The following is a 72,089-nucleotide window of genomic DNA, read 5'->3' as shown; positions in this document are numbered from 1 at the left end:
TTGCAAGGTTTCGTTAAGATTAATGAAGACAACCAGATGAAAGAGAAAAGGTTGGTCAAAGGGTAAAATGCTGAAGGGAAAGCTAAATGGAGAAGAACAGCTGTATGGAACAAAGAAAATGGAATAATAGAAACGGAATTCTTCGGTAATGGAACAGAGCGAGTGTTTGCACTATATCTTCAAGAAAGAGTATTATACTTTTGGATATTACTATGGGTTACGGAGAAGCGTGAATCCATATTTTCAATTTATATGATACAATGAGATTTGTTAAACTGCAATCAATATTCGTAGTTAGTAAAAGACCTAAATAGAATTTATGTTTTTTCTAGCTGCCTGTTGGTTGCCAGCTGGTCCGCCCTCACAACTCACGACTCTGCATTGATCCTGAAGAAAGCATTGATTTTGAAAGCCTTCGGCAGCATTGTTCTCAATGATTGCTTCTTGTGGTGGTTTTCAATTGATTGAAGAAAAGCTTCAAAAAATTTACTCAAGTGTAGAGTTATTTACTTTATATATGTAAAGTCTTGAACCGCATTAAAAATAATATTTAGAACAAAGGATAAAATCAAAAATGTTAAGAAAAAAAAAGCAAACAAATTTTTCCTTGCGCCTGCCGAGGCTAAAATCGATATTATACAGGGTAACCCAGAATTATTCTGACAAACTTTAAGGAGAGGTAGGACACATCACAAGTTTTTAAAATTGCATACTAACCTATAATCAGAAACGCCATTTGAAAGTAGTATGACAGGTACAAGAAACAAAGAGACGAGATTGATGTCATCTGAAAAATTTACTTTTCAAAGGTCAATACTTTCATAGGTTTACTTTTCATAGGTTCTTTCAAATGCATTTGCTGTAGTAAATGATTTGAGAAAATGTCACACAAAATGTCTAAAGTGGCCACTGTTGCTAGCGATGTACATGTTAAACCTCCGGGCCATCGATTGGCGGATTAACATAAACACAGCAGGATTTTGCAGAATATCAGTAGCGGCACAGACAATTTTTGCAACCAGATCCATTTCGGAATTCACTGGTGTTGCTTGCTCAGCATTTTTCTGCGCATCCCAAAAAAGAATTCCATGCTGCTTAAATCGGGAGAGCATGGTGGCCAGAGAACCGGCTCACCACGTCCAATCACTCTTTAAAACAACACTTATAGGCAAACTAAGACGTTCCCGACGTTGCTATGCAAATTTGAATCCTTGTGATGATTCCTAACTCCTCTTAAAGTTTGTCTTAATAATCCTGGAGCATCCTGTATAGTCAGAAAAAAAGAGAAGAAGAGCTCAGCAAGGAGGTTGAAAATCTTCTTTCAAATGCATTTGCTGGTGAGAAGCAGCTTCGTCACCACTAATCTTTTAATTGATCTATTGTACGAAAATCAGTTTCTGCTAAGTTCTCCGCCGATTTAAAAGAAATATTAAGGAAAAAGTAAGACGTACGGTTTGCTGTGTTCTGCAACCGCAGAGAGAAGAAGAAATATTACAGTTTAATGTGAATTACAAAGTTCAGTGAAAGATAGCGCCGTTGACTGTAAAAACCCTACATGAAAGTTTTCTGCTCCGTGTCAATTTATTTCAACGGAAATATTTGCGGTGTCTGTTAATTTGTTTCTTCAACTGCACCATGTTTTGTATACAAATAGAAGTAATTTTAAGAACAATGTCTTATTATTTTTCACAGCTAGCATCTCCACCAACTAATTTAAGAACTTTATAACTAATTTTAAATTTTGAAGGGTTTTTTTTAGTAAGCAGAGCGCAACTTAATATATGTATCTGTGTCCTTCAGTTGTCCAAATTATTCTCTTTTTTTTTCAAATCATCGGTCATTTGGGATGAATCCGGTACAAACGTTTGTTTGAAATGCTCTTTAAGTGTTTTAATTTTTAAAGAACTAAAAATTTAGTGTAATAATTACCTTAAAATACAGATGCAATTTCAAATTTTTTTTATATCAGAAACTAATATTTATGCTATAAAAAATTTATTAAAGAATTAAAGGGGAAAAAAATCTAAAATATGTATATATTTTTCAAAACTCTGAAACTAATGTTTGAGAGTGTATGTGTGTTCTAATTTTGTTCATTGAAATATGTTTTAATTATTATTAATCTACTGTGATTAATTTAAAAAAAAAGATAATTTTAAAAAAGATAGCCCAATTGCTTATATTGCTAGGTGTTCCTCTAAAGAGGTTTAGTTTACTTATTGTACTTCCTTGTAGGCCATTAAACCGGACCCTGCCACCAAGAAAAGAATTTAATGGAGATAAGATGTCTCGTGTAATAACCAGACATGTTACAATCATTGGTTAATTATAATCATTGTACGAATTTCAAATTTGAATCCCGATATTGAACAATATTTACAGTATTAAAATCCGATAGACTAACATTTTAAATTTGGTTTCCAGGCCATTTTAATGAGACTTGTTTCACCCTAAAAATGAATCTCTGTTCGAATTTTAAATTTGAATTAAACGTCAGTTAACGAAACAAGAGCCAGCAGAAAACGAATCTTTATTTGAATTTTGTAACTTAGACTTCAACTAGACTGTAACTTAGAATTTTGTAACCACTTCAACTATCAATCCATACTGTGCTCACTAGAAGTGAATCTCAAAATTAATATTCAATTTAAATGTCACCAGCCGCCGGAAGCTCTTAAGATCTTGAAAAGCCTAAAACAATTTCGCTTAATCCATTGAAATACACTCTGCAAATATATGTCTAAGTTAAAACTGCAAAGATTCGACTAAACATCTTTTTAAATGTCGAATTTAAAAAGATGTTTAGATAGATCTCATAGATCTCAATAGATCTCATTAAATGTCGACTTTTTCCTTTGCAACTGCTTAATAAGACTTGCTCTATCAAAATAAACTAAATTTTGTATTTTATTTTTGCATCATTAACAGTTAGAAATTTCAAGGAAAAAATAGTAAAATAACTATTTAATTAATTTTTATTTTACCATATTAAAAAAGCCTGCCAAATGACCATAAGTAGGATGGTATTCAAACTGCTAACTGTGAGAGACTAGTATGATTAAACAAATAGAAATTTATCGCTCCAACTAGACCCACCTAATGAAGCCAGTTCCTTACAGATGAGTACATATTATAGCTGAGAAGGTTAATCAGTCAATCTCATTACCAACAGGATGCTGGTGTGAGACCCAGCTTTGACAACACAATATGTTCTCCATCTCTTACAACACATCAAGTGTTTCCAGTTTTGCACTCCCCAATTTGTAACCCTAGACTGTTAGAATCCGCTCTCCTTCACACATAGATAGCAGAGTCATAAAACTGCTAAACTATCTCCATTGTCCAGTTAATTTATATGGTTTTGAAACCATGCTAATTGTAAACGGTTAAAAACGTACAATTTTTTATTAATTGTCTTCAACCATACTAATTTTAATCGGTTTCAATACTATAAAGGTAAAACATGCTCTTTAAAGTTAACTTTACGGTTAATTGGACTGGCTGACCGCTGCCGTTTATTTTACCATAATTTAAGTATGGAAATTCTAACAGCGAACGATACAAATATTTTTTCTCTTATTTTCTCTACATGTCTCTATATTATACATCTTTTCTTTCGTTCAAAATGGCACCAGGAAGGAACTATTTTTCTCAATAAAAATACTTATTCAATTTATTTAATAGATTGTTACAGTTTATCCATCTACTTCAAGATCTCTTAATCTAATTCCATTTTCAAGATCGTCGATCGCTTGAAAATAATGTCGCTTTTAAATCCAAACGGAAAGTTCTCTTAAGTTTACAATTAAATTAAGACACTTGATGTGTCAAAGAAATTCTTTTCTCCTTAAAATATTAAATTACGTTCGCAAACATCATCTTTTCTTTTGATTTAAAGACTTGAAAAACTTTTTTTTTTAACGAAAATATATATTTCTGTCAAAAAAGTTTGAAATAGAATGGAAATGTTATTAAATTTAACTTTCATTATTATACTTTGATTTAATGTGATTTTCAAGAATTTTTACATAGCGGAAGTAAAAATGTACATACATTTCTCAAAATACATTTTTTAACGAAATTATTAAAAGAAAAGTAAAATTTATAGAGTAACATTTTGTATCGGATCTGAAAAATAGAGAGATTAAGAATCATCATTAATCATCAGAGGAGATGCAGTATTGATTAGAATATTGCTGCTTCCCATACATTAAATATGTTCATTTATGCATGAAATATTTATAGTGGTACGTTCAAATTTATCAGCATTTGTTAATCGAATCACTTCTTTAAGGTATGAAAGAACGCTTTCAAAATTTTTAAGGGAAGGAATTATTTTATCTTCTTTAGTTTTGTTTCAAAATTTGATTCATTAAATAGTGTTAGAATACTCTAAGTTATTATTTCCCACACGATGAAAATATAAAGGGCAGATTACAATTAATTTCAGATAGTAAAGCATCTGTAGCACCATTCTGCAGCCTAATTGACAGAAAAATTTGGTTCAGTGGTTAAAAGACATGTGGAAAAAATATTTTTGAAAGCATTTTGATTCAAAAACTGTCCACTATGAAAAATACATTGTCAAGGTAAAGTGAATACAAAGAACTTTTGTTCGTAACAATTGAAATTTTAACAATATCTGTAGCGACCAGTGGTGAAGCATGGGTAAAAAATATATTCAATAACTATGAACGTTAGACATAAATTCCAATGGTTAGTAAAATTTTTTGCTTGCAGTTCTTTATTGCTATCTTATGATGATCATATTCTTTGAAAGCTCTTTGACATTATTTTCTGTAATTCAGATTGAGCACGAGCGTTTAAATTACTTACTATAGAAAGAGTTAGCTTTTGCTGCGTGCATATAAATAATAATGGTGGACGATATCGAAGTTAAATTTTTAATATTGAGTTAGGTCGTTGAATAAGATTTATATTTTACAATTTATCGCAATATTTTCCTCTTAAACTATTATATATATTTTTTTAATTAGAAATATTTTCACTATTTAAATGAAGAAAACTAAACACTATAATCAACCATAATTTTAAAAAGAACAAAGTAAATATAATAATTTCATAATGTATAAACTAAGATGAAAACATTGTGTTTGCTTACATTTTTATGCATTTAATATGAATTTTTTCCAATTTACTTTTTATTGTTTATCAACATTCAGAAAAGAAATAGAAAGAAAGAGTACTATCTGAAAAAAATAATTATAAATTATGATATTTTAAAAACGTGAGATTTTGTATTTGCAAACTTTCTTTGTCCATGTCTGATAATTGTATATTGTAATCTAAATAAATATTTTACCTAATTGTATATTGCTTGTTTAAAAAAACTGCAAAATCTGATGATGGATTATGTAGTCATGATATTTATCGATTCTCCTCGTATGCGAACTTTTTCGATATTCAACGTTCTCGATATTTTCCGTTATATATTATGTTCCGATTATTTCTCGTTAGTTAACATTTTTGATATTTGTTTGATGTCGATTTCATTGTTATTGATATGAAACAATTTTTAATATATTGATGATATATCGAGAGAATAGATTTTAAATATCTTCATAACGATAACGAAAAATGTAGATATATCCCTATGCAAAGATATATTGTCACACTCTAACAAATAAATGAAGTTAAACAACGACAAAGGAACACAGATAATGAGTCATAAGCAGATGATCATTTTAAATGATTATAGATGATTTTGTAGATGATTTGTTACATAAATATACATACATCAATTTTAACATGGGAAGTTGTGCAAAGTATAAATGCTAATTGGTTGGTTAATTGTAAGATACTAGCAGATTTTTCAAAAGTACTTATAGTCGGCTCCAAAAAAATTTTTCAAAAATCCAAAAAAAAATTAAAAAATCCTATACATGTATGAAGGTTTTATGTAATTTGAATGTAATTTAAAATTAAATTTTTATGCATGACGATAAAAATTCAATACCAAGATTAACACACTTTTAATTTAGTAGTGTTTACATAATTTTGCAGAAATTATTAGTTTAGTTAATAGTTAGTACATAAATTTGTATTAGTATTTTAAAGCATGTGACTAAAGAAAAATTTAGTAATATTTAAAAGCTATGAATATTTGAAAGCTATTTGTTTCAAAAAATAATTGATAGATGGTAGCACTATATAACTTTTAAACTTTAAGAATAGATATAGTTTTATGTTGTAAGACAAGAAAATTTGTGCTGCCATCTATAAATCTATTATGGAGTTGGAAGATATTTATTTGTAAAAGGCAAATGAGTCATAGAAAAAGAAAAAGAAAAAAAACTGGTTTTGCTTAAAAGTTTTTGAATTTGATACACAAGTTTTTCTTCAATTTTTAGAATGATCCATTTTGTCTTTTTTAGAAAATATTTAATTGTGATTTACAAAATTCTACTTAAATATTCTATTTTTTTTAAATGATTCTTTAATAAAGTATATTTATTCTTTAATAAAGTATATTTAATATAATATGAATTTAAAACTTCTTATTCAAAAATTTTAGAATGATTAAAAAAAATTAACTTGAAAATAAATAAAAAAAAGTGTATAACTGAAATTCTAGAATTTGTTTTTTTTCTTTTTCTTAAAAGAAAAAAAAAATTAATTTCGGTGAAATTTGCAATATTTCTTCATTCAATAAAATGTACCTAACAAGTAAATTACTCTAGTATATTGAATGAAATATTTTCTAATAAAGAGGAAAGATTTCGTGTTCTCTATTATTTTCCAATAAAGAGGAGAAATTTAGTAAATTAAAAATATAAAATAATTCACAGGAAATGGGGCATTGAAAAATAAATTGACATAATTGAAAAAAAACAACCATTTCAGTAATTATTAATTGCATAAATTACCTTGAGTTTGAAATTTTTGGTGTCAAATAATTTTAAGCTTTAAATACTTCTTAAATTGATTTAAAGTATGCCTCTCGAACTTATGATTTTTCTGCTATTGACATACTTTATTTGTATGACAATTTAATAATAGATAATAAATTTTTAATTTATTATTGAATTAAATACAATAAAAAAATACTACGGACAAAATATTTTTTGTTACCTAAGAAAAATGCAAATTTAACAATGTTGGAAAATAAAAGGGAAACTGTTACTTTTTGAATTGTGATTTCTTAAAAAGTGAAAATTTAAAGTGAATATCTGAAATCAGACCTACTAAAATTTACTATATTATCTCTTTTGTTTAAATTTTCCTTGTGGGCGAAATTATCAACGAAAGATTAGATGATATAATTATGATTGGAGATCTAACAAATATGATTATTAAAAGTCAAAAACGGTTTATACAAATATTGCATTATGGTATTCATTAAACTATATCTTTACTTATTCAGTTTTAATCATTATTTTGCCTTTGTTTCATAAAAATAGACATATTAAACATTTAAAATATAAATACATATAATATTTAAAATATAAATACAAATATAAAAACATAATCATATAAAACATTTGAATTATCTGTAATAAATCAGCATTAAAATCCTCGGATTGAGTCCAAATATTATTTGGATCAAATTATCTTCCTGTAAAAGAATTATGAAATAATAAACTTTTTGAAAATTTATGTTAAGGTAAATATATACAAGCATTTAAGACAAGGAACAAGGAGACAATTATTTATAGGAATTCACCACAATTAGAATCCCAAGCCGTTGCTCACTGCGCTTGCTAATATCCTGAACTAATATTTCAGCTCATTTCAAATAGTTTTGTAACTCTAATTCACTCTATGCAAACACTCATTTGATTATTCTATATTTTGGTCTATCTTTGTACACGGAGAAAAAATAACTTTCTAAGGCCGTTAACTTCACCTATCACCTGTTTTTTTATTATTATTAATAATAATAATATTATTATTATTATTATTATTATTATTATTATATATATGTCTGTTTTCATAAACTGACACCAAAAAAGAAATGAGCTAAATTAAGAGTTTAAAAATACAACTGCAATAATTGTTAATAATCGTTGAGAATGGTTTTTCTTCTTCTTGGCACTACAGCCCAGAGCAAACCAAGGTCATCCCGATTTTTTTTCCATCGGAGTTTGTTAGATTATTTTTTTTCCAAATCCTAATCCTTTTCAATATTTTTAAATTTTATCATCTGGTCAATTTTGTCATCAAGCCCCGTCTGAGTGTAGTTCTTTCCCCATTTTCTAAAGTCACCTTTGGCTTGTGGAAGGTTCATGGGGTTGCAATCCTCCAATCAAAAAAAGTTATCGAATAACCTTCTTTGGTTTGATATTCTGACTTTTACGTTGTTTAGTTGCCTAAATCGATTAAAAATTTCATGATTGTAAAGAATTCACGAGGTGTTATTTTATTGGACGGCAATGAAAGTTTTAAAAAAGTACTTTTCTTTCAAAACATTAATAGCCTGTTTTAGGCATGTTATCAGAGAAATGTTAATCTTTGTTCTTGAACTTCATTTTTGAATTTGAATAGAAAATTTTTATGTGCAATACTTATAGCTTTTTTCTATCAGTGCATATCCTTTTAATTATTCATTCAATATATTGAAATTAAAAAAAAATATTTTCAAACTTAGCTTTAATTTTTAAATTTTAATTAAATAATTTCATATAAATAACTAAAATATTAAAGTAATTATGGTTGGTTGATTGGTTGTAAATGCTATTATATGTTTAGAAAATAATAATTGGTTCAAAAAAAGTATCAACTCTTGGAACCCATGTGATCCTGTCACAGAACCCCAGAGTTCCATGGAACACATTTTGGAAACCGCTGCCTTAAATGATGAATCATGATATAAACACAAATTTGAACGTATTTACAAAACGAAAGATTTCTATTTTGAAAATATTTAATAAGATTATAGAATTTTTTTTCACCGTTTTATCGCTAATAATCTTAAATTAGGTTTTATGTCCAACAGTTAAACTCGCTGTCCAGCCCTGAGTATAATCTTTAGTGCTTTCGCGGAAAAGATAAACTGAGCGTAAACAATTAGGTTGTCACAATCTTTATCAGGTTTGCCATTTTTGGGGATTTTCTCTGCATTTTTCATTTTTTACAGAATAATACTAAAATGAATAACAGCAATGTTATTCAGATTGTTATAAATGCATAATTGATTCAGATGTGATTTTTTTCTGACGCTCTTCTAGAGGTCTGAACAATGAAATCTTTCCGTTCTCAATCGTTATATAAGTCAAAACGAACAAATCACAAAAACGGTAACAAATATTCGCCGTCTGTTTCGCGCTACTCCAACCAAGTGATTGGCGCCTACAAGTGACGTATTTTTTTATTTACATCCAGTCTATTTTTTCGCTGAACTGACTATTCTGAAACTTGGGTCTGATCTTTGCCCTATTACCGTAAGATGAAAATGAATAAAATAAACCAATTCGTGGTTTTCGTTTAAATGAAAACTAAAAATTAAAAAAAAAATGCAATAAACGTCGAAACTGGTTATCCCGGAAATATATTTCTTTATTAACAAATTTAGCTATTAAATTTTGATTTGAAAAGTGAGATGGGAAATACTATTGCCATTTTTTTTAACGCATACCCTTTCATAATTTATCCAATCAATTGCTATCAGAAAAATTAGATAATTAAAATATAATTCTGTAAAATTAAAACTTTAAATAATTTTGTAAATGCAACGAATTATTAAATAAATAATGGAATATAGATTGGATCTTAAGGTAATTAAAGCTTCAAAAATTGTTTTAAAAAAGTCCCAACACTCGGAAGTCCTTTAATTTTTTTCCTGGAACACTAAGGCTTCGTGGAACACCACTTGGGAACCTCTACTCTGAGGTACGTTAAAATTGCCAAATTTTACCACATTTGCTAAGTTTTATCACTCATTATAAACTTTATTTTAATTTTAGTGTTAATTTTACTAAAATCAGAACTAGAACCTTCGGTAAAAATTACCGAAATTTGCGTTGTTCCCATAGAGGCAGAAACATGGTAAATTTTACCATTTTCTTTTAGTTTTGATCAGAATATGGTCAAAAGAACAACTCGTAAAATTTCCCTTTTTGAATAATTATTAATATCAATATTTAGAGACGCAACAATTTAAAGTTCTTTATTTTAACATAAACTCTGTGTAAGAACCCAAGGAAAAGGTAAAGAATAAAAAGTTGAGCAGGTAAAAATGGAAGTACACCAAAGTTATTTTTCCTCCTATTTTATGGAATAAAAAAAAGCTTAGGTTAAATAAATGAGCAACGTATTTCTGGGTGATTTCTGTTAAAGAACGCAAGTCTTATTTGTGTTATTTATTGAGCATTTAAAAAACTAAAATGTAGGTCAAAATTGTTATGAGACAACGCAAATTAATGAGCATAACTGGAAAAAAAAATCAGTTTTTGATTATATGAACTGTCCTCTTTAAATCTTTCATTTCTGCCCAATTTATAGCACACTTTGTTTAATTTTTTCCTTCTCGAAACTAAATTTCCTCGCTTTGTGACAATTTATACATTAATTTTTTGCACAAAGCAAATCATTGAAATTATTGTTCTATACAAAGTAAATTAAAGTTATATCTTTACTTCAGCAGTGAAAATTCTCACAGAATTAGATGAAATGAAAAAAATAATAGTAAAATGACAAAAATTACACTTTTATAAAAGTGGTGTAATCTTTCTTACAATATAAATTGTGTATTTACATGTTAATAACTTAAGCAATTTCCATACAATATGTATTGCTAAAAACGATATTTGTCTGCGTTTATTAGTAAAATTATTTTTGTTTTCATAAACACCAAAGTATGCGGAATTATTTTACTATAATACGGCATAATAATTCATCTGTCATAATTTTTTTCCCTAAGTGATTTATTTATCTTACTTTATTCATATATTTAAGATGAAGGTCAACGCTTATTTATAATTATGAACTCAACGTGGCTTTAACTACAAAGAGTTTCGTATAATTTCTTTCACAACAAAGGATTTTTATTACGAAAGTTTCTTCTTTCGTTCATACGTAACTTTTACTTTTTTTTTTTTTTTGCTTCAAAATTCTTCAATATTTTTTGCGGATATCAATCAGGAAATATCAGAATAATCTATGCTGGGTTGCATTCTAAGTAACTATAATTACATGAAAATTTGAAATTATATAAACTAAACCCTGTAATTATTTTTAATATATCGCTTTAAAATGTGTTAATACTTGTCTAACGAATTGGAATCGAATTATTTGAACGTACATCCCTAAACTTTGCCTTAAAGATTTTCAGATTTTGATTAAAAGAAATCATCTACCAGACCATTAACGACTTACAATTTCCTCGTAAATCATTTATTTCGTATAAAATTGAAACTTTAAGTAGAAGATTGTTTGAAATAATTGCATTATTTCCATTTCTGAAGGAAAAAAATATATATCACACATGTGTGAAGTTTCCGGTAGTAGGGAAATCGCCAAAATGTATGACGTTCTCTTAGAAAATTAAAATTTGCTCTTGCCACAAAGATTGCCATTTTCGAGTGAACATTTGTAAATTTTGATGATATTTTGCTTTCGTTACCTTTTATTGATTTTTAATAAATTTATTTATTTATTGCAAATTGAAAATTTTGTTAGACAAATTCTACAGTACTTTTTAAAAATATATTTGCTACTATGAATGACCGAAATTGGTGGTTGTTGACTTCCACTGGTGAATGTTGGCAATCACATAATCGCTTTTGTAAATGTCCGAAATATATATTAGGTCTAGTTAAGGGCCAATACCCGATCGGTATACATTTCCCAGTATACCCTACATCAGGGTGGTGAACCTTTATGCACCAACGTGCCATTTTTTCTAAAAAAAAATGCCGACAAATAGTTTTGCGTGCCGACAAATAGTTTTGACTTCGTGATTATTGGGAAAATAATAATACGAAATACTATCAACTCAAAACTCTTTATTTACTACGGATAAAAAATACATTTTGCAATGTCTCAGATATGCGCGTAATTCAACTAAAGTAACATCAGTGTGAGTTCTGTTGTTGCAGATTAGATGACAATTAACATATATTAGGGTTAAAAGATGCTAATTTAAGCCGAACTGTTTTTTTTCCTAGTTATTTATTGTTAGCTTGTTTTTGTATGGTTATTAATTGCTTTCTTAGGCATCAATTGCGCATTTTTTTGTTAAATTTATGTGAATTCTAATTTAATTGTTAATATGCTTCATAGTGAACTTTGTGATCGGTGGCGTGCCCAAAAAATTGTGTCGCGTGCCATAAGAAGCACGCGTGCCATTGGTTCGCCATCCTTACCCTATATCAATGTTCTTTTTAGGGTCTAATGCCATTGCCCTGTAAGCAATTAACCTGTACTCCGAACACTGATATTTCTCCTAATCCATTCTCCGTAGATATTAAAACATCAAATAATTATAATAATATCAACGAATAAATTAATTTCAAATCAGATATAACATATATTTCGGACATTCACTAAAGCGACTATGTGATTGTTGACATTCCAAGGTGAAAGTCAACATTCTCCTGATTTAAATCCACGGTAACATATTCAAAGCAATACACTTCATCATTTACGTATTAAGAATAAAAATGATAAATAATTCATTTCTATAATTAAAACAAAATTAATCTTAAACGAAATCGTAAACGAAAGAAGCAGGAAGAAACTGAACAAACACATCGATACTTTTTTCTCCAAAATTATTTTTACATAATCAGATAAACTGTATTTTTCTGCTATAGGCAACAAGAACACGAATAAAGAATACATTTTCAAAAAAATAAAACACTTTCACCGTACACAATTTTAAAAGATTTACTTCAAAATGTCGTAACAAATTAAGATAACTAGATAAAAATGATTTGGCCAAACTTATAAAACTAATATTTCCAAACACAGAATTTTTAATCTGCTATAAATAACATGATTTTTTGTGCAATAAGGAGATAATGTCAGTAAAATATAAATATTTTAATTCTTTGTTAGTAAGAATCGGTATCTGCAGTCAAAATATACTATATTTCCGCAATTTATCAGAGAGGTTATCTTGTAAACTTTGACTTCATTTAGCAATGATTCAATGCACTTATCGTTTCCTTGCTATTAAACAAATTCATTTTAACGTAAACGCTGTATAAGAAAGACAAGAAGGTTTTGGACTGACATTAATTAACTATTATGTTTGTTTAAATTGAAATTTCTTTCGCGAAGTTCCTTACGATTTTTTTTCACAAAAGACAACAAAAAGTTTATTTTTGGTTGCTTTTTGAAATAATAAAATTTAAAATACTAGAGGGCTCCGCCCCCTGCTCGCTGACGCTCGCCAACCCCCGGAGAATTGCTTCGCAATTCTTGCTTGGTTTGCTTCGCAAAACCAAGAATGCTTTGATTTCATATATTTCAATATTAAACTGAATATTAACTGTTATCATCGAAAAGAATTAATTTTCTTAAATGCAGAATAAGCAGTGTGTCAATATCAATGTCACTTTTTTTCGTTGACTACAGTTCCTTCTATGTCCTATTTGTTCTCTAAATGAGCCAAAATTGTCAGAAATTAACATCAATGTGCAGATATAATCTTAATATGAAACTTGTTTAAAAAAAATGATAATCACAATAATACAGACTTTGTCCCAAAGAAATGAATATATTTTTAACACATTTAAGTAATGTTAGGTCTTTTCTTTTTAGGCATTACTTGTAAATAAACAAATCGAATTAAGATTTAAAACCAGATTAAACTTACGAATTAACGTTTTAGAAAACAAATAATCAGATTAATCAATATATCAATACGAAATAAGTTGAGATGTTGTAAAACTAAAGAATGAAATTCTAACTATTTTGTGATTGGTTGCATCTCTGAAAAAGAAAATTCAGACTTGTAAATCGCTTTTTTAAGCTTGCCGTTCTCAGACATGTGATTGGCTGTTGTGAACGGCGGTTATTCTTCATTATTAACTGCAAAATCGTGCTTTAAAACTAAAATAAATAAAAATTTAAAATTATGTAAAAGATTTGAATGCCCTAAATGTCTTCCCTGAAAGATTCTGAATGAATTGATTCCTTAATCTTAGATTTTCATCACGTAGTTAAAAAGTTTTTCAGGGGACAAAATTAACTGCAAAAACTTTTTTTTAGAATAGAGAGATATCACTATACATAAACATTAGAAATTAGTCTTCAGACTACAGACCTAGTCAGACTCTAATACTTCAAGTTAAGTCAGGTATGGAATTTTAGTTTTAAAGATACTAACCAAGTTAAAATTTTGCTAATCACTAATTTATAACAATAAAAAATTCAAAGATTATTTTAAATGCTTAGAGAATTAATGTGAATAACTTTTGGTGACTGAGACAAAAATAATAACGAGAATGATTTAATAATAATAATAACTATAACGATTTAATAATAATAATAATAACGATTGAAATAATAATAATTTTAAATAAAAAAGAAGGTTTGGTTAAGACGTAATTGCTTCAAAAATCAAAGGTTTCGAATTTAAAAAGTAATTAGCATCTATGGAGCGTAATAACACTAAAATCTCGATTAACCGAACCTCTTTAATCTGTATACCTCTGATAACAGAAGACGACTAATCAATAGAGGTTTAACTTACATTTCCTTAGCAGTTATAATATTTTTCTATTTCTAATTTGTGAACAAATATTTAACTTCAAATTTATGTTAAATTATATGCATATATAACAAATATCGACAAACAAATCGAGCAGATTTCAATTGTGTTTTTTATGTTTTAAATTTCAAAGCTGCTGAAGAAAAAAAAACTAATATCACTTTTTTTTGCTGGAGCGGAAATGGAATTAGGACATTTTGATTAGACAAATTTTTCTGAAAATTATGTTTGCATACTATTTGCTCAGCTGAGAAAATATTTCTTTTTCATTAGAAACCAGTTATTTAAGACAGCTTACACAGACAGTAGAAAGTAGTTTTTTTCTACATATCATTCCAATAAAAGGAGTGAATTCAACAGATTCTGAAATTAAACTTCGGAAACCTACGAGTATTTCCTAAAAATTAGTCCATTTCTATAAGATGATTATATTAAGTACACTGTAAAACTTCTAGTTCAAATTACGATAAAAAGCACCGGCACTCAGGGTGCAGGCGCTTTTTACCGTAAAATCCATTTTTTACAGGAACAAGTGGCGAAACCAAAAATCTGATATATTGTAGTTTTTGCAGTATTAATTACCGTAAAATCTCTGAATAAATTTAAATAAATAAATCTTAATATAAAATTTCAGTGGAATATTTTACGGTTAAAAGTAGTTGAGTTTATTGATTTCACCCTGAGTTTATTGATTTTGAAACAAAACTTTTGAAACTTACGAACGTTCTCTGAAACTGAGTTTATTGTCTGAAATACACTGTAAGAAATTCCAGATCAGATTACGATAAAAATTACCAACTCTCAGAATGCCGCTACTTTTTACGGTAAAATCCATTTTTAACGGAACATGTTACGGAACAAAAAATCTGATAAACCGTAATTTTTATAATAATAATTACCTTTAAATCACTGAATCACTCTATTTAAATAAATAATACTGTAAAAATTAAGGTATAATATTTTACGGTAAAATGGATTTAATGGAACTTATTACCGTAATTTGTCCCGGAATTGTGCAGTGAGCAGTTTTATTTTGCTACCATCTGTTTTAATGAAGGATGACACGTTATCTTTCTTTCTTTCTTCTTCTTTTTATTTTATTTTATTTTCAATGAAAAATGATGTGCATTATAAGTGGTTCGTAGAATCATTGTGCGAACTGTAAGATAGACATCTTCAATGACTATTTTGTTTTCTGGAAACATGCTACTACTACATTCTTTGATGTACATAAAATAAAAAAGTAAACTCGTTCGTCACATAACTCGCAGAATTATAAGATTACATCGAAACATTTCCCTATTGAAAGGAATTTTGGGTAATCCCGATAACTTCAAGGTTACATAATGTTATTCCAGCCGCATTTTAAAAAAGATAATAGTTAAAATAGACTTAAAGGAAATTGCGATATGTATTGGGAAATAAACATCTCACTCGGCAATAGATATTGCTGTTAAATTTATTGAAGTTATTGGGATTTAGCTTTAGTATTTGGTAAGTATATAAAATTTGAATTAATGTCTTGAATGATTATTGATGACACTTTAGCCCACTAAGCGTTAGTTCCGATTCTTTTTTCAAACTTTCGAATGCAGGTTTGTCGGTATCATAAAACCGGTTTCTCCCTTGTCAACCTAGAAGAAAGTAGACCTCCACACGAATAACCATAAACCCGATCCTCTAAGAGTCCAAACGTAGAAATCCGATCCTATAATAGTCCAAACGTAGTGACATAATTTCTATTTACTCCCTACTGTGCAGATTATTTTCGCTACGTCGGACTACTAAATTGATCCGTGCAGAGGCCTTCCCTCTTCTAGGAGGTGTTGTTTCTCAATTTTATTGAATGGGAAAATAGTGAGAAACAGGAACAGTTCTGTAGAGTTTTAAACAAAGGCTCAGCTTTTCGAGGATCACCTTGAATTAGATCTAAAAGAGTAAAGAGTTAAAGAAAAAGAACTGGAAATAAACTGACAAAAATTAAAATAAAGATACTTTCATATGTTCAAGGAATACAAAGAAAGAAAGAAACCACACGAAGAAAAAAAATAATTTAAAAGTATCGTACTGTAATAACATTCCTGGTAAAAAAAAAAAAAAAAAAAAAAAAAAAAAAACATTATATTTTTAATTAAATCAAAATTTACTGTATGTAAGCCATTTATTTAATAATTTTTTACCTTTCATATGGCAATGGTTAACAGGATAATCTGTTTTTCGAAATTTTACTTCTTATTACGACACATTTATTAAAAAGGTCAAAACAGAAAAGTAAATTTGACCAAATAAATAGTTTTTAAGCCATGTTCTAAGGTATCATAATAAAAACTCCAAAGTGTACAATATTTGCCAAATTTTATTACACAATATCAAACCATATTTAATTGTTAGTTTTACCAAAACCATAACCTAAATGCTATGTTGGTGTTCCCATAGATGCAGAAAAACGGTAAAACTAACAATATTCTGGTAGTTTTTACCACACATTTTTCTCAGTGCGTAAATGGTTTCATACTTGCACAAAATCTGCAGAATCAATATTTTCTCGCAAAAACTGACATTTGTTCCAATACACTCCCTCCAAACAAGCAAAACTTTTTATGATTAGCTTTTCATTTCTAATTCTTTCAGGAATCTTTTTTATTATTTAAAGTACAGGGAGAAATAGTGCGGATTAAATTTAGTTTTAATGAATAGTTTGTAGTAAACATATACATGTTAGGAATTGTATAAAAAGTACAGTTATTTGGGTAGATTTAATTTTCCAAGTTTTCCCTTCATTGAACAATATTAACTGACCATGTGCATAATTAATTTTTTCTCTTAATCTAAGGATGTTTTATAGAGTAAAACATAAGTATATTTATCCTTTATCTTTTTTTAAAATTATTTTTATCAAGTAATTTTTCGTAAATCAAATTTATTTTATTTTCGTACTAACACAGTTTTAAAAAATTTAGACAGCTTTTCAATAAATAATTTTCTCATACACTTTGTAAATAGAGAAGGCGTCTCAATGTTACGTGACTTTCCCATTCTCCAAACGTTTCCCCTCTCCGTTACCATGGTTTCTACAAATCTTAACTTTCCCCCATGCCAGTTCAATACAGCTTCCCGAGGAGGTAAGAAATAAGAAAGAGGCATGCAGGTGGTGAATTCCTGTACTTTTGCTTCAGGATACACAGAGGTGATGTGCTCATGCTAATGCTTAAGTACGGAAATTTACCTCCTGCATGTCTCTTACTTACCGTTTGCTCCCTCTGCGAGTGATTTGCCAACTGAAATGTACTTCAGTAGGAAAGCAGCAAGTTTTGCCCAAACCATGGTAGCTGAAGGGGGGAGGAGTGTAGAAAGTATGGAAATACCGTTGCCTTGAGACTCCGAATTTATTTTACAAAGTAACAATATAGAACGTTCATGAATTAATTTTTTTGCTGAATTTTAAAACAGTAATTGTAAAAGATTAAACAGATTTGAATGTTTTTTGTACACTATGCTTACGCAGAATAATTTCATGTCCACGCGAGGGTTTTCAATAATAAGAATTAAATTATTTTGATAAACTTCCATTTGAATCAAAAATATTTTAAATACAGCTATATTTTATACAATGTATTTTTTTACAATTGTATTAATTAAGTTACTTATAACACGCACTGTATTCTAAATGTTATTACCCCCAAATGTGTATCTTTAACCGCAGAGGAAGTAAATAAATATATAGGCTGAATTATCTATTCCATCTAAGATTTTATAATTGGTTTGCAAATAAACAAAAATATTTTTCAGCTTCTCGAATGTTGTACCATGTTGCATTAACCTACATTTTAAAACAACAAGTTTATTTCCGGTTGATGACAGATAAAATGACTATGGACAAAATTTGTTTTTTTCCTTAATGATGCAAATATTAACTTACAAGATTAAATAAACTAAATTATAATTTCATGAACTTAGCCAAACTTAAGCCTTTTTTCCACTTCATGTTTAGTCAATCAGCAAATATTTAAATACTATTTGATCTATCAAGAACATATTAGGATTATTTAATTTTTTTTTCTCCTGAGAACTCTTTTCTTTTATCATGGTTTTAATTGCTTCAGTTTCCGTGCATGTTATATGCTTCCTTTAAACATTATTATCATTTTCTTTACTGCACTCCGCTCCACTGGAATGACGCTGGCGAACATTGCACTACGCCACGAAGTGTGCACATTGCACGTAAAGATTTTTTTTATTATATTTTATTTTTGTAGCTAGGAAATATTTCACGCTTAAATATTACCCACAGGCGTAGCTTGTCCCGACTCACAAGACACATTACGCGAGTTAGAAATGTATTTTTAGTGGTATTAATCCCAATCTAGGGGAATGAAATTTTGTTCTGGAAGTAAATGGAGTATTAGCTATGGTGACAGTTTGAGGCAGATTGTGCGGTTGCCAAAAAAGCTTTCACGCTGAAAGCCGGCTAAATACGGAGCTGGTACAGACGCTCATCGCGCGTTCACACCTCATAGAAGCGAGAAGGCATCCACACTGAAGCGAGAAATGCGATTCCTTAATAGTCCGAATGTTATGATATCTTTCTTAAACCCCCACTGCACAGTTCAGTAGTACAAACGCTGTGTCATATTTCTTATTTATTTTCCACAGCGCAAGATTATCACGTTATCTCGGGTTACTATAGTCTGTCTAAGAGCAGAACCCCTATTATCATTCATCTGGATCATCGGGATGGTGAATATGGCTACGAGGTTTAACTATTTCACGTAACCTCTACTTGAAATAGTTGAACCTCGAAATCGATATTTGACACGTAATCAATAGTTGGATCGACATTTGAACGTATTTTTGTTCGGGTCGGCAAGCGAGAAGGAGTCAGAGTAGAGGGAAGCTCTTTAAATGTGCTACTTTTTTTATTTCCATAGCTGCAAACGGTGTTGGACTTAATGGTGAGGGGAGTTCTTTCGATAGACAAACTATAAATTAATCTGTTCGAAGTCTTTCTCTCTTCTAGGAGGCATTGGTTGGTGCCGACAATTAACTACGATATGAGCCGGGATGGTTCAGGAGATAGAGCCTTCGCCTTTCAACGAGGTGAACCGGGCTCAAATCCCAGCGATGGCTGACTTATACGAACTCCGCATCCGGTTTACACCGTCCACAGCGCTGACGTAAAATATATTTTGTTTTAGATGGATTACGAATTAGAGTCCTCTTGCTATCAGACTAACCGTGGGAAGTTTTCGTTTTTTCTACTCCCCATGCGTCGCAAATGCGGGTTAGCTCCACCAAAAAGTCCCCCACGAAGACAAATTTCTCCCAATATTTCGTCCAGGAGTTCCCTTGTCTTCTGGATCGGGATCAAAGTTACAAAGCTAGGTAATTGAACATTAGCAGTCAGAATTCCGAAAAATTGAGTCGGCTGTTCAACAACGGTTATATAATAAAAATAAAATATGCAACGCTAGTAACGAAAGGATTAAACGCCTCCACTCCCTTTCCTTCCATCTACTTTAGAAAATATACAGAAATATCTTTCTCTATAAATCAAAAACATCTAATATCAATTGAATTACTCGAGTAATCGGAATAATCAATTGACCAATAAAGAAATAAATCAATTCCAACAAAAAATAAGTTACGTCGTTAGGTAATTTACTTTATGCCTAAAGAAAAATAACTTTGAATTATCACTAGGATGACAGTAACATAACTATTGCGTCATTATATGAAAAAAAAATTCATTATGACGCTTCAAGGCGCTCAAGAAGTCATAGGTCGAACAGTTAGTTCTTCGGAAGATGTTTGCCCATCATCTTGATCTTTAAAAGATCTTTGCTTTTAAAACCAGTTTCAACACTCATAAAATGTTTTTCCCCAATATTGGCGGCGAAAAAAAATGTAGTTTAAACTTGGCGACATTTAAATGATTTTTCTAAGCTGCAGAATATACGAGTAGTTAAGAACAATTTGATCAACAATTATTAGTTCGTTTATAATTATTCAAATTGCTGCTGATATGTTTATAATTATTCAAAAGTATTGAATCAATATTCTTTCGAAAATAAATATTTATAAAACTGTAGTTAAATATTAATGATTTAATTCCGTTTTCTCAATTATATAGCTTTATAATATCATTTGAACACTTAATTTAATTGGGAATACTTTGTCCAATGATTATGAAATTATTTATAAAAAGTAAAATTTTCAAACAATTTCCGATGGGTACTAGTATGTTTATAGTCCTAATTCTAAAGTATATAATTAATATTTTTTCGTAAAACTAACTATTTATAAAACTAGTTTGATGATTTTTAAATTTTCTTTAAACTATTTAGTTTTAGAATGATATATAAGCAATTATCCAAATTGAGTATATTAAGAAATTACGTGTTATAAATTATTTTTATCGTAATGTAATTGTCATTTGGTATTAACTTGTTTATAACAGGAATTTGAAAGTTAAATAATAAATTTTTTTCAGAGAAAAATAAGTAGCACTAACGGAAGACAATAATTAAATAACATAATTAATCTAAATTTTATTTGTTTGTTCATTCAGTTTTATTTATTTATTATTATTTTTGCAAAATTATATAATGTTCTAAAATTTTTTTTGAACTGTAAGTACATTTTTTAAAAAAAAATATTACAATGAATTGGTTTTTAATTTCTTTTCTCGTTGTATGAATAATATTAAAGTTTTCAATAACTAAAAATATGGCACATCCTTTCTAACTATTAAATTATTAATGGTAAAAAATAAAAATATTTATTAAACACTTCGATTCACGAGGTAATAAATTTAAAATAATGATACAAAGAATTTAAATTAAATAATACAAAGAAAAATTTTTTTTCAATAGAAAACTATAAAATATGGATTTATTTATATATATATATATATATATCTTTATATATATATATATATATATATATATATATATATATATATATATATATATATATATATATATATATATATATATATATATATATATATATATATATATATATATATATATATGTATGTATGTATGTAATGTGTATGAAGCATAAATTTTTAGTTTTTGAAAGTAAAAATATTTTTTTATAAAATCTTTAAACTAAATATTGGACAGCATTTATATGCTCTAATTGCCCAAAATTATAATTTTTTTTTATCTAAGTTTAAAACCTATCAACTGGCATAATAATTAACTCAATTTCAGAAATTTGGGCAGTATTTATGTTTAAATTTTCTATACAAAGTTTCATTATTTCTAAAAAATGTTATTATGTAAAAATTCAATGACATATTTTGCAATAAATACAGGTTTGACGGATTTCAAAAATTTATAACTGCGAAAAAATAATTTTTTTCAACAAATAGTGTGAAAAGTTTACATTTACCACCCAAACTTTCAGTTTTTAATTCAAATTTTTTTCAACAGATGGTGCTGCAGATAATTAACATCTAAATCTAAGTAAAATTCTTGAAAATTGCAAATTTGGAAATTTTAATATATTACCATTTTCAATTGTTTTCATTGATTCTTTCAAAAATTTTTTCTTATCGAATCATTTAAATTGCATTTAAACGCACTATCATAAATACTCAAAAACAGCATTCGTCAACATAGAAAGAATAGTCGAAGGGATTTGCAGCGTCATCTGCCCAAAAGGTTTAAAACATGATTTTGTCTTAAATTTTTTTTAATTAATTAGTATATAAGTGAATATCTCTCATGCTAAAATTAATGTTAAATAAATTCGGAAACTAAGCAATGTAAGAAATAAATCAAATTCTGAAATTCTGGCTATCGATGGCTATAAAGTTCAAAGATATGCAAAATAACTTGCAATTACATAATAAAAACAAACTAAAAAATTCAAACTCCAGAATTAAATCTTCCCGCCACAATAAATTGAATTTGAAACTAACATTTGAAAGCAAATAAATGAAAAAAAAAATATATAAATAAATAAATTCCAAAATTTTGCTTCTGATTTCAAAAGAATTCATAGAAATAAGAAATAAAAACTTATTTACTAAACGATAATAAATCAAAATTTCAGGTCAAAAAATTACATCAATGTAGATTTAAAAAAACTTAAAGAAAATAAAATTGATTTAAAGGAAACAAATAAAAAAAAATTAATTCTGAAATTTTTAAATTTTTGTTCCAGTTTGTATCTTCGTAATTTCGAAAAATAAAATCAAAGAATTTGAAACAAAATAGGTATACTCTATATGAATAATTTAGCAATAAATTAAAAAATAAAACTTGAATTTAATATTAACAATAACATAAAATTACATTAAAAAATACAACTACTTAGAAAGCAAAAAAAGGGAAACTGAGGCCCAGCAAAATTATCGCTTAACATATTTAAATAAAAGCTGAAATAAATTTATAATTCAGTAATTAAAAAAAGCAATCGAAATTGGAATCGTTGACAATTTTTGTACCTAAAATTTTGGTAAATTCTGAGTTTTCTAATTTAATTGTAGCTTTGTGATTTCCACAGAATTCTAGGAATAAGAAATGAAAAATGTCCCACACAACAATTACTTAATGAAATTAAATTAATAGAAATAAACCAACTGAACTTTTTTTTAATAAAATTACGCCAAATACCAGCGCATCTCGCCAAATAAGATTAATTCTTCATCTTACAAGTCAGCAAATCATTAAATAAAATTTATACAATCTATCAGCGGTAAAACTGAAATCGTGTTTCTAGATTCCTTCTTTTCCCCGACCAGCATATCGTGCATCCCGATCAGAAAAAAAAAGATAACTTTCTCGCGTTCCTTCCGATTTCTAAGTCAGGCGAATGAAAAATATATTAAAAAAGTAAAAGTAGGCCATACATTTTTGTCCATCCTTTCGGCCTTCATTTTAATGTGACAACTCTATATTTATAGTTATTTTCGTAGAGCTCTAACATTGTTTTACTACTAAGTAACTGATTTGTTGAGGGAAAAGTAGGTTTTTCAGACAAAAAACAGACTCGAAACGTGCATTCATAATCCACTTTTAAAAAGCAAAGTACAGCTTTATAGTTTGGTGAGTAAATCAAATATTTATTTTTTTGTTTGATTAGTAATAAAGTTATATTTATGTAAATCAATAAATTTTATTATTTCAATATTACGTAAAAAGTTATATTTTAGTTAAAGTAATATTTTGCTATTCAATAAATATATTGTAAACGTAAAGTAGACTTTCTTCAAAAATATTAAAATATGTTACTATGCATAAAAACATTAGTATATTAGAAAAAATGTAGTTTTATCTGTTTGTGTTTTTCATTTTTGTATCAATGAAATATTTGTTTACTGAAAATATATTTTAAATTAAAGTTAACGTAACTTAAACTAAACAGCAATATCTGAATATTCGAAATATTTAACTGGATATTTTGAAGATCACGATTGCTGTACAATCATGAACTTAAACAACTTCCATGCATCATACTGAAAGTATAGTTTGAATTAATGTAAATCTAAAGTAAACTGAATTGTATGTGAATAATAGAAGCATTTAATTTGATATTTCGTAGATCACGATTGCGTCTATCATGAACTTTAAACAACTTTTTTGTACCATGCCCTTTTTATCTAAATTCTTTTTTTTAAGCTAAAACTTGACATATAAGTGCTAGATTTAAAATTTTGAATTATGAACAATAGTTTGTTTACAATTAAAAAATATAAAATATGTTCATTCCGTGTTTTTTAAAGATAGTTGATATCTGCGGATTTTAATTCGAAGTTTTTCAATATATTGTCGATTTAATTCAATTATTGCAAATTTAAATGACATTTTGTAAATTAAGTTGTTGAGTTTAGCTATGACATCTTCAAATCATCCACTTGCTTTCTGCAAAAGAAATCATTTCACTTTTTGTTACAAGCAAATTGAACTCGAATACTTGTTGTAATCCGTCTAAAAAGTTATTTTTCCTATGCAAAAAATTCAGATGGTTTTATTAAGTTTTTCAATGAAACAACTAATATTGAAATATTAATAAGTAGTAGCACAGACACAATTGACTTCAAATAAAAATGTGGGCAGTGGTAGCTTAGTGGTTAGAAAATCGGACTGCGAGTACGTACATGCGATATACCTGCTTGTGAAATCTATGAAATCGAAAATCCTGTGGTCTGTCGCTGAGCAACATCACGAGTACAGGGATCTGGAGAAAATTTCCTTCCCCTTCAGGTCTATGTAAAAATATAGGAATTGGCCTCACAAATTGGGATGGCATGTCTCCTGATCAACCTATGGTATGTTTCCCAAATCTTCGCCAATAAACGATTGTGCAGCTCTAGGGCTACGTAAATAATGTACCCACCTTCCTAGCTACAAGTAAAAATGTAAAATCGAAACTAATATGGAAACGAGGATAACAACGAGGTTTTCGATGCATTTTATATGCAATAATAGGTAAAAATGGACTATTTTGCAAAATAATACAATACCTTATATTATCTTCTGGTAAATATGAAAATCTAGATTCTCCAGTGCAATTACTTAGTTTATTTTCCTGATTTTCTTTCATGTGCATTCCATCAAATTTCTTTCGCTTGATAGCCTTTGTAATATTGACTCATACTCTCTTGTGAACTGAAAATGTTTTTTAATACATGTGGTAAAAATTCCACATTTGTTAAAAATCATTGCATGCATAATTATTACATGCACATGTATTGATATTATGTTCTAATTTTTCTAAATTTGATTTAAAGTGATATTGATCTCTACGCAAATATTATAATATCTGTCTAAAATTTGAATAAAAAATCGAGTTAATCTTAATTTTTTTCCTTTTGTTCCCTTCTGTTAAGATCAAATTGCATACATTATATACCAAGTTGTTTGCATTAAACTATGCATTTAATCAATTAAATACCTAGGAAACAGTTGTGAGATGGAAAACTTAATTTTTATTATTTTTCTTAGTAATTTTTTATTTGCCTTTTTTCCTTTTATTTATTAACTAATTAACGTATTCTTTGAAATGCTAAAAAAATATTTTGTTTCACCCTTTTAGGATTATGAATGTAGAATTAATAAAACTGAAATTCTTTGTGAACCCATTTTAAGAATTCAGTAGTTGAAAAGATCGCGTTAATGAGAGAAGTGTAATATATATCAAGGGAAAACAATCACCTGTACATGCACCAGTCTTATAATAATTACTAAGACATACATTAAAATCAAAACTAGTGATCTTCTACCAGACGCAATTTTATGTGTTTTCTTTCCGTACAGCAGAAAATAAGATTAGAAAATAGATAAGAAAATAAGATTATTTTATTACGAAATTGCAACGTAAATATCATTAAAAAAGTCATGTAATTTTTCAAAAAAATTATGAATAAAAATTATGAATTAAGAAATCATAATCTTTCATAATCAAAAAAATTATGAATTATGAAATCGGAGAATTTAGTAAAAGGTTGAGCTATTCTAAAATGCCAAAAAAAGCGATAAAATATGCGGAATTGCAAAAAAAAAAAAAAAATGGTTTACTTCTAATGCTTTATTATAGCAAGAGTAGCATTTTCTTCAGATGGTGCTACCAGTAGTACTTTGGTATGACCTTTCCTGTTGCTCCCTCATTCCCCTAACAGCCCGTCACTTTTTCCCTCATTATTATTTACTCAGATGCGGCTAGTCTATTATGGAAACAGGATCATGTTACCCCTCCACCAGTTATTTTTATTAAAAAAATTCTTTGTAATATCCAGACCATAACATAAACGCTATTTTCTCTCTCTCTATATATAAAATGACTGTGTCTGTGGGTGTCCTTTATAGACTCCTAAACCATGAAACCAAAATCTATGAAATTTGGCATACAGGTAGTTTGAATCACGAAGAAGGTCGCTATCGACATTAGAGCATTCTACGACGAACTGTTCGAGCGGTATAAGCGGAAAGCGAATTTTGCAATTTGTTAAACGTTAGGCATTGTTTTAAATTTTACTGAAGACCATTTAATTTTTCGCATATTTTAAAAATAACAGTGACAATTACTAGCTTGTAGCTCTTTTTGATAAGAAAAATACTTTATTTTACTTATTTAAATATTTAATTATTTTATTACTAATTACTTATTACTATGTCAGATAAATTTAATGTACGTGGCAGCACGCGGAGTCCTTTTTACCAAGTTTATACTTCTAAAGTTGTCTGATACTAAGCGCTTTTATTTAATTTATAATATTTCTTTTAAAACGTGTTTCTAAAAAATTATTTACTTAAAATCAACGGTAATTGGATAATAGAAAAATATTTACGTATTTAAAGGCAAAATTACTGGGAGTGTGGTACTAAATTTTTAGGAGAAGCATAAAAAATCACCATATTATTTTTGACGCCCGATATTTAATTAATTTAGGTAATATATGTATATTGAAATGAATTAAATAAGATATGTACTAGAAAGCAAAAGTAACGGAGTAAAATTATTTATTTTTCTAGAAGAATGGTAAGAAATCGTGATACTATCATTGCGAACAAGGATGTTTAATTAATGTAGGTAATATTTTAATTGATTTAAAAAAACTTACGCACTGAAAAGTAAAAATAATGGAGAAAAAATACTTATTCATTTTGGTGAGAGGTAAAAAATCTTCATGTTATTATTGACACGAATGCCTTATTAATATTGATAATAGGTAGTAATTTAAATAAAATAAGCTATGTGCTTAAAAGAAAAGTTTAAAGAGAAAAGTTTAATAGGGAATTTGGTTAGGAAAACAGTAGAAAATCGTCATTCACAGATGTCGCTTAACTAATGTGTACTACTGACGGCAATATGTGTTACTGGTATTATGTTACTTGGTGCAGTTTTAATAAGAATTCTTCAGCGGGTTTTCTGTAGTTTAAGAAAATATTTTTTTCAGTCTTAGCAAAGATACTGCATTAATATTTTAATGACTAAGAATTGAAAGAACATTTTCCATCACTACTTATAAATATTTTAACAGTATATGAATGGTCAGAAAGAAAAATGGTCATATTTCAAAATCCTTATCAAGCTCTAGGAAGATTCTTTCGCTATTTTTTTTTCCTTTTTTTTTTTTTTTTTTTTTTTTTTTTTGAAAAAAATATTTCGATCTTAGTTGGCCTATCACTGACATGTATTTTGCACAAAATTCAAATGTTGAAAGACTATGCAATAAGTATCAAATATTCTAATATAGGTATAAAATATTATATTGATATATTTGCTGATTATACAAACAACACCAATACTACTCAGTTTTATAACTGATACTTTGGATATGAGTTTCATACGGCCTCTCGAAAGGGATATGTATCGGAGGGAATTATTTGATACCGGTAAATTTTGATTAGCATGAGTTGACCACGGGCAATAGCATCATGCCAAGTGATGCTAAAAACATTTTATCTTTATTCTAATGGGATGATCTACAAAAACGAATTTTGCTTTCTTCAATAACGCAAAGCGACCAAAATGGGCAGCAAAAAATACTAAATATTTTTAAAAGTCATTCTAGCTTTTTTAATTTAAAAACTTAGTGGAAGAACCAGGTAAGTGAAATTTTCAGAATGAAAAAAAAAAGTTTTGTCCGAACTATTTTATAACTAATTTGTTAAAAAGCAGGGCTAATAATACTTTGCTTTATTTACTACTGCCTAATTTGAAAAAGGAAGCATTCCAGCATACTTAAAACTGATGTAGAATACTCATATTAATTTTAAAGGGGAAAGCAAGAACAGTTCTGTTACATTAAACATACCCATATTGACACAAACACTTTTTTTAATTTTCTCTGAGTCATTAATTCCCCTGAAAACTTCGTTTACCTGGTTCTTCTATCAAGCTCTTTAACACTGTCGGTATATACTTCGCAGTTTTGAGCACGATTTCGCAGTGTTTCTCAGTACTGATTTATTGATTCCTTACTTTTTTTTTTATTCACCCCGTGCGAGAAATAGGCTTACGGACATTCACCTAGTAAAGTTGATAAACGAAAGTAATTTACGAAATTCTCCATAACTCAATCGAAACAGGGGAAAAAGAAATCAAAAATATTTGAGCTAGGAAGTGTTTTTCCCTTTTCGATCGCATCAAGACGTGATAAACGAATCATATATATTTTTTATAAATACATTTAAAAAAATTATACGTCCACATTAAACTACATCAATCTAAAAACGTACAAAATGCTGAATTTTAATAACAAAATTTTAAAAATAATACTAGCTCCTAGGTTAGACCATAAATATATTTACTTTTTCAGATATTTTTGCACTGTAGGAAAAGCAGAAATTAATTAGTTTTTAGTTTCATGAAAAATAGGTAATAAATAAGCCCCTTTTTGCTTACAGCGGTTAATATACTCAAATAGTATTTACTATTCCCCATTATAAACTGATTTTTTTGAATAATTAAATTAATGAAAAATCAATTAAACTTTAAACTTTTTAATAACTTTTAAAATATATAAATTATTTGTCCGTTTTAAAGCCCAGATATTTTTTTTTATGGCAAAATGGCATATACAGTTTAAAATTATAGCTTTGCTTCTAGAGTAAGGCACATTAACCGAGGCTTTTTATTTTCTTAAGCAAAAGTTCTTCTTAAAACCTTGTGAAAATTGCGGTGGAATGTTTCATTTATGCAAATGTCACATCTGTAAATATTTTGCTTGCATGTTTTGTTTATTTGATTTTTTTTATCGAAAGAGCAAATCTGTTTATCACTGTATTTACAAGCAGTAGATAAATACCGGTTAGAAATCTGTTTTTTTTCTTAAGTGAAAAATGTTTTATAGATGTCTAGTTCACAACTAAAACTTAAAAATAAAATAAATGCAGAAAAAATAATTTATGATGTATGAATAAATTACTGTTATTATGCTGCCATGAAGTTGCACTACTTTTACAGACAACTCGTTATTAAATACAGTTTTAAAAAGTATGCCAGCTGGAAAGTAACTCATTGAATAATTCATTGATTGACATAATATCAAGTTGATTTTTTAATCGAAAAAAAAAAAACACTTTTTAAGCATATAATTTTCCTTATTTTAATTAATATTTTCCAAGGAGGAATAAAACGATTTTTTTTAAACTTTTTATTTATCGAAAATTTATTGACAATTGTTTGCAAACAAATACAAAACTGCTTTGTAATTTTAAACATTTTTTTACACTAAAGCAAGATTACATTTTAGACATTTACAATTTACATTTAGACATTTTACATTTTAGGCATTTAACAAAATTACATTTTACATTTTAGCAAAAATTGTTTTTGAAAATCGATATTTAATGCTAATCTGTCTGTCCAATGTTCGGACTGACATGAAATGTAGATAGTGAAATGCAGATAGTTTGAAGACTATGAGAAGTAGATAGTGGACTCCTTAGACCCACTGTTTTTCGTGATTTTATTTATTTATTATACCAGGTTTTAACTTAACTTTTCATGTCTGTTTGGACACATTTAAACCAAAATGGCATTTTGGTCCTTTTTCCAACTAGATAGGCAATATTAGTCAAAAATTATTTATATACCAATAACATTTTATGCGAAACCAAATTTTAGCCACTTTTCGACTTGAGCAAACTAAATTAAACAACAAAAAATACAAAATTTAAAAAAGTTTAATTCCGTAATTAACTTTTACTTCTTCATAAAATTCTCATAATTTTCGTTTTAAGTTAAACGAGAAAAAAAATCCCACATCTTTGTCTACTTGAAAATGATAAGAAACTCCTTTCATTTTACAATTCAGTATCTTCGATATTCTCTTGTGAGTGGGTGGATGTGTTAAAGAAATTTGTAATTGCAATACCACATTGTAAACAGGTTTGAGATTGCTCATCAGCAGTTACTCTCTGACCACTGATAGCCCTCCTGTTACGCATAAATGAGATCTGCTTAAGTACATGTAAGCAAATTAATTTAATAATTATCTCAAATGAAATTTGATTATTAATGTCTAAAAAAACAATAAACCTCAACAAATTAAAAAAAAAATTATGTTCAAAATCAACCAGTGTATTTTTTGCAATTAGTATATTTCTTCAGAAAACTAGTGGTGGTATGCTTTCAAGATGTTTCAATGATCATCAAATGATGGTTTTTGTGTCGTATAAAGAAAAACTTAATTCTGTAAGAGAATTCCATCTTGCTGAGAAATATCATCAAATGATGTTTTTTGTGTCGTATAAAGAAAAAATAAATTCTGTAAGAGAATTTCATCTGGCAGAGAAATAAAACCAATCGACTGACGTTATATCAATATGAAAATTTCTTTTTGATTCATGAAGGATGGCAGAACAATAAATTGGGATTCAATCCCATTAATTATTTTTCCGTGATTGCGTCAATATATAAGAATGCTTAGCAGATTCATTGTCTGTCATTTCACAGTGGTTGATATTTATCTTCCGGTAGCTAATAGATGAGTATTGCATAAATAGGGAATCTCACAAGAAATTTCATTTATTCAAAAAAATTAAAAACTTAAAGGAACGGATAATATAAATTATGGTTATCATTTTTGTGGTGATTACTAGATAAGATTGGAATTCAGATGGCGTATTTCCAATAATATAATAATTTTTTTTTACAGCTAACGTCCAATTTCTGTAAAAAGAAAAATTACATTTTGTGAACAATTCAGTTTTCTATTAAGCGGACAAGATATACTAATTTGAATTGTTTTCATTAAGATCGGTAGATAATGTTAGTCATACGACTGGTAACCCAGTAGCTAGAGGGTCGGACTTTGGTCCAGAGGGCCGAGGTTTTATCCTGGACACCCACGGAGTACATGTGATATACGTGCTCGTAAAATCTTTGGAATCGAAAGTAATGTATTTGCTCGCTGAGTAATGCCAAGGGTACAAGAATCGGGAGAAAATTTCCAACCCCTTCATATCTGTTTGAGGAAGTCTCCTCACAAATGAGATCTCTTCTGATGTAGATCAACATTGTGAGGGCATGTTTTCGGATCATATCATGGATGTTTCCCACACCGTCTCCAATATCCCATTGCGGAGCTCAAGTGCTATGTAAACCATCAAGTACTTACCTACCTAGTCATACTACATCACCAATCGCGCAGAGAAACCAGATGTTCGGTGCTTAGCACCTTCTATGCTTCTTCATGATTGGATATCTAATAAAAGATTAGAAAGAAGCAACCATTATTCTTTGTGGAGTCTAATGTGTTAAACTGATAAAACTATTGCATCTCTAAAGCTAATTTGAATCCTTTGTAAAGACCTTTTGGTTCTAGATCCAAAAAAATACAGATTGTATACAGAAAATTGCAATGGACATACTAAACGGTGTTTCCTCTGATCCCCTGATGATTTTCATACAAAAATAACACATTTCATTGAATAATAAAAAATAATATTTAAGTGGTGACTTTGTTAATGAAGCACCAAATAACTTCACTATCAAGATTAGAAACCAAACCAATGCTACGTTTTTCATTCACATCTTATTATATTGAAGAGGCCATTAGGGCTCCAGATTCCATTACTGCCTTATGAAGAAATCTGCATTTTGTCTTACAGTCATAGTTTTGTTAAAAATAAACACATCTGTTCCCGTTGTTGTAGTTGTTTCCAATGACACTTGCCAATATCAGCAAGACTGCTTGGAGAAACCAAGTGAATCTAAGGTAGTTTGTGAGTTCTATATTTTTCAGCGACAAACACATCACAGCCCGTTTACAGAGGGGCCCTATTCATGCGCCCATTCATTCATCCACAAATCGTAATTTTGACCTGAATCAGAGAGCGATCTATCTCCAATTCAAAACCCCCAGAGATATAATTTATTACAATATGGTGGACATTGTGACCCCACAGATTCAACGAGCTCCACTCCCCATTTACTTACGCCCTCTTGGACATGGGCCCAACGCCCTACCAACCAGTTTATCCAGTCTTCCATCTCTGTCCTGCCTCTCTTTTTACTATGATATACACTGCGCTAATATAAAAAAGGAAGCACTACGAATAACTTTTGATCTAATTATCTGATTTTCATCTGCTATGATTCAATCTTAATGTTTCACGGAGTTAACCTCAAATATGCTAATTAATTAGAGCAGACGATATTTGAAGTTACGAAATAAGTCATTTAAACGTACAGTCTTTCAATAAACATTACTTTCTCCCGGCGGAATTCTTGCTCCTCGAAACATGGGGGATAACCACATTCTGGAAAAAAAGTTGTGTGCTTAAAATTTGATTCCTCCGGAACGTTTCAGCTGATTTTGTTCAAATTTTATATTTTGCTACAGCACTGAGCCTTGATGGCTCAGAGGTAACGGCGCTCAACTGACAATGTGAAGAACTGAGATTCGATCCCCAGTGGAGGCTTGAAACATACCTAACTTCCGATCAATGGGTAACAACTTGACTAAGAAATACATGCGACCTATGCGCAATGCTTACCGCATTGCCGCAATCAGACCGTTGGTCACAAAATTGTGGAGTTTTAACCAATTCTACCCCGGGGCAAAACGGGCTGTTATTGGAATACTTTTTATAAAATTATAATCTTGAAGTTCATGTAAAAATTTTAAAAAATGTTTGAAGAAGAAATTTCAATATTTACCCCCAAAAAATTTAGAATTATTTTTTCCTACTAAATAAATGCATTGTGTTTGAAAAATAATTAATGAGATTTTTTTTAATTGAAGGATTTTTATGGTTTTTCTCCTGTTTATTTGAAGAAAAGAAATGTTCGTGGGGCAGTGTTGGGGACTGGTGAGTGGCATGGAGAGAGACGAAGCTTCTTAATCTTTAGAAATCTTTCTGACTGAAAAGAATAAATTAAAAAAGATTAAAATAATAGTGAGCATGAGTGGTTAACAGCTGAAGTTCAAGTGGCACGCTTTCAAGATCAATTATTCATTGTCATTTTGAAGTATAAAGTAAAATTAAATGCTGTATACAAATTTGTCTTCCATTTTAAGGGAGATAAATACAAAGTTGTTTTGTTTTTCCTGAAGGCCGACAGATCATTGAATTATAATTTCAAAGCAGGTTACCCAAGGTCATCTTAACTCATCTCTATTTATCCAAACTATTGTACCTTGAAATATTTTGACAATTGCGTGGATTTACTTCTGGGTGTCTTCAGATAATGTATATATTTTTCTCTAAAAAAAATAAATCTATTCAAACGAAACATCTTTGTTTGTATACTTTTTAAATTACTTTATAGAATTGCAAAAACCTTGCTGAATTGTGAACATAATGATCATTGTTATTTTTAGTTTTTCCCTATGTTTTTGCTGTTAAACGATCCTTTAAATATTTAGTTAAAAATTAAAAAAAAATTTGTAATTTTTAACCGCATCCATTTGTAATCTATTATTCTGCATGCTAAAATTTTAATGTTATATCCCCTACAGCATCGGCTCCCAATTGTTTTCTTCTACGAAACTCCAAATAATCAATTATTTTGGCGGAACCCCGATTTTATAAATGAAGTTTATTAAGGTAATTATAAAAGTTGTAACCCGTAAAAACTATTTTTAAAGTTTTTATTTGTAATAACTAATTTTTTTTATTGTTTTATCATTAATCATCTTGAATTAGGTTTTATTTCCTACAGTTAAATTTGCAATCCTTGTGCTATATCAAGTCCAGCTATAAATTTGTTTTTGTTGTATATAGCTAAGATGAAAATGATTTAAAAAGGCCGAATTATGGTTTACTTCGAAATGAATACTTAAAAGAACTGCCATATATAAACGTTGAAAATGTTTATAAGGAAAACATATTGCTTAATTAAGAAATTTATTTGTTTCGATTTGAAAATGCAATAGGAAAAACTAATGCGATATTTTATAAATGCTTGTGCTTTTCTTAATTTGTTCTATATAATGTCATTAGAAATATAATATTTTCTTTCAAAAAATGCCATTTCTATTTTATTGGCATTTTACTTGAAATAATTTCATTCAGGCAAACCTAAAGATTAAATAAATTATGATTTATAAGTTGTATCTAAATATTATCGGAGGTTTCAAAACTCATCACTGGTCTTAAGCCCCTTCAAACTGGGAACCCTTTTAATTCTTCCACTGAACCCCAGGTCTCCGGGGGACATCATTTGGGAACCGCTGTCTTACAATAAACTTCAATGAAATTAAATTGGGGTGCATTTATGTAAGTACTTCATCTTGTCTAATTCGAGTGTTTAGATTTCAAATCGAAAGTTAGTTTTGTTCTTAAATGTGTGGAGTTTTTTAAAATGGCATTTTTAGTCAAATTTTAAAATGTACTAGCTTGAAAGCGTTATATGTAACAGGGGATCGTGCGAACGTTGCTGCAAACTTCTAGAAGGGGGTGAGGGAACACTTGACCAGAATTGAAGTTGCATAGCAAATCTCATCGTACGCATCTAAGGGCATTTCTCCATAATAACCTATTCAGAGGCACACGAAGAAACAGTTCTTAATAGGAACGACATTCACGAGCATTGATTCCTATGCTATATTACTCCTGATGTGTCCTAACTTCCCTAGAAGTTAGGACACGGCCCCCTGTTACGCATGACGTTTTTAAACTTGCACATTTTGATAAAAAATAGACTAAAAATTTTATTAAAAGAACTGTAGATCGGAGAAGGAAACTGATTGCAGATTTGAAGTCAGCTACATGAAAATATCCAAAAACCATTAAAAATTCTCATACAAGAGTAAAAAAACAAGGAAATAAATGTGCACCAGTGATATTATTCATATGAATTTAGAATTAAAGGAACTCGATAGTATTTATATTTTACAATCCTTTATTAAATAAGTTATGATCAAAGAAAAAGTAGTGTTCTAGAACGGGACTCAGTTTTTGAGATAGTATCTCGAAATATTCTACTATTAAAATGTTGTTTTTTAATTGGAATTTGACATTTTGAAATCTATATAATAATTTAGATACAGTTCTGTTAAACAGATATTAGTTGCTCTTCAAAATTCGCACATATTTCAGTATTTTTCAGGAGTAAGTTTTAGCGTTCTTAGCACTCATGGATAATATTGGAAGCGACTTCGAAATTCTAGCAATTTAGGGATTAAAATTATTTCTTGTGACCTAATCCTTATCAGATTTTTATTAATCTTGTTTTATTGCTTTTAGTAGTTAAGTGTCAAGTAGAAATGACAAAGTTCCACAGCATTTTGTCATTTCTGAAAAACTTATAATACCTTATATTTCGGAAGAACTTCCTAAAAAAGCTTCAGAGAGTCTGTTTTGTTTTTCGTCAAAAAATTATCGCAACAATAAATTGAAAAAAAAAACATATGGTTTTCTTAAATTGAAAAAACTAATTGCTGCAAATCGAACAAAATTTAGAATTTTGCGACTTTGAGAAAATGCAGAGAGAGACAGGTGAAAAATAAAAATTCTTTCCTTGTTAATTTTTCAAGGTTAGCTTAATAAAACTGCGTTTAAAAATATTTAAGTCATCTGCTCTTATTTCGTTTATCTCAAGGTAAAATTATCATATTCATAAGTTCACTTCAAAGTGTCAAAAAATATAATGATGTGTTTACAAATTTATATATTAATATTTCACTGCCTTGTTCCCTTATGAACTTAGTTTGAGCAAAAATGAAATTAACTTGCCGTATTAAAAAATTCATTATATACCTTTTTTATGTCATAATTAACAAGTCTAGCTTGTTTTTGTTAAGACGGGTTACTTTTTCACAAAGAAAGTGGGATTACAAATGTTTTATTATTATCCTTTTTAGGGATGGTTTTGACTATAATAATACATCAATATAAATACTTCTAATTGGATCTGAAATAAAATTGCAGAACCATTTCAAACCTAAAATGATATACGACAGAAAATTATTTCCACTTGGTTTTAACGTATAAATACTATTAATTACTATGTGTTTTAGTTTTTAAAAATAGTATATTAAGTTACACAGTCAGGCACTAAAACCAACAATCTCTGAAAAAACAGATCATAGTTACAGCAAATTTCAAATTTTATTTCAAATTTATGCTTTTTGTCATACATCTCAGAATAAACTTTATTTTTTTAAACTGTTTTTTTTTGTCCATAATCATGAAACTCGTTTATCCAAAGATAATTTAATGCAAAAAAAAATCAAAAAAGCATTTTTTTTTTGTATATTAATTAAATAACAGCAGAGAATATTTTTAATAACAATAACCGAGTTTGATTTTAGATAAAAATCAACCCCCACAACAATTATTATCATAATAAGGTCTACTCTTCGAACTATTAAAATATCATGTTAGCTGGTAGAAATCTGATTTTTAAATCAAACGTTATTCAATGTGTTTCATTTTTATTTTTTATTGTATGTACCCTGTAAAAGTTGAAATTCATTTAAATTGGCAGCTTTAGTTTCACTGCAAGTACTAATAAGTTGGGTTTTTCAAACTTTAATTGAGCAATGTTGTACAAGCTGAGTAGACTCGATAATTCCTTTAATTTCTATCTAATTCAATACAATTTTTGTTCCTATTCTTTTACTTATCTTTATTTCATAAAATTAGCAGTGATAGAATGTTTAGTTATCTAGTATTAAGTAACGTTCAGAATTAATCATACTTGCAAACATTCGAAAAATTAACGGTCATTGCTCTCTATTATTGAAAAGTCAGTTGACGTAGATTATTTATTCAATCGAACAATAAATTCGAACATCAAAAAAAAAAAAAAATAAATAAATAAAGGCTTCCACAGAAAATATTTTTGTGTTCTATCATCAAACATTATCAAATTATCAACTTTTATCAAATCATCTTTTTATCAACCATTTCTGAGAAAAAAAACAATGTTTAAAAATAGATCAGACTGTTATAAAATGGTGCAAATTTCATTCAAACATTTTACACATTTTCTCTCAGCCATTAGCTATTTTTGAACAACGAGTATTTAAATATTTAATACCTAAATTGCTTGCCTTATATTATATATTTTATTATGCTGAGAAAAATTAAATAAAGTTGCATTAAAATAATCTGAAACAGCCTTGAAAGAAGATTTTAAACATCAGACACTAATGTTCCTTGAAAGACATTGTTTATTTCGGTTTTGCACGTGGACTCAACTGTTTATTGATATTTAAGATATGTAATCAAGAAAGCACGCACTGATAAGGTTAAAAAGTCAGAAGAGTTAAGTCAGTTTTCTTTGATAACCAGTTTTAAGAAGTAATGATAGATGAAGTTAGAGTAAATAGTCTATATGGTTCAAACCAATGGTTGTCTATGTGGTTCTATATATCTATAATAGTCAATCGTATCATTCTTAACTCCCAAGGATAACACTGGTATGTATTTAAAAATCTATAATAGCTATAAACGATATGGTTTTAATTAAAAATTGCATAACAGATGGCATAATTTTCTTTCCTTTCGATAATTATGATCAGTTGCTGGTTGATAATAAAGTTTCAAATTCAGAGATGAGATTTTTCTGCTTTTTAGCGGATTTCCGCTTTTTTCACTTTTGTCTCTCGAAATTCAGCATTTTTATCGAAAACTCTGATTCTCTAAAAGTTTCACTTTTTTTATGACTATTCCGCTTTTTCAGAAAATTCAGCCTTTGAAATAAAATAATTATATTTATTTCCGATTTTCAAAGATAAACAGAAAATTCAAACTACATAGCTACCAACCCATCAGCATTTTCACTTATTTTAGCTATTTTCTCCGCGTTTGCGTACAGAAGATAAGATTTTACGCATTTTTACTCGCCCGCCAGATAGCTCGTATTTTCGTAATTCAGACGACGCTGCTTCAAACAAGCCTTTTAGAAGTCCCAAGCCCGGAATCAGCTAATACCTCGATTCTTATCCACGCGATTTTAATATCAAACATAGCTTTTCGTATTTACGTGATTTAAAATTCCGATATCGCGATTAGTCTGTACACGTTTTTAAAAAACCGTGTAGCAATTCGTATGTCACGCCAGTTTAAAATCCTATGTCGTGATTCGCTCATGCGGTAATAATATCAAGCATTGATTTTCGCATTGTGATTTAAAATGAGGCATTGGGATTCGCATTTACGCGTTCCAAAAATTACGCATCATGATTTATATTTACACGATCAAAAAATTATGAATCGTAATTTGTATTTACGTGATTTAAAAATTCTACATCGCAGTTTGTATTTTCTCATTTTCAAAATAGAATATCTAGTTTCATATTCACGTGATTTCAAAATCCATTATCGTGATTCATATTCATTCGATCCAAGACATCACGACATCCAAGATCGCAATTTGTATTCACGTGATTTTAAGATCAACTATCGCGATTCTTGTAAGAAGTAAGCTTTTTTTTTTCTTAAATTAGTTACTATAAAGGTGAGTGTTTTTCGAACGACAATTACTAGTACATGTAGCCATTATAGCATCAGCGAAACTGGAAGAAAATATATTCAAAACTAACATTCCGTTCTTGCAAAGAAGAAAAAGTAGGATTTGTCAAAAGATGTCTGAAGATGAGCTAACTACTAAATTGATCCTCAATCTGCTTGTGTCAGCTTTGCTATTATTACAGAAATATATAAAACTTTTCCCAACTGGAGGACCCTTCATTCACAAGTTGCATTACAAGCAATTTGACCATATTAAAGGAATTTTTTCCTTGTTTTGTGAAACATGAAGCATTTGCAGAAATCGGAAATTAAACAAAAATAAAAAAAAGGATAGTGCAAACATAAAAAATATAGCAAACGAAAGCAATCACTTAAAAAGTGATTCAATTCTTTTTTGGAAAAAGAGCTACTCAGCACCAAAATCCATAATTTAAAAAATAATGTTGCTGTTATTCATGCTATAAAATGCAAAATTCTTATCAAATGAAACATAATTATCTAAACAGTTGCTGATTATCATGTAATTTTTCAATCTAAAATAGCAATTTTTGTTCGTTAAGGAATTACTATATATTTCTACTTCACAGTTATTGATTTGTTTCACAGAGCTCCAGCTAATTTAGATTATAATATGAACATAGTGATTCCAATTGTAAAAGTTTATTTTCTTGTTTAAATAATTTTAAAAGTCATGTTACTGATATATTTGCTATAAATCACGTAGCAGTATTTATTAAAAGAAATGAAATATTAATGTATGTTCTCAGTAGTTTTAATTTGCTAAACCAGGCAGTTTCTCAAATAATTATTCTCTTATGTGAACTGAGGAAAAATATAAAGTCATAGCCTTATTTTTTCAATTGGTAATCTTAATTTTTACTAGATGTTAAGTATCGATGTAATCATTTATATACTAAATTAGTACACAATTTTATGTCAACACATTGTTATTTATTATCTTAAATTGTCTGGAATTTATTATTAAACGATTACACGTGCGTAAAATTTACTCACGTGGAAATTCAGCTTTTTTGCCTTTCGGCCAATCAAAGGAAAAAGAAAAAAAAATTTTCTTGTTATTCATTGAAGAAAGAATTACTCGAAAATTCTCACCGAAACATCCGCTATAACTTGTTTTTTGGGGAGAAATGATTATATTTCTTTTGTATATTACCACATATTATTGCTATTTCGAACGCTATTTATAATTTCGCAGAATTTCGTTAGGATGGTAATGTTGTAGTTTGACTCATCAATGTCCCAATAAACTCTACATTGCACAACCAAATTTTAAGAGTTAGCATTCATTTAACATGAGAACATTTGCTTAACATAAATTACTAATTAATATAATAATAAGTGTTTACAAAATTTATCTTCATTATGTTACAAAATCATGAAGGCCTTTTTTAAATAGTAAATCAACTTTCATCATTGTTCATAATGAGATTCATAGGCTTAAAGTATAATGCATTAGACTTCGTTTATTTATTTGATTAGTCCCTCCTGTCTTGTCTGACTTCAGGTGATTCTGCAGATATCACTACACTCAGTAATTGCTTCAATTGTAACCATCATTCCTAACCGTATGCGAATTGTGCTTCTATAAGAAGGTTGCGCTTCTAAGGTTAACCTTCTTCTAGTAGGTTGCGCTTTTAGTTCCTCGCATCGACTTTTGAGAGTGCAATTCATAATAGCCTAGCACTATTTCGGCGATAAGCTTCTGCTTGACCAGGAATAATATATACTTGTAGAAACGTTTTATGCCAGAAATAAATTTGAGGCATTGGAGAAATGATTATATATGCAATAAAATTATATTTTCTTGCAGTATTAAAATTTATGTATAGTGTAAGGCTCTTAGTCTTAATGAAACATCATTTTAGGCTATACCTGGCAAATTGTCATTTGGTTTAACATAGAATATAACCAAGGGATTTTCAAAATAATCATCTTAAAATAACTTTAAAAGAAATATAGTTTAAATCTAGTTTTTATTTTGAAATTAGAGAAGTAAATAAATGAATTAAATTAAAAATCACTATAATAGAAAATTGCTTAATTGACGAAAATTAGGGAGAGAATTAGTTTAGGTATCACTTTTACTATCGATTGTTCATGCATAATAATTTTATTCATAAAAAAAAAACTTGTATAAAATTATAGTTTCTGATGTTCCCCTTAACATGTAAATGTAAGCACCCGCAATGCTCAGCAAAATGAAGCTTTTCATTCTGGTCGATTTGTTAAACCAGCAGTGATCAGCAAGTGGTTAAGGTGTGCTATTCTTTGTAATTTGAATAGGCGTCTTAAGATTACATAATTACCTCACTCTCAATAATTTTCTTTTCTCCGTTACCATGGTTTCGGAAAAAGCTCTCTTTCTCTCACTGCAGTATGTTTCAATAAGAATTCGAATATATATATATTTGATGAGAAAAAGTGAGATTTGCAAAAATCAAGAAAGGAAAAGTGTAAAGCAGGGGTGTTAAACTCGCGGTCCGCATGTGGCCCGATATGAATATTTTTGTGGCCCAGTCAATATATCCGAAGCAAAGTAAAAATAATTTGAAATTGTAAATTAGAAACGAAACCAGCATATAAAATTATAATATACTTTATTTATAAACTATACGGAATATTTTAAATTGTACGCGCGAAAATATAAAATTCAAATTGGCTGAAATGGCCGTTTCACATTAAGCTATCAATTGGATAGTACATATTCAGGTTTATCCTACTACAGCGAGATAAGTTGGTTATCTTGCCTCAAGGTTCTCAAACAATTCTGGGATTCGAAAGAAGAAATATGTAAGTTTTTACATACTAAAAATCAAGATGCGAGCTTGTTCTCCGATTAAATATGGGTGCAAGATTTATCTTTTATGGTTGATAAAACCAAACACTTATCCGATTTAAATTTATTGTTACAAAGCAAGGATCAGATCATTACAAACATGTTTGACATAATTAAAGTATTCAAATATAAACTATTTCTTTGGGAAAGGCAACTAAAATATGAAGATTTAACGCACTTCCCAACGTACAACAAGAACAAATCTAGTTTAGATGATACTGCATCGTAACAAAAATAAGCAGAAAAAAATTTCAAACCTTAGAACAGATTTTGAAACAAGTTTTAAAGATTTTAATTCTTTGGAAGACAAATTTTGTTTGTTTTCTTCGATTTTCTCAATAAATATAGACTATAGAAATATTTTCTCAGTAAATATAGTACCCAGTTATATGGAAATGGAAGTTATTGAGATTCAGTACGACTCAAATCTGAAGGCAAAATTCATTGAAGTGGATGTGCTTGAATTTTACGAATATTTACCGCAAGGTTTGAAAATACTCGAAAATTCGCATATGAAATTATTTAGTATTATAGAATTATTTTAATTAAGTACTTATCATTGAGAGCAATTATTTTCTGTTAGGAATGGAAATAAATCTCCTGTCCGAAACCGTATTAATAACGCTCACGTTGAGTAAATTTTGAAAGTAGTCTCGGCCAATAAAATTTCTCCTAAAAATAGTAAAGATAGTAGCAGAGAAGAGATGTCAAGTATCAGAACGTAAAAAATAATTTAACTTTTATTACAATGTACTATTCAAAATAAAAAATATTTGTTTCTATGAACATTGATTTTTTTTACGGCCCACCTAAAGTTAAGCATTGTTTATTTGGCCCAAGTTAGCTTTTGAGTTTGACACCCCTCGTGTAAAAGATCCAAAAAATCGCATAACACGTAATCTTGTGGAACCTACTCTATTTAAAAAAAAGTATAGCTTTAAAATAAAGTAGAAGTAATTTATATGATCTTGAAAATAGAACTAACGCCATGTTTTTAAATAAGTGTAGTTGGTACATTTATTCAAATAAGCTCTTTACCAGTGAGATATTTTACCTCGAAAAAAATACAAATATCTTTTTATTTGTAGGTTTTCTGAGAATAGTGCTGTTATTGCATAAACATGGCTACTCGAGAAGTATTCGAAGTATGGGATTACCTTGTAGTAGCAACTATGCTTCTAATATCGGGTGCTATTGGTGTGTACTTCAGATTTTCTGGTGGCAAACAAAGGACTACAGGTGAATACTTAATGGCCGGTAGAAATATGGGACTAGTACCGGTCATAATTTCCTTAATGGCCACCGTGCAAACTGCCGTTGGTACTCTAGGATTTCCTGGTGAAATTTACCTCTATGGAGCACAGCTCTATCTTTACCCTTTGGGATTCACTGTTGCATTGATACTAGTTACTTTCGTCCATACGCCAGTGTTTTTTGGGATCAAAATCACCAGTGCATATGAGGTAAGTTGCGTTAGTTTTTTTTAAAAAAATATATATATTATTAAAATGATAAATGAGATCCTTATGTAGCCTAGCACAATAATGTACCATCTCTGAATAAATATGCTTTTAATCAACATTAAATAAACCTTTTCTACTGATTTGCATTTTTGGACGCATAAAATAAGTCTTGAATCTTTTTTCCCCAGAATAAACCAAAATTTAGATATACTCAATTGGATTGATTCCTTGAATGATTTACCAAAGCCATTTAGTCTTTTTTATTTTAGTTTTAATTATAATTTTTTATGCTGGATTTTTAAAAAAATCTTTAATTACTTATTTACAATTTTTTTAGTGAGCAGTGTTTTGAAAATATTAAATAGTAATTCATTATAACGTATTTAACTATTTTCATTCAATAACTTTTTGATGATTATTATGACTACTTAGTGTGCAAAAAAAGTTATGAATTTCAATTTTTTTATTTGTACTGCTATAAATGAAGAAATTATTTAAATTAATGAAAATTTAAAAACTATCAAAATAATAAACATGAGTATTCAACTTTGGCTTTTTTACGCAATCTTAAAAGTGCTTTTTTACGTAGTAGTTGAAATATGCTATAAATATTCCCGTAATAATTTTTACTATTATTATGTATGTATTCTTGGGTAAGTCAAAAAAATTTTTTGCCAAGAAAAATAAAAATAAAATTGATTTTTTCTTCTATTTGATCCATTTTATTAAAGATTTTGGAAATAGGCTCTAGGATTTATATTTGATTGTGGCTAGGAAAATTGCCTGCTTTGCAGAGAGAGCCATAACATTGGATATAGTGCAAACTCTTAAGTTCAAATCTCAGATTTTGCAATTTTTATTTATTGAATTGTGTAGATCAGTATTTTAAATTATTTTTAAAATAAGAAATATATTATTTAATTATGAAAATTGATATTTTTATAATTAATTGTTCCAAATGCGTCTAACTAATATTTTTCCATTAATTTTATTTCAATGGTAGTACTTAGAAAGAAGATTTGGAAAAACCACTCGAACTATTATATCTGGCTTATTTATAATCCAAATGGTACGTATGATAAAAAATTTTCTTTTTTCTGAAATTCTTAAAAATTTACTTCCATTATAAATATTCATTTAGAGCGAGGAAATAAATTGGTTTTTAATTATGTGACTTTTGAAGTCTCCAGTAATGTATTTTCTCCTAATACACTTCTATTTTTTTAACAATGTACTTAACAGCTTCGTAATGTATTGTTAATTATTGCGTTATATAAATTTAAATAAAATTGCAACGAAATTTTCCAAAAAATGTTTTATTGAGCTAAGGCTTTCCTATTGTAAAATACTTAAGTTTTAAGCCTTGAAATCATCCGTGCACAGTCAAACACGATATTAGCTTTCATAAAGAGAATGAGTTAAAGTAACATACATCAAGATACATTAACTGTTAACATTCATCAGGATTATTAGAAAAATTATAATTGCACAAGGTATTTGGTGAATGGCTATTTAAACTCTGATAAAAATTTGAAAAATCAAACAATACGAAAGTATCAACACAATGAACACTAATTCAAAAATTATCTTATTTTTACTAGATTTAATATTTTATATGTTATAACCAACGTTGAACAGCTGAACCAATTCTTAGTTTATGACTATCACAATTCAACTCCATAGCTTTATAATTTTGATTCCAACTCAGAAGACAAGAGCACTCCTAGATCAAGTATTGGAACAACCTGCATGACTTTAGTAGAGGACTTTTTGTTTAAACTAATCCGGAGTTGCGTTTCATGGAAGGGAAAACCACAAAAACCTCCCATGGATAGTTCGATCTGAGTGGGATTCTTACCCATGAACCATCGTCCACCATGGATATTTTATACCAGCTCTGTGGCCGGTGCGATTCGGGATCAGAATTCGTATAAACCAGCCACCTAGCGGTGATTGGGAATCAAATCTGGGTTACCTAATTGGGAGGCGAACGATCTATCCCCTGAGCCACCCCCCTCTTAGATTTAATATTTGAGACTAATTCAAATTTCACTACTTACTAACTATAACTTATACGTCCTCCTGAGACATTCGGTAACATGCTGACCACTACGTTCTTTTTAGGTTTTCTCTTGGCTCATTTTTTTCTGTCTCGTGGTTTTTCCTCTCTTGAATTAAGTTAACAATTTTAAACATTTGAATAATAATAATAAATTAAGCATTCTGCAAACAAAATGGCTTCTTCAGATAATTAACTATACTATAGAATTATATTCTATTAAAATAAATATATATATATATTTTTTAATGGCGGGCACTTGGGGGTTGTCCCATTGGCCACAGAAATGCCAGAACTGCTACTCTCTTCTCGTTACCCAGTGGGCACCTGTGGCGAAGCCACGGCGGTGGAGCAGGGTCGCCCACGTCGCACAACAACAAACCCGTTTATAGGGCGGGTCACATTCACACAATCACACACAAAGGAGAAAGGACATAGAATACAGAGAGAAAGAAACATCCATGCCCTGAGCAGGATTCGAACCCGCAGTCAGGCACGCTAACCACTCGGCCACAGCTAGGTCGGCTTAATATATATATATATATATATATATATATATATATATATATATATATATATATATATATATATATATATATATATATATATATATATATATATATATATATATGCATATATATATATATATATGCATATATATATATATATATATATATATATATATATATATATATATATATATGCATATATATATATATATATATATGCATATATATATATATATATATATATATATATGCATATATATATATATATATATATATATATATGCATATATATATATATATATATATATATATATGCATATATATATATATATATATATATATATATGCATATATATATATATATATATGCATGCATGCATGCATGTCTGTCTGTCTGGGTTGGGGGAAGGATTTGGAAGATATTCAACTTATAAAATTAACTAAAAATACACAAATTATTCTAAAAAGTAAATCAAAATAGTATTTTTTTGTACTGTAACCTAAATACCTTCTTTAAATAAATAATTAACTAGTTTTTGCTTTTATACTTACAATATATGTATACTTTTTTTTCACAGGTATTATTTATGTCTGTTGGTCTCTATTCACCTTCAATTGCTCTCAGTGCCGTTAGTGGATTGTCACATTTTATATCCATTTTGTTAGTTGGTATTGTGTGTGCCTTTTATTGTACTTTGGTAAGTTCGAATTCAAGCCAAATAAAAAATATATTTTTATTAAAGGAATATTTTTGTAACATTTGTTTTCATGAAAAAATATTTTGCAGTTACAATTGATTTGTTTTTTATGCATGATTTACCCTTATATAATTTAACCTTTCTAATTTACAAAATAGATAACTTGATTTATTTCTAGCAGTCTTAGTTGCTTAAATTCCTTCGCAAAACAAATTATTTTTGTTTTCAAGTAAAATGCAAAATCTAATAAAATTCTTCTGTTTAACTTCTTGCTAAAGTAATCTAAATCTATATCTCAATCTTAGGTAAATAATGGTAATAAATCAAAATTAATATTGATATTTAAGTGTTCTTATATGTATAATATTCATGAGTATTTCTTATGTATTATTCATAATTTATTGGAGAAGTTTATAAAAAAATTTATATTTTAAATCCTAAATCATGAAGTTAGGATTTTAAAGAAATCTAACTTGTAAAATTTTTTACTGTAAATAAGCTAAAGAGCTGTTTCGGGGATTATAAATATTACTTTTTTCGAATTTTTGATTAGATTGAGTTTTTAAAAAAAGGGTTATGCGAGAGAATTAAATTATAATAATAATATTTTAATTATAAATGCATAGCTTTTGGCATCAATTACAGTTGTAATTTATTCTTAAGAGTTGTAACAAGCATTTTTTGTAATGACTTTGTGCAAGGAAATCTACGAATATTTATTGGAATCACTTTAATTGCGCTCTGTAACCTCTGCCTTTCACACATATTTTCAAAATCCTGGTCAAAACTGAATTTTAAAAATTATTCACTCTTCGGTTTACAAAATAAAACTGAAGGGTCAAAATACTGAATTATTTTTTGATTGATGGAAGAAACTCTGAGAAGTTCAAGGACAATTATTAAAAATATCTTCAAATTACATTCCATTTTTTTCTAAATGGAGTTCCCCAGATTTCAACATAGTTTCTCTTTCTCACTTAAGTATTAATTTATGAGCTTCTATGTCAATATATTTTTGTCTTCACTTTTAATTAATCCTAATAATATATATTAAGGGTAATGATGGTAATTATAGAGCACCTTATAGAGTCTAAAAATGATCTAGTAACACAAGCATGAATTGAAAAACAGTACAACGGCATAAACAATGGGATCAAGAAAAAAGAGAAGAAAAAAGAACGAGACAATTTCTACAACATCGGAGAGTGAGTAGTAGCAAAACTAAACTCGTAAACTATGTCTTGCAGCATGACTAACAGCAAGTGGCTTATTTTGTGGTTGAGATACATTCCTTAAAACAATAATTTTAAGTAATTTGTGAGATGAATTCACCATAATAGTTTAGGCATTGAATTTACAAAAATGTTATAAAAAAATCGTAAAAATAGTAGTCCGGACTGACTATAAAGTAAACCTCCATTACTGTGTTTAAGTACATGAGATGTTAAGTGGCAACGCATCTAGAGTTTAATCATATATTTTATAGGGTGGAATGAAAGCTGTTTTGTGGACTGATGTATTTCAATCTATACTGATGTTCTTTGCTTTATTGTCAGTTATTATCAAAGGATCTATCGATGTTGGGGGATTTCAGGAGATGTTGAACATTGCTGGAAAAGGTGGACGATTGAACTTTTTCAAGTGAGAAAAATGCATTTTATTGGTTTTACTGGGCATTTTCATACAGTTTTAGAATAATAATATTCATTTCATATAATATTATCGAAATATGAAGAGACTTAAAATATGGCGACAAAATGAACCTTGCTTTAGAACTGAACCACTTTATATATATTTTAAGAAAAAGTTACCAATAATAAAAAAAAATAACTTGGTAAATAACTACACTGTTTTTTAAACAAATGGTATTTTTTTCCTCTCTCTTATTATTATAAATGATTCTTTTTAAAGAACAAAAAGAAACTTTTTTACTAAAGTTTGGAATCATTTTAGAGGCTATATTAATGTTGTTTATGAACAAGTAAAGTATAAAATATAAAATATTGGTTTTGTATTTCAATTTAGATCAAAAATTACAGAGCCGTTTAACACTTTTTGATTGCTAATATATCATCTTCACTAACCAATATACTCATTTGAGATTGTGATATCATGAAAGATGCTAAATTCAAATATTATGTAGTCGTAGAGCTATTTTCGTAAAAATATATTTTGAGTTACTAAATTCGTAAAAATTCAAGATTATTTATCTAAAGAACTCTTTTAAAAATGTATTGGTTAGCAGTTAAATAACTTGCAATAAATAATAGTTTTAAAGTTAACGATTCGATGGTCATTATAATAGTCCATTCATTATCTGAAGACAATTGTAAGAGACAAATCATGGTACGAGTCATTTAGCTAAAATATAGAGGTTTTGCGGAACGTTTAGACAGTTTTTGTTAGGCACGGGAAAAGCACAATGACATGCCAGCGTTGAAATTCTCTATGAGATCTCAGCGTTCTAAGGTCGATCGTCTTCTTACAATGGAATAACTATAGGTGTTACTATTTGAAATCAGCGATTAGCAGTTGTGATTTAACATGACTAAAAGGACTGTTTTTCTTTAGCCTTTGATTTCAGGTCCAATTATTTAGGTAAATAGCGTATAACGCATTAGGTATAGCGTATTAGCGTATAGCGTATTAGGTAATAGCGTAATAGAAAACGTATTTCAACTTTCTTATACACATCGTCTAAATTTGTGCAACAAACAGCTCCTCAACTTTAAATTAGTAATTGATTTTTTTTACTCTATTTCCGGCATGTTTATTTTTCTAAAACGTGTAAACGTAAAAGGTTTGAATATTTTTTGAAGACATTTAAAGCATTTTTTTAAATGTAATATTTAAATGTAAGAGGTTTTAATGTTCGATAATAGTAATTCCTTCTTATTCTACGATACGTATTAAAAATTACACAATTATTCCCTAAAAATGTTAAACAGGAAATAAAAATAAAACCTAAATGGACATAAATGTAGGAAATTCAGGAATGAGAAACATTTTTGATTTGTGTAATGAATTGGAAACTTTATTGAAACGTCTCACGTTATTGAAATGACTTACGATATTGAAATGCCCTACGTTAATAAAGCTAAAATATATTTTAGTCAAACATTTTCTTTTTAAATTTAATAATTTCAAAAAAAAAATTTTTGCGAAAATAAATCACTCGATATGAAGTTTGTATGCTGCTTTTAAATATTTGATCTCTATCATATTCATTCTATCAGTGCCAGTCCGTAATTAATCAATTATCTCAAGTTTATCTATAAGTTCTAATTTTCTTAAGCGTGTCATTCTTTTAATTTTAATTATTTTAATTTTGTTTACGCATTAAAAGAATAACTATAAGATTACTACTATTAAGTAGCTAAGATTACTACGTTATTCTTCTCCAATTAAATGTTCTTTAATCTTAAAAAAATATATTAATATTTTTAGCACAACCTTTGACCCAACTTTGAGATTTACAGTATGGAGTGCCTTGATTGGAGGTTTTATGTATGGTTTAACTACATGTGGTGCTAATCAAACCCAAGTGCAACGGCTGTTGTGTGTTAGCTCCCTGAAAAGATCGCAGTTGTAAGTGCAATTTTTTATTAATTTTTCATATTTTTTTCTGATTTATCTGCTAATCAATTATGTAAACTATAAAACTTGAATTTGTGGTTGACAACTTTATAAGTTATATAACATTACGCAATCGAATGAAAAATGTAACATAATCAATTGAGCATGAAAACACTAAGTGATATTTACAGGTAACTTTAGCTTTTTGATGTTATTCGATTAATATTCTGAAATATTAAGAACATTTTTCTTTGCATACGTGCCTTTTTTTGAAAGACTCATAATTATAAGCAACTAAGATAAAGTTATTATTGTATAAAAACTAATAATTAATTTTTAAAAAGCATTGAAAATAGGAGAAAAAAACCTTATAACGTATAAAAACAGCGGAACTCGAGGGTTCCGTGGAGAAGGTAAAGGTCTTCCCCAAGTTAGGTCCTTTTATAACCAGTAATGAATTTTGAAACCTATGAATATATTTAGATCCAACATACAATTTGTAATTTAATCTTGTGGTTGTCTTTATGAAATCACTTAGTAAAATGTTAATCAAATAGAAATAACATTTTTAAAAGGAAAATATAACATTTCTAATCACAATATATTCTACAAATTATGAAAAAACAAGCATTTATAAAATATTCTTTTAGTATTTCCTATCACGCTTCGCAAATTAAAGTAACTAAATTCTTAAATAAAGAAACATGTATCCGTAATAAACATTTTTAACGCTTATAGCAGCTCTAAGTTTTCATTTCGAAGTAAACCATAATTTGGCTTCATTTTTAAAATTATTTTCAGCTTATGTATATACAGCAGAAACAAATTCCTAACATGACTAGATACAGCACAAGGACTTAAAATTTAACTGTCGGTCATAAAACCTAAATTAATTAATTATTAATCATAAAAAGATGAAAAAACTTTATTTTCATTCCACTAATTAAATATTTTAATTATAGTTTCTTATACACTAAAACTTCAAATTAATTACCTTCAATTTTATTGTTAATTTTTTAACTTTATCTTTATTTAAGAAGTATTTTTGAACTTTATTTATGAAGTAGGAGTTTCACCGAAAGAGGGTTGATTAATTAGGGTTCCATAGACGAAAACAATTGGGAACCGTTGGTACATAAATGATAGCATGTTCATTTTTTCGTATTTATTTGAAAGAAATTGCAATGAGTCACGAGTGCCATTTCGATAAAGGTCAGTGACTTGATTTTCTGTGATTATACTAATATTTACGCAACATAAAAATATAATTGGCTGTACACTTACAGTTTATTTCGTATTTTGTTTCAATTACTATAAGGCATTACATCATTTTTTTGGTATTTAACATGCAAGAATTTCTTGAATCAATAATTAAAACGAAAATTTTCACACACTTTCAATTCACTCTTTGTTTCTGACTTAAAGCATAGTTATTTTTTCATTTAATCGGTTTTCAAAATGTAATTGTTTTCTACATTTAGGATTTTGCAAGAAAATATATTAAATGCAGGTAAATATTTTAAGAATTTTTTTATCTGAAAAAAATATTATGAAAGTGAAAGTTGGACTGAATATTGTAATATTTGTTCAAAAGTTTAAAAAAAAAATATTTAAATTTAGTGTCTAATTTCAAATGTCTGAGTACTTTTGACCAAAAATTTCATTCGAAGCATCAAAAATAATTTCACGAATAATAGTTCGATTATACCTGTCTATATATATATATATATATATATATATATTATAGTAATTTTTAAATTTCTACTATATCTTATTTTTTTTAATAATATTTTATTTATTTTTAAAGATTTTATCTATATTTTGCGTTACAACGATATATTTTTGTTTATTTGGCATATTCTTTTTTCTTTTATATGAATGTTTGTTTACTTATCACTTATTTCAGGGCACTTGTTATCAGCATTCCAATGAATTTACTAATGTATTACACAATTTATACATGTGGGTTGGTGATCTATGCAAACTTCGCTGGATGTGATCCTTTATTAAGAAGTGACGTCACTGGAATTTCTTCGGCTGATCAAGTAAATCTTTCAGTTGCCTAATTAAATTAATACAAGTAATTAATTTCCTAATTAAGTACCAAAGATAAGTCACACTCAATACTCTCCTTACCTTAAAAAAGAGCGTTGATTACTTAACATAAAACTTCTGAAATAAAATACTTTTTAACCGTTGGCGTAGTTTAGACAAATTTGGTATTAAAACACTGAATATTCTGATACTAATCTAAAAACATTTCAAAACTCGAAGTTCTTTCACAGTTTTTACTTGAAGCTGCATGATTTGTAAATGATCGCACTCACTTACCAGTTAGTGACTCATGTTCAAATCCGGACTGTGGATGGTTAATTCGTATCAGCTTTTCACTCACGCAAATCATGATGCTGAAAAAAATATCCAATTTTTTATCTAGCTCAACATGGAAGGACTTCGTTATTTTTCTTTCATTGTACATCACTTGCCAGCTACATTACTCAAAATTTCCTCCAAGATGGCATGTTTGCACTAGTGTTTGATCTTGAAATTTCCTTACCAACTAGGTTAAGTTTAAAATTGGAAGGTTATGGAGTCTCAAATTTAATGTGTATACGTTTTCGAAGAAGTTGATGAAATCAAACTAAATATAGAAAAAAAAAATATCTAACAGTTATTCAAATCGGTGAATTTCCCCTAGGACTCCCGGTGGCTAAGTGGTAGCGCTTTACGCTCCCATGCCACAGGTCCTGAGTTCGATTCTCCGGTCGGGCAAGGTTGACTCAGCCTTTCATCCCTTCAGTGGGTCGGTCGATAAATGAGTACCAAGCATGCTTGGGAAGTAAACACTGGGGTTCCTCGTTCATCTGACCACCTGACCGGAACATCTGCTCCTGCACCCCAGAGCCCAAAGTCAAGAAAACTGAGATGGGCACAGTAGGCCTTGGCCCTCTATGGGCTGGCGCGCCACTGAGTTTAGTTTAGTTTTAGAATTTCCCCTAGTGCAAGGTCGAGGAGTTATTTCTGGAGTATCATCCACTCTGTCCAAATTTGGAGCCGTGATGTCTCAGAGAATAGAGCTTTCGCCTTCCAATGAGGTGAACTGGGTTCGAATCCCAACAATAGCTGGTCGAATACGAATTCAACATTCGGCTCGCACCGACCACAGTGCTGACGTGAAATATCCTCAGTGGTAGACGTATCATGGGTTAGAGTCCCCTTGCCATCAGGATAACCTTGGGAGGTTTTCACGGTTTTCCTCTGCGTGTAACGCAAATGGGGTTAGTTTCATCAAAATTCCTCCACGGAGGCAAATTTTTCCGAATATTTGATCCTGGAATTCCCTGGATAGGATTCAAAATTACAAAGCTACTGCGTTGAACATTAGTAGTCGTAAATCCAAAAATTGGGTCGGCTGTTCAACGATGGTTATAAAATAAAATACAAAATATCTATGCGAATATAAAGTTGAAAAAATTTCTAAAATTTGTGTGAATGAATACTTTATTTCACGTTAATAACCATTTCGAGCGCTCTTATACGCTTCAAAGGATGTTTTTAAATCTTAACAGCAATAATTGATAAAGTTTAAATCAATCGTTGTTGGTTTCCTACGAAATTTGGTGATAATTATCGTATATTTAAATTATTTAACTAAACTCTTGAGTGATATAGTGGTAGGGCGTGTTTTACTTGTATAACAAATGTTTTTGGACCATTAGTAGTTGCTTGGAGAATAATTGTTTTTGATTTGTCCAATTTCAAAATCTTAACAATATGGCGGTCAAGATGACTGTTTGCTTTCTAGAAATGATAAAATGTTCGGGTGATGAGTAAAATGTGAGTTCTACTTGTCTGAATTGACCGACTGAATTGACAAACTAGTTATAGCATATTAAATTCGATCCTTTTTATTGATTGATAAAAATAATGATTGTAGATGATTATTTCAATTATTGTAGTAGTCGTCTACATCTGTCAATTTTGAAAGATTATTATACAATAATTAACTTTTATTCTCTTCGATTGCTCTCAAATTCATATTAATATTTTGTCTGAGTTGTGTGTATGTTTGATTAACAAACTAATTTTATTTTAAGAAATACTGTACACAAGTATCCTAAATTAGGATTTTTGTTTTATATTGTATCGCAAAAGTATTTTGCTAATTATTATGTTTATCATATCTTACTGTAATTATAAATTTTAGCGCAACTTAATAACGAATATAATGGGCGCTACGTTACAAAAATCGTGCGGAATAACACCTGGAACTATCCTTGATCGTGGGACACTTAGTGAAACACCCCTTTATGTAAAGTAGTTGTAACATTTTCGGTGCTTAGACACAAGAAAATTTTTGACAGCGTAATATGTTGAAGTTCAAAATTAGAAAGAAACGAAGTACTTTTATACAGTCGTAATTGCAAAACGGGAAAACTGTTTATCAATGTTGATAAGAGGAAATAATTTTTAATCCTTTAAAAGCAAATTTATATTCGAGTGTTGATAAAAAAAGAATCTTCTTGGTTTTAGTTCAAAATTAGAAAATTAAGAAGTTAGATGTAGTTTCAAATCTGATTTGATGTAGCTGTTCAAAATTCATTTTCGATTTCAATTTATTTTTGATTTATCTTAAATTGCTTTGATTTATTTTAAGGAACAATAATATTTTAAAGAACAGTGCTAATAGTGGTTAACCCTTAAGCACTTCAACGCATAAATAAGTAAGCAAACATTTAACTATTAGCTCATTCTTGTCCGCAAGCTTCCCTATATTGCCAACAGTTTAAGTTTGAACTTATTAGGTTTCTATTTCGTATACGGTACAATGTATTTAACAATAATTAGTTAGTTTTTTTTCTCTCATTCCTGCAAATGAATTCAGGAATTGTGCTGGACAGTTTTAAAGCAGATTTATGAAACTGATATGCATATTTTAACCCTCTGAGGGTTAGTATCTACTTTTTCGAACTTTCAGGATAGGTTTTTCTGCGTTTAAAAGGAAACGATATTCCCAAATTATTCAGTGGGGGAATAGAACATAGCACAAAACTTTCAGTACAATCTTAACTCAACAACTTGGCTCAACACTTGGAGGGTTAAATCTGTAATTATACTGATTAATTTTTAATATATTTTTATCACGATTGTCAATTTTTAAAAAGCTGCAAGATAGCTGTATATTTTAAAACACTTTTGGCACAACAATAATGAATATTATAGATTTCTCAACTGTCGAAGCTGCAGTTACATAAAAATACTACTAATGTAATTTATAAAAATCCTACATTGTGTATAATTTCTTTTAAGTTTTTATTTTACAGTTCTACAGTTATTTTTAATTTTTTCTATCATATTAATTGCTTTTAAACTTTTGTCATAAAACTTGTTCTGAAATTTTAGAATTTCAATCAATAGAAATAAATACACGTATTTTTTTCTCAATTTTCAGCTCTTTCCATACTACATGATTCGATCTTTCAGCATTTATCCGGGAATGGCAGGATTTTGTGTGTCTGGCATTTTCTGTGCAGCCTTAACATCTATATCATCCGCAGTCAATTCTCTTGCAGCTGTAACCTTTGAAGATTTTGTGAAACCATTTTGTAAATGTAATTCTTTGGTTACGGAAAAGTCATCCGCAAGGATATCAAAATTTTTTGGTAAGGCTCTGATAAGTCGAAATTTTCCAAATGTTAACTATCAAATACTGATTATGAATACATCTAATTGTACACGTTACATTGTTAAAATTTTCCAAAATTAATTTTTTTCCTAATTTATTTTATCATGTAATATCTTTATTTAGTGATTATGGCGACAATGATTTTAAAAACCATCTGGTTTTTGCACAATCGTAATAACATTCATTACATTAAAAAAAATAATTATTATTTTATCTAACTTCAAGCAAATTTTGTAAATTTCCAATTCTTCTTCCGCTCTCATATTTAATTTAAATTTAAATGATTAAAAAAAAGTATGTGAAAGAGAGTATAGTTAAAACTACCAGAATATGGTGAAATCTACCCGTGTTTCTGGCTCTATAAGAGCACCAAAAAGAACGGAAATTTTTTCTGATGCGCTTTGATAGTGACTGTTGGTAAAATTAACAACAAAATGAGGCTTTATTATTCACTGTTTGGTAGTACGTATGGTAAATATACGATAAGTCATTAATTTTAGCAGTATACTAGTATAATTTGAGATGACAAAAATGTGTTCAGTTTGTCAGGTTTTTCCTCTATTTTACTCAGCAAACGCTTGTCAACTTAGTTTTTCGTCGTTTAGCTGTTTTTACTTCTGTATAAGCAGTAAGTTAACATCCACCAACTTTAAAAAACGTAAAATTAGAAATTCCTGAATTAGACTTATCTAAATCAGTAAGTCAATAATGATCCTAACATCTTAAAATAGAGGAGTAAGGGTTGCGGGTTCGAATCCCACAGAAACCATGGAGCTACTTATTTATATTTATTTATTATGTCACTTACGCATACAAAGTTTGGTTTAAAAACTCTTGTCATGTCAAAAACACAGATAGCATGAGATAAAGAAAGACATCAAAAACACATATCCAAGGATACGATGGAACTCGAACCCGCTACCTCAATGCTTCAATAGATTTTCTTTGTTACATCTTTCTCTGACTTATGCTATTTGTTCTTTAACTTTACAAGTGTTTATTATAAATAGCACTTTGTAATGAGATTTACATATGTGTAACAGTAAATAAATGAATAATATTTTGGAATAGTAAAGTTTATTTTTTATTACCTGAATTATGTTATTTTTCATAAGAGATCAGTACTATTTATGTACTATTAGTACTATTTCAGTACTATTTAAGTAGGGTAATTATACCAGGTTTTTTCCCCTTGTTGTAGGACATAACCGTAAATTCAGGAATTTTTTTTCTTTGTTCCGAGGTGATGTGTCTGAATCAAAATTAAACGTGTAAATCCCGAAAGTAATTTTTCTCGCTCATCCGCGCAAGGAAGTTATAGGACAGACAGAAACTTACCATATCAAGCTGAATTCGAAATCCTGTCCAATCTTTTTGTCCCAATAACCACTTATTTAATTAGTCTAAATAAGTGGGTATTGGGACAAAAAGATTGGATAGGATTTTGAATTTAGCTTGCTATAGTAAGTTTCTTCGTTCTATAACTTCTTTAGACTCATTAAATAAGTGCACATTCTGATGCATTTTTTTAAATGTTTTTCTTTAGAAATACCGTTCTCACAATGCTGACTTAAATTCAGAAATTTTTTTTTTAAGTCTGTTAAAGCAAGATAAGAGGTGTAAACTCGGGGATCCAATCCCTCAATCTGAAGTGGCGATTATATTTCCTCGTATTCCTTGCTATGTGAAAGTTTTCAAAGCCCTTCGACATACGATCCCTTAGCTGTGAATGACAGATTTTAATTCAAATTTCATCAATTCAGATTGAGTTTGCAAATGTTATAATGTTGTAGTCACAATACTACATCTATAAGGGTAAAAAAGGTTACCTTAATAACTTAACCAAAACGATCGATTTATGAGCAGAGCACGTAATATTTAGATTTACGAAAACATTACAGATACTCTAGATGATATTTATTGTTATTCAGTCATAATACTCAGATGTGGTGATGGAAACAATGTGACAATTAATAATCAAAACAGAGATTTTTCTATGCATTAGCACTCTTTTCTAGTTAAAATAAAAAAAGTAACCATTTTATTATGACTTAAGTTTTATTGTTTTAGCATTGATTGTATATTTCAGCCTTATTCTATAGTGCCCTGTGCATTGCTATGACCTACATTGTTGGAAACATTAAGGCTATTATTCCGGCGGCTTTTGTAGTATTCACAGCTATTGGAGGTCCAACTTTGTCAATAATAACTCTAGGCATGATATCGACAACTGCTAATGAAAAGGTAATTATTGATTTCAATTTTGCAATGAATATGTAAACTTATTTTTCTCCGAAAGAAATGAGAGAGGTGCAAATGTAACAAAATCGAAATAATGTGCCTTAAATTTCAATGTTTTTCATTTTTGCTATTTTTTAAAGCTTCTCTTTTTGTACTAGTTCAATTATCAGTGTTCATTTTCGCAAAATTATAAATAGATTGCATGATTGCTACTACCATTAAAAAAATTGTGATGAAACGAATCCATTAATGATATAGGAAACTCCTCAAAGTATTAAATATTTGAATGAACCCTTTACTACATTTGTAATTACATAATTTCAGTTTCACAAATATTTACTCTTTAATTTAAAAAATTTCAATACGCCGTCCATTGGTCATTTACATTAATGATTTATTACAATTATTAGTGCCTTCATATACCATCATATAGGTAATTCCAGCTATAGAAAATTATTTGTATCAATTTCCAGTGATGCATTGCGGTGACTACTTTGTCCATATAGCGGTATATCTATGTAAGCATCTTTGTTGGGTTATTATTTTCTGAAAAATATGGCTTTCACACTCAATGGCTTTTTAAAATTGTTTCCGTGTTCTCCTATATTTGTGCGACGACATACTTCTTAGCGTCGTTTAATTTTGTTGAATTCAGTTTTGTTCACAAACAAAGTACGCCTCTCGAAAATGCCTATTAAAACAAAGTCAGGCTTCAAATGAAAAGCAATGTTTCGAAATCTCTGAAAGGGAATAAATTAGCCATAGGGTAAATTATGCCCCACAAAGGCTTCAGTTCATTTACTTTTAAGTTAACAAGAACTTTCCAGCTTATGTGTATTCGTGGTGTATCGGCTACACTGTTTGGCTTCTTCCCGAGAGGTCATGAGTTCAAATCCGAGCTATGACTATTGAATTTTCACTCATTTTTCTTTTTTGTTTTTCAAAAAAAATATTATTACTATTTAATATATTTTATTCATTTTATGAATTATTATTTAATGCAAAATTATCATTAAATTAAATTATCAAATTATAATTTAAATTAAAATTATGAAATTAAATATTATTATAAATTATTATTTTATATAAAATAATTGTTATAATTTATGTTTTTTTAAAAGAAAATAATTTCCTAAAAATTAAAAAAAATTACGATTTATTTATTTTTTGATATTTTTAATTAAAATACATTGATTATTTCAAACAAAATTACAAAATTTTAAGACTCTTTTTATTTAAATAATTCATATATTTTAATTAAAATATGAAAATTTTATTATTTTGTAATTTTTAAACAAATTACAAAATTGTATTCAAATTATAAATTGCCATTTTTTTTTAAATAATCCATCTACTTCAATTGAAAATTGTTAATTGTGAATAAAACATAGTTAATAGCTATCGACCTCTCTTAGAAAAGAAAAATAGAGATAAAATTCAATTGCGCCAACTAGGATTTGAATTCTGAACCACTTTGGTAGAAGGCAAATAGCCTGTTTCCTTAAAAATACACATCAGTTAGATAGTTTCTGTTAGTTTAAAAGTTAATGAACTGGATCTTTATTGGGTCATATTTTACCCATGGGGAGGATCCTTACCGAATATGTACCCTATCCAAAGACTTCAAACACAATCTATAACTTTAATTTTGTCTTAATAGGAATTTTCGAGGTATGTACTTCCCTTGGATTTTTTCCTACATATCTTATCTAAGATGTTTCCAATGAAACACAAAATAACAGAGTCCATAAAAAGCAAAGAATCCACACAAAACAAGGAATCCAAACAAAACAAAGAATCCAAACAAAAAGTAAACTTGGAAGGTCCCGCGATCATTTTTCTCGTGTAGTGCAAGTACTTTTAAATTTCAAATCAAATAGGATTTCTCAAACAAAATCAAATTTGCATTTTTGAGTGAGTACAGAGTTTCCTTCTCTATAAAGTTTTGAATTGTCATTTATTTGGTTCAGTTTCACAGTGTAGAAATAAATTACTTTTATCAAAAATTCAGTTACAACCTTTAAAAATGTTATAAGAAGTAAACTATTGTTGTCAATGTTGTATTATATCATCATTTTAGGGGATAATTGTTGGACTTTTGTCTGGAATAGCTCTCAATGCTTGGATTGGTACAGGGTCAATTGTTTCAGACTATCCTCAAATTAAACTACCTCAAAGCATTGACATGTGTCCAGCAAATACGACAAATCTATTTTTTGAAACTGTTACCGCTATAAGTAGCACGAATGTGACGTTACTGGATGATTTGGACACAACCTCATCAGTTGTAACTGATGGAATCACTGTTCTTAAAGAGTGAGTATAAAATTACATATTACGTGTAAAAAATATTTAACTATACTTATATTTTTTAAAGTATTTATCTTTTTATTCTATATTTTTAGTTCTTTTCAAACACTTATTTTTACAAATGACTTTTCTTTGACCTTCATACTGCGTGTAAAAGCCGTGTGTCCCATGCTTTTTTATACAATTTCATTATATTTAATTTAAATTAACGTAGTTTTAGATGCATTTACTTTTGCTATTTTCTCCACAAATGTATAAAATGAGGTGCAATGTAATATGTTTCTCCAATTTTGGAACATATTTTGACATTAGTTTACCCTCAAACGTTTGACAAAGTAATTATCGCCTTCCAATATCTCATAATCTTATCTGCAGTTAACTTTAATCAGATTTTATATCATATCGAAATTTCACTTTGGTGTCTTTCTGTATAAAATGGAAAAGTTTTTTTACGATTTTTTTTTTATCTGCATTAAATTTTGGAAAATCTAGTAGATATGTGGATGGAGTAGGTATGTAATACAAGATTTACATTAAAAGATAGTAGTTTTAAACATTTTTACTGTTAGTGATAATAATGAAAATGCTAGGAGATGCAGTAACATTTCCAATTTGGTTTACATGCATTCTACCTGAGCCTCATTTTACTTTGTATAGATCCAATTTGCCGGCCATTTCTTGCCATACATTTACCAGCATATACTCAGTGATATCAAGAACAGACAATAATCTTGTGTTTGGGCGTGCATAGGAGATACGTTGGGTGGCTCGTTCAAAGGAAAAATAAAAAAAGCCTGGTCATGATGTTCATGACAAGCAATCCAATGGCTAATATCCATATTATTCCACTATTCTCTACAAATCGATATCATTGCGAAAGTGCATAATTTATTGCCAAACAAAAAATTAGTTGTATCTTCGTGCAGAAGGGAAAAAGCTATTGTATGAGTATATTTAAACTAACAACTCTTATTACGGTCGCTTTAAAAAGAAAGGTCTATTGAAAAATTGGAAGTATATGCGCATACGCGCACAATCAAAACTGAAATTACCAAACTTGTTCATCACACTTTTCGAATACTATTCTTCACACTTTTAGATTACTAATGCCTACACTTTATGTAATTATAATATTCTATCATATTCAACTTTATTTTTTTTCTGTACAGTGTGCGATATAAAACAGCGAACATTGTAAGTAGATAGAATTTTCAAGTAAGAAGAGTCAATCGTGATTGTTCAAAAGGATAATACGCTCAAATACGCTAATTAATTACTTCAAACTACGTTTTATTTTATGAAATTAGACACAAAGGTATATTTTTGAATAAATATGATTTTTTTCCAACGGAAAATATGAGGATAGCCACAAGCTTTAAAATATAATCCCGAAATAGTTTAGGTAGCAGAGCGGTCACAAATTAAGTCCCATTAATGCAATTTTCACTTTTTGAGTATTTCTTTGTGTCTCCAGAATTAATGAATTTCAGCAAACATTTTTTTAAATTTCTGTTAGGGTACAGAAATAATATAATATAATACCTGTAATATAATACCTGATCCAATTTGAATATTATATGTTAATATTAGAGGGAGATATATATTAATTAATAAAATAATTTACAAAGTTATAAATTTTAAAAATAAATTAAATTTGGTCAATTTTAAATAATAAGAACCAAAATTTGGGGAAAATTAGGCAAATTGGTCTTAATAAAGAAAAATTTAAGAATACGATTTCTTAGAGATTGCGAAATAAAAATGGAGTGTAATTAAATTCAAGGGATTTTAATTTTTATCTCTTTTGCCTAAATTAGTGAGACCATATTTTTTTAGTTTACTGCAACCCACATGTTTTAAGGGTCAAGAATAAACAATAAACGTTTTTTAATATATATTATTAGAAAATTTTTAAAAATGGAGTAAAAAACTATCCACATGATCTGCCTCAAATTAGTTTTTACGAGAAAGTAAGAAAGAATAATATCAATTTAGGCTTATTCGAATCATTATTTAGGTTAATAAAGACAAATGATGGATTAAAATTATGTGGAATCTATTTTTGAGGGACGGAGATTAAAGGCAATAAGGCAATTTCTAAGGAATGCCTATCAGTTTTTCCACTAAAGTCATTGGTTTCAACTGCAATAGCGTAGAAACATGTGTTATTAGTAAAAAATTTATATGAGATCCTTTTTTATCATAGTACTAACATTTGAGTAGTTTCTATATATATATTCATTGATTGTTATCGTAATAAATATTTTATGTATGACATATAGTTCTAGGCATTTTTTTTCGTTTTTCAACATTGCAAAAATATTAGGCGTAATATGGAATTTATTTTTTCAGAGAAATCTTTCCACTTTTTAAATTGAGCTTTCTTCTTCATCCAGTACCCGGTACAATTTTGACATTCATCGTTGGCTATATTGTGAGCTTCATAACAGGTAACTGCTATCTTAAATTGAATAAGAATATCTGCACTATTTTTCTAATCTGCTTTTTAAGTTAATTGAAATTTGTATTATCACTTTTTCATCCATTGCTGTTATATGTTCATGTTTGTTAATTATGCTGGGATGTCATCTAGAATCTAATATGAAGTTAATAATTTAAATATTACTTCTAAATTCTTCTCATATACGGATATGCATTTAATGTCCAGCAAACTGGAAGTGTTTTTTAGTTTTAATGCAATTAGCATTAATAATCATGACGTTTAAATCTCTCAACTACAGTGAGTCAATTTAAAAAATCCTTAACACGTTGAATACCACGCTAATTTTACATGGCTTGCCCGTCTGGCCAAAACAATTTTCTCAGTATGTATTGCAATAATTCTTTCAAGCCATTTTAGTAACAATAATAATATAAAAAAATTAAAAGCATTCAAAATTTATTCGAATTACTAGTTTCTAATAATCTTGGTTTCGCGTGTCACTGGTGACCCCCATGGTATTCAACGTGTTAACAGTTAAATTCAGAGCTGGCTTTCAATATTATTAAGTAAAGAACTTATAACTCTCTAGCAATTATTATATTAAACTTAAAAATGGTGCAAAAGATATATTTTATTTCGAAATTATTCTAAATCAAGGCTAAAAACGTATGGAAGAAGCCATTAGTTCCCGAAATCGAAAATAACGGTTAATGCTTGCCGCTTAACTTTGTTTTAAAAAAAAGTGGATGGCTCTAATACTAGTAAACACTTCCTCCTAATCTACAGGATTTTAATATAAATTAATGAAAAATTAAAGCATACTATATATATATTTGAAGGGAATCTGATAACTTTGAAATTAAATTTTGCACGATTGAATTTTCAAGAACTATCAAGAAATTTTTCAAGACCTTGTACATTTTCGTCAAAACTTTTATGCTATTCCTAAAATATTTTTTTCCTACAATGTTCTGTAATAAGTTTTAAAATTTTTGATGAAAATTTGCACTGCAATGTATATGTTTACTAAACCAAAAGACAAAATATTTTACATTAATGTTATAACAAATTTATACTCTGTTAAAAAACGTAAAATTTCTATCTTTAAACCAGAAACTTGATTGGTAATGCAAAACAGTGAAATTTACAAAGTAAATCAGTATAGTCTTCACGGCTTTTTATCATACAATAAAAAGTTTTTTCTAAAAAAAGTAAGAAGAAAATCTGTAATCAGATTGGTTTTTAAGAGTAGCAAATTAAGTTTTCGTAACAAAAACTTAGAAAAAATTAAAATAAGTGAGAAAAAAAGTGTTGTCTCAACAGACTTTTACCATATGGGCACAAGTTTTCTCTGTGAAAACTGCAAAGTAAATCTATACTTGCATTATACGTAATCAGACGCTTGCTCCAGCCAAGACACCCTGAACCAGTCAAGTGTTTTATTATGAGGAAATAGAAATAGTGAGAATTTTGCTTGAATATTGTACCAATTTAAAAGTAAAGAATAAACGCAGTCTTATTTATGCGATGTTCAAAACCATAAAGTAATTGCTAAAAATAAAAGCAAGTATAGAAAAGAACTGTAAAATTATTGGAGAGAGGTAAAGTTATATTACGGATCGCGAAACTGCATGGAAAAAAACTTGAATTTTTACTGACGGTTTTAATCCGTTTGTGATCAAGATGAAATACGGAGGCAAACTGTTTTCTGCACAAAACGGCTTTAAGCTTAAATATATGGAGGTACTCCCAAAAAACAGCAGGATTTTTTTGAATCGTAGTTTATAAAAACATAGCAATAGAAAACTCAACAATAACGAATAATTTTTATCTAAAAAAAGACCCTGTATCTTTAAACAAAATTCATCGATTGTGTAAAATTGTTCTTACAAATAATTGAATTAATTCTAAGATTCTATGCGCATTATTAATAAAAAATTTTCTACTTAGTAGTTCACACTTCGTGAATGCTTCCAAGTTTTAAATTATTCGTTGAATTGTTCCATAATTTATTCCATAAAATTTACTCAAGCATTAAAATAAAGCAATTTCATAAGCAATGATGTCTTATTGTACATTAGTATTACTTGTTTTAATAGGTGGAGACAAAAACGTAGATGAAGATTTAATCTGCCCTTTTCTAAGAAATTATCTTAGCAGAAATACTATCAAATCAAGTATGAAACTAGTAAGTGTTAAAATTTTATTCTTGTTTTATTTTCAAGAAAACATAAGATAATCCTCGTTATTTGGGTACGGGTGCTGGTGATTGACCATGAAATTACCACTTTTCTTATGTGAACGAATATTTGTTAGAGACCTCTTCATATGCCACCTTGAACTTCTGGTTCAATTTTGCATTTTCGTTTTTAACAAACATTTGATGATAGAGTATCAGTTAATAAATTGAATAAATAACTTTTAAATTTTTTAGAGATTTAAATGTAAATCTCTAAAAATCTTAAATTAATAAAATAATAACACTCAAAAATTTAAATTAAGTGCACTGTTAGATACATAATACTGTTAAATAATACTATTAGTAATTTTGTATAGGAAATTTAAAGGACATTCACCAGTTTTCCTATATTTTCAAGATTTACTCTTTGTTTTAAATTACCAATTTTGAAAATGTTAAAAATTCATCTTAATAATAATTTATCTAATGATCGAATTTTCATGTTCTTGGACTCAATATTAATGGTTCGGTGGGCAAATTTCAAATATGCTAATTGTTTAGTGCGGACAATATTTTAAGTTGCGAAGTTAGACACAAAATCTTACTTTCTTTGTATAAACATTGCGTTTTTTCGCCGGATTCAGATTTCTGACCCCCAAAATATAGGGGGTAGCTACAATCAGGGATATATGGTCCCAATAATTTCAGGAGATTGATCCAAAGATCATTATTTATCATTTAATCTACTAATAGATCGATTAAAGATCAGCATTTTTATCATTTAATTTGCTAATAGTCAAAAAGATTTTTTAATTGTAAGACAATAAAACTTTTTGCATCATTTTGAAGAATATGATTTTGCATTGCATAGTGCAAAATCAGTAGATTTATGAGAAATCGAATTTTAAGCATCTGACTTTTTTGAAATTCAGTTTCTCAGGAATTATTTAAGGAACCAATTTCTCTCAAATTTTATATTTTGCTATGTAAAGTTATATTCTTTAGAATGATGCAAAAAAATTGTAAAAAAATGAAAGTTTTAAGAAAAAGGATTTTTTTTTCACATTGAATCAATAAACACGATTTTCTAAGATATTAGTAGGGTCTAAAATTTTAGATTTGTTTAGCATTGAAAAGGTTTATTTTGTGATTCGTCTAATTTTTTGAACTAGCTCTGCCTGTTTCTAAGCCAGTGGTTCCCAATTTTTTTTCGGCTGTGGAACCCAAAATGATCAGTCTCCTTTGGACGGAGCCCCGAGATGTGATAAAAGCTTATCAACAACAGTAAACATATTAACTAACTAGAAACTATCAATTATTTTAAAATAGGGAAAATTTTGAATTCTGAATGAAATTCTTTTATTGTATCGTTTTATAAATGCTGATCTTGAAATTAAATTTACTTCAGACAGTTGAATTGATAGGTCGGGAGTGGCCTCTAAACTCTGCATTTAATGCTGTGCATGTATATGTAAGCTGAATTTAGGCTTTTGTTGAAATAAAAAAGGGAAATATAAGCGTTGAGAAGGGTTATCAGAGCTTTAGTGTTAAATTATTTTTTTATACATAATTTCATGTTGAAAAGTTTGATTTGATACATTAATGCAATTTTTTTATAAAAGTTTGTCCTTTTTATTGTTCATTAAATCTAGTGTTATACGAAAACAAATATGTAGTATTTTCACTTTAAGTTTACTTAAATTCATAAAAATAATTGAGATAATAAATCAATAATGTATAATTGATGGGATATAATATCGATTGCACTTTTCGAAAATCATAACGGTTTAATAAAACTTCTAGCTCTTGAAATTTCTACCAAACTCGATGGTTCAGCAGAGATCTTTTTGAAAACCGTTATCCTATACATTTTGGTCAATAACCATTTTTTTCAAACATGCATGTCAACTTTATTGGTATCAGTGTTCGATTTTCCAGACAGGATAGTCCATCCTTCTGAAACTAATATCAGTGTCTAATGTCTCCCTATACTTCAATACAATTTTTTTGCCATTGCTCTTTTATTTCTCATTTCTTTTTAATCTTGTAATGTATTAAGTGTGATTTACAATACATGTTTATGGAAATGAATACTCTATAGTATCACGCTGATTTCAGTATAAAATTGGAACCATTTCAATCTGATCCATCCATACTGGTCATACTGGAATCATATATAGTCCTGCTGGAGCCATTCTATTTCACTAGGACTTGTGTTTTATATTGGAATATGTTTCATTCTGGAACTATATTGAGAAAAATATCCAGCTCCTTGAACTATCGGTTTCATTACCATATTGCAATTCATATCATACGAGATCCAATAACACACTGGAGCACCTGACCATGCAGGCTCCAGTTCCTTTTCGGATCCCGTATTATATACTGTATATATTTTAAACTATGTGATAGTTCAGTAACGATAGATAAATTACTTTTAAACCTAATTAAAGCAATCAATTATCATTGTTTCATTTAGTTTAGAACACAGTAATGTCGTTTTTAAATATTTAATAATTTTTTTCGTTATTTATTTTTTATTATTATTAATATTATTAGCAATCAATAATTGCGTAATTTTTATTTAATTTAGGACTCAGCAGTGTCGGTGCCAAATAAAGCATTGAATTTAGAAGAACAAAATGGTTTTGCGAATCATGCCAATGGTAAAAATGAGAAAAATGGGAAAATAAATGACAACATACTTGAAGAAAGCAAACTTTGAGAGATAGAACAGCTCCCTTTATTTTGTGTTAGGACAAATGATATTTTTATACCAATTTAGTATTTTTCCTTGCATTATACATTTGAATCTAATATCATCTTCATAATTTGTTAATATTATACACTGCCTCAATTTCACAACAAAAAGTATATTTTTGTTATATTTATTTCATTGTATATCTCATAATTTTATACGATACCATTTCTGTAATTAACATTTAATATTCTCTACGTTTTACATTCTTTATCTTTGTTAAAATATTTAAAGAAAATACTTATATCTGAAACTAATATCTAAAGATGCAAGAATCTTTAGACTTTTATTGCTTTAATTTATTTTAAAGCTATTTCTTAGGTATTTATACATTGTTTTCTGTTTATTTATCTCCATTTGGGAATAAATCTATAAATTGCATTATATATCGATCATCTTAGTCTTGTAACCTTTAACTGAAATAATTCTAAGACGACCATCTTGTATTTAAACTACTATTTGTTAAACATATATTTTTTTTAATATTTACAAACTATATGCAATAAAATTATTTTTGAAATGCTTAATTACATTTTATTTGAAATAGACGTTTTTATTTATTAATTTTGTTGCGTTTAAATGATTTATATAATAATTTTTGCAGCTGAATAGAGAAATTCAAAGTTAAAAAAAAATGAACTTTTTTTCAAATTTCACTCGTTTTTTTAAAACAATTCCCTTCAAAATAGTGGGAAAACCCAAACCTTATTTTTAAAAAGCTTTAGTTTTTATGTATTTTAAAAGAAAAATTATAATATTATAAAAAAATTTTTGTGGTTAATAATGGTTAGAAGTGTTACATTTATTTGCATAAAACAATTTTAATATTAGAATTCTGCTTCATAATACCACAGAACATGGTAAACGCATATTTAAAACTTCAACTTATTTTATTAGTGAGTTTAAAAAAAAAGTAAGTTTTAAAAAAATAATTAATTTCTCTTATCTTAATAAGATTGTGAGACTTGTTTTGGTTCAAATATTTTTTTTTCTAATAACATTTTTTAAATTAATCTTACATTAATTTAAGTTTATTTAAATCAAGCTGCAGTTGCTTTCCATAAAATGTAGTAGTTTGAAAATAAATTTTAATTTATTTTCAAGTATTACACGTAATATATAAAATTTTTCTCGATAGCACATTTTTCTGTAATTGGCTTCTTCTTTTTTTCTGCTTTTTATTATTAAAACTAAATCGATGATACGTTGTTTTCAAGATCGAAAAAAAGCAGATTTTCAAGTCAGTAAGGGTACTATGATTCATGTTGCTACTATTGCCGTGAATGAGTTTCTGCAATATGGGAATCATTCCAGATTCCTCAGTGTGATAATCAATACAGCAGAATGTTTTGAAGTTGCATCCTTTATCAGACATTTTAGTTAGTTACGATTATTATTAAACGTATATGCATACCGGAGAGAGCAAGCTAATATTTAAATAAGGAAAATTCAAAAAGGCTATTGAAGTTCGACTAATAATTATTGAGGAAGATAAGTGTACAAAAATATGTTCTTTGACCAGATGAAACAGCAAAGAGTTAAGACTTATTTGGAGCAACAACAAACCACCAGGCTCTGATATTTTGAACATTATTCCTCAATAGCAATGTGGCAGATTTATATTACGTTTTTATTTTTTCTTTGTTTTGTTTTTTTCCATCCCACATTTAACGACCCTATACTTTTTTAATAAATAATATTAAAGGCATTAATTATACGTGTGGGTATATGCCTTATCAGTTGGTTCGATCATCCTAAAATTCTGACAGCGGCTGTTAGGGGATAATTTTGCCCCCGATCCTAATATTCGTTCAAAATTTTCAAATACATAGTTCATTCGGTTGCGCCGTTTGAGAAATGGAATACTTCCATTCACTTAGAACTCGACATCGATAAAAATGAAACGACTGCAGACCAGTTTCTTTCTTTCAAATATTTTAACGATTAATATCTAATATTTGCCAGCTTATTATAAGAAGAAAAAAAAATTTCTGCGCATCCCTTAATATTTAATTATATTTCATTCGTTATATGACTTAAACCAATACCTCCTAGAATATCTCAGTACTGGTTACCATAAACAAGAAATTTGACACTTTAGTAGTCCTAACGTCATGACATGTTTCGTACTTTTTCTCACTTCGTAACTAACTTAGTAGTCCGAACGTAGTGGCATCTGTCCTATTTTCCTCCACTGAGCAATTTATGTTCATTACGTCGGATTACTAAATTGATCTTTGTTGAAGTCTTCTCTGTTCTAGGATGTGTTGGATAAACTCAACGATAAGCATGAACATGATAGCATTTTCTGATTACAAAATCAAGTTAGCTTTTCTAAAGTTATTTAAAACCACCTGTCTAGTTTGCTTATAGTTATCCTTTTAAAACGCGAATCTTCAAACTAAATCATTTGAAATGAACAGTATATGAAATAAAATGTAATAAGTTACGTATCGAAAAGCAAAATTAATGAAGAAATAAAACTAATTCGTGTAGGAGAAAAGTAATGCCATACTATTATTGACGCCAATAATGCTATTTTACATTTAGTAATAAACTTCAATTGTAATAAGAAAATAAGATATGTTCTAAAAAGCAAAATAATTAAGACAAAAGTGGTTAAGGAAAACTTAAACAATTACCATACTATTACCAATTCCAATCAGGCTTAATTACATTTGGTATTATGTATAAAATTGAAATAAAAAATAAGTTGTATACTGAAGAAAAAATAATCTTAAAGGAATGATACTAATTCATTAAGAAAAACGTAAGAAATCAAACTATTATTGAAGCCAATGATGCTCAATTAATTTTTATAATAGGAATTAATTGACAAAACATTTGTATGTACTATAGTCAGTAGAAAATTGTTTAGGCAAAACAATGAAAGAAAGCCATATTATTATTGTAGCCAGTTATGCTTAATTAATTTTGGCAGCTAATTGAAATTTAAAATGAGCAACGTTAAATTAATGGAGAAATGGTATAGTTTGTTCACCAAGAGTTGGCACTTGGCTCCACCTCCTCAAACGCAGAGTTCATTTCAGCGCGGGGGAGTAAGAGGAAAAACATTTCCCCTCTTGAAATCGAGATAACCTCTAATGCGCGCAAAGCCTGTACACGGACTTTTATAGGTAGTCCACTCATACCACTATGAAGGCAAACCAGTCTACGAAAGAGCCCTTTAATGGAAAATCCAGTAAAAATAAAAAAGTGGTAGCAATTATATGTCTGAAAATTTGTTTAATTTTTGAATATGATTAGTTTGTCTTATTTACTTGTCAACCACTACAGATTCAATTCTCAAATATATATGACAAATTCCTCTCAGTCACTTTTAAAACAAAATTTGGTTTCAAGAGCTCAAACTGTTCACTTTTTAAATAGTCTGCGCAGATTACTTATAAGAAACCGTGTGGAGGCTTTCTGATGTAGAAGGTGATGGCCAAACACAAACAGTGAATTCTTTTTTAGTCACTTACTTTGCTTTATCATCAGCTATTATACCTTTCGTTATTCTAGCTAATTTATATTTAAAAACTTTTTCCCAGCAAAATATCTCAAAAAGAACAAACTAATCAATAAAAAGAGAGAAATAGCAACAAGTTAATGAAATAAAATGCACATGTTCGAAATATGCACATGGAGATTGCGAAATAAATATTTTTGTCATACGATCGCCAAATAGCAACCTTGTTCACATCCTTCTCCCCAAAATAGTGAAATGGTATCATCCGATACCACGTGATGAAGGCGGAACCAAGTGTCAACTTGTGGTAAACGAACTATACTAATCCCTTTAAGAAAATCGTAAAAATTTCTAAACTATTATTGACGCCAATCATGTTTAATTTATTTTCGTAATAAATACTAACTGATAAAATTAGCTAGATACTCTTAAGTGCTACGCAGCAAAATCAATAGGGAAATAATACTAATTTGGTTTGTCGAAATTTTAAAAATAGCTTACAATATTATTATCGACGTAAATGATAATTAATTTTTGAAATAGATAATATCTGTATCATATTAAAATATGCAATTTTAATAGGTTCCAAGCGTGCAAATATAGGCACAATGTATATTTGATACCTATTAAAACTGCACCAGTAGTGGGAAGCTTTAATGGAGAGACTGTGAAAAGAGGTTATTTACGATCCCCTCTGAAAGAGTACGTACCAGTGAAAATCTCAGGATTGTAGTAAATTTTGACTATCATATTTTGGCCAACATCACCATGC

The 72,089-nt window shown here is 28.6% G+C and overlaps 1 protein-coding gene across 4 annotated transcripts; it reads left to right on the top strand.

The window, feature by feature from the left end:
* Positions 1 to 14,174: 14,174 nt before the first annotated feature.
* Positions 14,175 to 68,389, top strand: LOC107444059 (putative sodium-dependent multivitamin transporter). Of its 4 annotated transcripts, none has more exons than XM_016058125.4 (13): positions 14,175 to 14,263; positions 43,012 to 43,386; positions 44,390 to 44,455; positions 46,533 to 46,652; positions 48,139 to 48,293; positions 50,100 to 50,240; positions 52,135 to 52,273; positions 55,681 to 55,891; positions 58,004 to 58,158; positions 60,236 to 60,471; positions 62,818 to 62,915; positions 65,008 to 65,096; positions 67,681 to 68,389. In XM_016058125.4, the coding sequence occupies exons 2-13, from the start codon at positions 43,045 to 43,047 to the stop codon at positions 67,810 to 67,812; spliced, it is 1,884 nt and encodes a 627-aa protein (XP_015913611.1). In that variant the 5' UTR covers positions 14,175 to 14,263; positions 43,012 to 43,044; the 3' UTR covers positions 67,813 to 68,389. The 4 variants fall into 4 exon arrangements, with proteins under 4 accessions (XP_015913611.1, XP_015913608.1, XP_087021801.1 ...); XM_016058122.5 differs by lacking the exon at positions 14,175 to 14,263 and adding an exon at positions 23,331 to 23,736; XM_087165675.1 differs by lacking the exon at positions 14,175 to 14,263 and adding an exon at positions 34,171 to 34,191.
* Positions 68,390 to 72,089: the final 3,700 nt, after the last annotated feature.

This window comes from Parasteatoda tepidariorum, chromosome 6, assembly GCF_982258835.1.
Source record: "Parasteatoda tepidariorum strain Cologne lab strain chromosome 6, Ptep-v5.0, whole genome shotgun sequence".
NCBI classification, from domain to species: domain Eukaryota; kingdom Metazoa; phylum Arthropoda; class Arachnida; order Araneae; family Theridiidae; genus Parasteatoda; species Parasteatoda tepidariorum.
Note: the sequence above shows the minus strand (reverse complement) of the source record. Positions and strands in the feature narration are given on the sequence as shown.

Excerpts from the sequence above, each read along its gene's own strand:
- LOC107444059 (XM_016058125.4), top strand. The coding sequence starts at position 43,045 with ATGGCTACTCGAGAAGTATTCGAAGTATGGGATTACCTTGTAGTAGCA. Across the intron at positions 52,274-55,680 it reads GAATTTCTTCGGCTGATCAA|CTCTTTCCATACTACATGAT; the intron begins GTAAATCTTTCA and ends CTCAATTTTCAG. Across the intron at positions 58,159-60,235 it reads CGACAACTGCTAATGAAAAG|GGGATAATTGTTGGACTTTT; the intron begins GTAATTATTGAT and ends TCATCATTTTAG.